General features: G+C 48.0%; 2 protein-coding genes and 1 pseudogene across 3 annotated transcripts; 1 reads left to right on the top strand and 2 right to left on the bottom strand.

The window, feature by feature from the left end:
• The first annotated feature begins 27,756 nt into the window (after positions 1–27,756).
• On the top strand, positions 27,757–33,535 carry GMII (golgi alpha-mannosidase II). Its single transcript, XM_048687453.2, has 4 exons — positions 27,757–28,465; positions 28,552–28,701; positions 29,634–29,666; positions 30,257–33,535. Exons 1-4 carry the CDS (start codon positions 27,866–27,868, stop codon positions 33,008–33,010), a joined length of 3,537 nt encoding a protein of 1,178 aa, XP_048543410.2. The 5' UTR covers positions 27,757–27,865; the 3' UTR covers positions 33,011–33,535.
• A 4,880-nt stretch (positions 33,536–38,415) lies between these two features.
• Positions 38,416–43,004, bottom strand: LOC125522394 (TORTIFOLIA1-like protein 3). 2 transcript variants are annotated; one of them, XM_048687454.2, is made up of 5 exons: positions 42,021–43,004; positions 41,807–41,930; positions 40,927–41,495; positions 39,238–39,623; positions 38,416–38,878 (listed from the first exon to the last, which is right to left on the bottom strand). In XM_048687454.2, exons 1-5 carry the CDS (start codon positions 42,813–42,815, stop codon positions 38,869–38,871), a joined length of 1,884 nt encoding a protein of 627 aa, XP_048543411.2. In that variant the 5' UTR covers positions 42,816–43,004; the 3' UTR covers positions 38,416–38,868. The 2 variants fall into 2 exon arrangements, with proteins under 2 accessions (XP_048543411.2, XP_048543412.2); XM_048687455.2 differs by having other exon boundaries at positions 39,234–39,623; positions 42,021–43,001.
• Positions 43,005–44,463: 1,459 nt separating this feature from the next.
• Positions 44,464–45,074, bottom strand: LOC147958854 (uncharacterized; annotated as a pseudogene).
• Between the last annotated feature and the right edge of the window lie 27,015 nt (positions 45,075–72,089).

Below are 72,089 nucleotides of genomic sequence, written 5' to 3'. Positions count from 1 at the left end.
GTTGCAAAACGAAGATAAAAGTACTCGGGCATCGGGCCCGAAGGAGTTTAACAGTTACAGAAACCACTCGGCATTCCGAGGCAAATTTAAGGCAAGTTTAAATCTCAAGTTTGTTCATTCGGCAGGAGGAGGGCTCGCAGGCTCGACGAATTCGTCCAAGTCAATTCCATCAGCGATCCGAGTGGCAGCAGCAATGAAAGTCTCCATGAAGGACTGGAAGTCATGCCTTTTGGTGTTAGAGACCTTGATCGCCGCCAGCTTATCTTCGCGGGCCTCCTTGCACTGGACTCTTACCAGTGACAGAGCCACATCAGCACCGCATCGGGGAGAGGACTTCTTCCATTCCTGCACTCGACCGGGGACCTCGTTGAGTCGAGCCATCAGAGACTCGAGATCATTTTGAAGCGTCGCCCTTGGCCAGAGCGATGAGTCGATGCGTGAAACTTCCCCCTTCAGACAAGCAAGATAACTTGTAACACTGGCGATGCGGGATTCCAGTCGAAGCACATTCATGGCAGCCTCGTCGCCGACTGGAGAAACGATAGGGTCCAAACCCGTCTCGATCCGTCGAGTCTCCTCGTCAAAGTTTTGGCAGAATTCTGCAGTCAAGGAGTTAGTGAGTCGACTGGACAGGACTAACTTGCAAACAGTAAAGCAGTCGGATTAAAAGGGGTACCTTCGAGCATAAGAAAGAGCTTCTTGGTGAGGGTTCTCAGATAAGCTTCCAAGTCATTTCTCTTACAAGCCATGGATTCCAGCTTCTCGTTCAGAGCCACCTTATCCTTCTTCAGACGAGTCGCCTCTCGGTTGGATTCAGTGAGAGAGGACTTCAGCTTGCTTACTTCCTCTTCCAGCGCTCCGACTGAAGTCAGCTTCTTGTCAGCAAGGGTAGTCTTCTCTTGAGCCTCCTTCTGTGCAGCTGCAAGGTCCAAGTCCTTCTTCTCCAGAGCCAACCTCATTTTCTCTGCAAAATAAGCATTTAGATCAAACAAAAGATCGAAGGGATAATTTAAAAGACGATCGACATGAGCAGTCGACAGGTAGTTACCTTCCATACCGGCAACTTCATCTTGAGCCTTCTTCAAGTTTTGTTGGGCCAGCTCCAGGTCAAGGTTGAGCTGCCTCTGCTGCTCCTCAAATTCGGCGAACATGGAAATGAGAGTGCAAGATTTCTGCAGAGAGTAAAAGACATATCAATCGACAAGATCAAAGATTATTTACTTCTGAGTGAATAAAACTTCAAAGTTTACTCAGACCCCAACCGACTGCCAGCAGTCGACTGCGGTCTCGGGGACTACACCCAGTGGGTGCACTTGGCGTGCCCCCACTGGTTCAGATTCCACTCGGTCGGTCCGCCCAGGTCGAGTAAAAAAAGTACTCAGACCCCGGCCAACTACCAGCAGCCAACCGCGGTCTCGGGGACTACACCCAGTGGGTGCACTTGGCGTCCCCCACTGGTTCAGATCCCACTCGGCATGCTCCGCCCAGGTCGAGTGGAAGAAAGAGAAAAAAAAGAAGTACTCAGACCCAGGCCGACTGCCAGCAGCCAACCGCGGTCTCGGGGACTACACCCAATTGGTGCACTTGGCGTGCCCCCACTGGTTCAGATCCCACTCGGCATGCTCCGCCTAGGTCGAGTGGAAGAAAGGAAAGAGAAAGAAGCGCTTAGACCCCAGCCGACTGCCCGCAGTCAACTGTAGTCTCGGGGACTACACCCACCAGTGGATGCACTTAGCGTGACCCCACTGGTTCAGATCCCATTCAACCAGACCGAGTGGAAGAGTGCAAATACTAAAGACAACAAAACACCCAGTGGGTGTACAGATTCGAAGCAGACAACAAGAGATTGTACGAAGGAAAATATTCAGGTAGTATATCCTAATAGAACAAGTTCAATCGGAAGTCAACTTACCTAGACATTGGCTCGGAGAGCCGCGCTGGCGTCATAAGCAGCCTGGCTATTGTCATGCACCGCCTTCATCCACTCCATCATTACGCCAGCTTGACGGATAGCCTCTGCAGTGGCGTCCGATTGGCTTTCCGGAACATGATAGGTGGTGAAAAAGGGGACAGACGGTCCATATGCAGCAGCTTGGGGCACTGAGGCATGAGGTTGGATGACTAAAGAAAACACTAGTACAGTCGACGGTGCGGGGCGTTCACTCGACACTGGGACAACAAAAGTTACAGAGGCTCTACCTGCATCTTCAGGCTGCTGGACTGTTGGTTTTGTCGCTAGTTCCGACTGGGATATCTTGCCAGCTGCTACTTTCTTGCTCCTTCTGGGCCTCGGTATCACGTCTTCATCGTCATCCGGAAGCTCAATAACATTGAGTGGGGCTGCAAAGAAATCAGTCGACCCCAAGTAAATCACCAGAATTTAATCGACCAAATAATCAAGAACAAGATCACGAGAATTGTACCTGGGTTGGAGGTAACCGCGTCTTCCATCTCCTCGTCTCGGTACTGGTGGGTGGAAGTTCCAGAAGTGGCAGCACTGCAAATATCAACATTCAGTCGGTTACGTCTGTTACCCAAGTCAACCAAAGGATCAGGCCAGATTGTTACCCAGAGACTGTGGGAATGACCACTTTGATTTTGGCAAAGCCTTCGGAGGTTTGGAAGATGTGGCCTTCGGTGGTTTCGGCACTGGAGGCGGCGCAGTCTTGGGCTATTTCGATACCTTCTTGGTCGGCACTGGAGAAGACATCCGAGGGCGCTTTGAAGACTGCCCAGTTGGTGCGGCCACCAGGTCGTGAGCGTGCTTGGACCTCCTTTCTCTGCAAGGAGGCGAGTCGACCTCTTCTTCATCACTCGGGTCGTCGCTCTCCTCGTTTTCCTCTGCATCTGAGTGCCACTCTCCACTCTCGCCCCCGCTCGCCTCTCCCTCGACATCTTGCTCCTGCACTCCATTGGGCATTGAGTACATATCAACAAGAGCCTAAAAGACAAAGAACAAAAGAAAGACAGTCGGCCGTCAAGAAGATGTTACATGGTAAATCAAGAAGACACTCGACAATGCAGAATCTTACCTGTTCCGGCTGGCGCAAATGATCGAATGGAACCACCCTCCTGGACCCCCGGGGGTTATCCTTGTTGCCAGTAATGCCTCTCAGCCACTGCTCCACCGTGTCCTCACTGACATCCTCCGGGTGGATCCGAGTGGAATCCTTGAGTTCCGAGTACATCCACATCGGATGGTCATGAGCTTGGAGAGGTTGGATACGATGACTAAGGAAGACCTCCAGCAGGTCCATACCGGTCACTCCATCGCGGACGAGTTGGAGAACACGCTCGACCAACACCTTCACCTGCACCTTCTCCTCTGGGATCACTCTTCAAGGTGGAGGGCTTCTCCACTCGAGCCATGGAAAAGGGGGGAAGTCCAGTCGACTGGCCCAGAGTCGGCTGGTCCTTGCAGTAGAACCAGGTCGACTCCCAACCCCGGACCGAGTCGGGAAGGATCATAGTTGGGAAAGTGCTTTTGTTCCTCATCTGAATTCCAAGACCCCCGCACATCTGTATCACATGCGTCCTCTCGTCACTCGGGTTGGCCTTCTTGACCGTCTGAGAGTGACACGTGAATATGTGCTTGAAGAGACCCTAGTGTGGTCGACAACCCAAGAAGTTCTCGCACATGGACAGGAAAGCGGCAAGGTACACAATGGTGTTTGGAGAAAAGTGGTGGAGTTGAGCCCCAAAGAAGTTCAAGAAACCTCGGAAAAAAGGATGGGGAGGCAAAGAAAACCCGCGGTCGACATGAGTGGCAAGGAGAACGCACTCACCCTCTTGCGGCTGCGGCTCGGTTTTGTTCCCCGGGAGCCGCGCCGATTCGTGGGGGATCAGTCCCCCCTCAACCAAGTCATCGATATCATCTTGGCTGATTGTCGAGCGGATCCAGTCGCCCTGGATCCAGCCAGGCGGCAGGCCGGACCTCGACGAAGACCCGCCCCGGCTGGTCCTCTTCCCTTTCGCCTTCGTCATCGCCTTCTTCGCACGCTCCAACGCCACCGTCTTCTCCTTCCCCATGGCAGCGGATCAAGTTCAAGCAGGGCGACGACGCCGAGAGCAGAGGCAGATGCGGTGGAGAAAACAGAGGAGGAAGGGGAACAATGAGAACACACTATGCAAAAAACCCCGTCCAACGCCTTATATGAGGGCATTTTCGAGTGGCTGGCTCATGGGCCCAGGCGATCCGATCAAATCCCACAACAGTCGCGTGCGCGATACGTGGCGAAAAAGGTGGCGGAGATCGAGGCGGTCTGCCTAATCCGTCCCAATTACTGCGGCCTCCCCTGTCCGGCGCGCTTCCCAAAATTTGAATCCCGTGAAATCCGCAGACAGCAGAGCAACCCGTCAGACGGAAGATTTTTTCCATATCAACACTCGAAGCTCAACAATGAAAATTCACTCGACAAAACCAAGAATGGATCAAGGCGACGGAACAAGCAGTTGAAGTCATCATGATTGTTCATTCGACCTCTGTACAAGACATTTCCGAAGCGCAAAAGCTGAATCGGAGAGGTTATCAACTCCTTCTCCACTCAGACCCTGAACCATTCGGGGGATAATGATGAAGCTATGTACCTAGGGTAGGGTCATAGGCCTGACCTAGACACCTTCCCCTAGGACATCACCCTAAAGCCAGAATCATTCAAAGGGTACCATCATCCACTCGACCAGAGACGTTCCACTCGGAAGAATCAATGTCACTCGACCGTCGCAGAAGCCACTCGACGAGCAGAAGGTCTAAAGCCACTCTGCACCAACAATGGTCAAACATTTACTTATAGGCTTAATTGTAATTTAAAGCACTTAATGTCTAGCGTTACCAGTAACATTCTCCTCTTAATGTACATTGAACCCTGTGTAACGGAGGGGAGCAGGGGTCCTGGCGCACTCTATATAAGCCACCACCTCCTTTGGGACAAGGGTTCGCATCTTTTGTAAACTCTCTCACACACACATAATCCAATCGACTGCCTCAGGGCACCGAGACGTAGGGCTGTTACTTCCTCCGAGAAGGGCCTAAACTCGTAAAACTCGTGTGTACAACTACTCCATAGCTAGGATCTTGCCTCCTCATACCTACCCCCCATTCTACTGTCAGTCTTAGATCCATGACACTGCCATCCCCCCTCAATGATGCACCCGCTCTTATTCTACCATGACTGAAGCACCTCGAGCTCATCGCCGCCTGCCTCTCAAAACGGTGACATGGAGCGCCTACTCCGTGGTTGTACTGCACTCGATTCGTCTTTAGGCGATCAATGGGTTGTGTATCTTCCACATCACCTCCATGACTCTCCAGACTATTTATGCGTGTTGCTGGTGCAACAGGAAGACATCACAAGATGTGTACCACGGTATGGTCATTGAGGACACACCTACACTTGAGAGATTACTTGTAGTTTATCAAGAAGGTCCAACAAGAATCAATGTCATTTCTATGACGAAATTGACAATGGTGGGCTACTCGTCTGACAAATACTCCGAACTTGTTATTGGATCCACACCCGTTCAGGTACAACAGCTGCCTTCTACCTCTCCTTCTAAAAATTAACATTATTTCTAATTTTGAAGAAGTTTGTTCGTCTGTCATTCAGAAAATGATTCTGACAAGCTTGACCCTGAAACTGCGCACAGTGAAGGTCTTGGCACTAGAATCTATCGGCCCCAACCTGGAGCAAGTTGTCAGTTTCCTGAGATGCTTTTCGTTCCTGGAGAAGCTATATATCGAGGTGATGTTCCTTTCCTGTTAAATGTTAACCATAAGGGAGTTCAATTTGTGACACCTTTTTACAAGTTTACAATGACAATGTACTACGATTTCTGAAGGATTCTTTTGGAGGATTTCAGTACATACATGTTCCACCCCCCCCATATTGGTTGCTTGATCCATATGGTTACAATCAATAAGAATTTCTCCTTTGGATTCATCTGTACTAGTTTTCTTAGGGAACTTTTCATCCACTCCAACCTCTTGTGAAGAAGGCTACATTTTTCTAGAATGTAATCAAATGCCCATGTTAATCATGTCAGATCGAAGATGGCATGTTAGTGCATTTTACAAATCCTGCAAACCAAATAGGCCTGTAGTAATGTTCAAAACTGCATGTAGGCACTTACACGTTTTCTTCTTTTGCAGATAAGATTAGGCCTAGTGGTGGATAATATGATATAATATAACAATCACGTCGAATGCCTAGATCTGCATCTCTCATAAATTACTTTGAACTCCTATCGAGGGACCTTACCGGAGATTATATTCGCCAGGTTCTTTGTTCTCAGAGCAAGGGTGCTGAAGGAAATGAGGTTTGCCCTACATTTATTTCACAAAAATGAATGGTTTGTTGATCAGTGCCGGCGCCTGCGGCAGAATGGAATAGGCTCCAAAAATCCTGAATTTCATTTTGGAACTTCAGATGACAGAGTAATCGGAAGTCATCGTGTCAACCCCATACATGACTTCTCAGTGGCTGACCCCTTTGCAAAAATTGTGAGGTTTCAAAACCAGACTTAGAAGTGGTAATATTAGTTTGAACCTCTCTGATATCCATGTTCAGCGGATCAGCGCGAGCGTTTGCAGCTGATGAGCTGAATTTCATTCTAATATCAGTTTGAACCTTGTAATCTTCAAATTTGAGCAATATAACTCTGGAATTTGAACATTGTAATATTTCGAGCTTTTGTGGTACAATCGTTGAAATGGCATCGTATGAGACTCGTATATTGGTAGCATTATTTTTACCTTAATATGCAATGGTCTTAGATTTTCTTAACCATTCTCGAATTTCTTTACCTTGTCGATCTCACAGCACACGATCTGTATAGCTAACTTGACTGCGATCTTCGACATTATTGCACACAGTTGGTTTCTTCCACCGTGTGCCCTGTAGAGCGCAGAATTAATTATCGCACTCGAGTGTCCATCATCACCCTTTTGTGTAACTTTGACCTTATCACCCACGGGTAAACTTATGACCGAAGTCATTCCACACACTTAGTTTCTACAAAGCTTGTTGCCAATAAACGCCCACGATTTGTCCCTCTTCTAGCCGACGCGTGGCCAAACTAGCCGAGTGATACGTCTCCGTCGTATCTATAATTTTTTATTGTTCCATGCCAATATTATTCAACTTTCATATACTTTTTGGCAACTTTTTATATTATTTTTGGGACTAACATATTGATCCAGTGCCCAGTGCCAGTTCCTGTTTGTTGCATGTTTTATGTTTCGCAGAATATCCATACCAAACGGAATCCAAACGGGATAAAAACGGATGGAGCTTATTTTTGGAATATTTGGAAAAATCTGGAAGAAAAATCCACGCGAGACGGTGCCCGAGGTGGTCACGAGGTAGGGGGGCGCGCCTGACCCCCCTGGGCGCGCCCCCTACCCTCGTGAGCCACCCGTAAGGCAGTTGACGCTCTTCTTTTGCCGCAAGAAAGCTAATTTTTGGAGAGAAAAATCACGGCGAAGGTTTCAGGCCAATCGGAGTTACGGATCTCCATATATACACGAAACGGTGAAATAGAGCCAGAATAGAACGCAGAAACAGAGAGAGACAGAGAGATAGATCCAATCTCGGAGGGGCTCTCGCCCCTCCCACGCCATGGAGGCCATGGACCAGAGGGGAAACCCTTCTCCCATCTAGGGAGGAGGTCAAGGAAGAAGAAGAAGGAGGGGGCTCTCTCCCCCTCGCTTCCGGTGACACTGGAGTGCCACCGAGGGCCATCATCATCACCGCGATCTTCACCAACAACTTCACCGCCATCATCACCAACTCTTCCCCCCTCTATGCAGCGGTGTAACCTCTCTCTTACCCGCTGTAATCTCTACTTAAACATGGTGCTCAACGCTATATATTATTTCCCAATGATGTATGGCTATCCTATGATGTTTGAGTAGATCTATTTTGTCCTAATGGCTATTTGATGATTGTGATTGGTTTGAGTTGTATGTTTTATTATTGGTGCTGTCCTATGGTGCTCTCCGTGTCGCGCAAGCATGAGGGATTCCCGCTGTAGGGTTTGCAATATGCTTATGATTTGCTTATGGTGGATGGCGTGAGTGACAGAAGCACAGACCCGAGTAAGTAGGTTGTTTGCGTATGGGATAAAGGGGACTTGATGCTTTAATGCTATGGTTGGGTTTTACCTTAATGAATCTTTAGTAGTTGCGGATGCTTGCTAGAGTTCCAATCATAAGTGCATATGATCCAAGTAGAGAAAGTATGTTAGCTTATGCCTCTCCCTCAAATAAAATTGCAATAATGATTACCGGTCTAGTTATCGATTGCCTAGGGACAAATAACCTTCTTGTTGACAAAAGCTCTTTACTAAAACTAATTTAGTTGTGTCTTCATCTAAACATCCCCTACTTTATATTTACTTGTTCTTTATTATCTTGCATACCTATCCAACAACACCTACAAAGTACTTCTAGTTTCATACTTGTTTCCGATAAAGCGAACGTCAAGTGTGCGTAGAGTTGTATCGGTGGTCGATAGAACTTGAGGGAATATTTGGTCTACCTTTAGCTCCTCGTTGGGTTCGACACTCTTACTTATCGAAAGAGGCTACAATTGATCCCCTATACTTGTGGGTTATCAACGAGCGGGAACCTTGCGCGGTAAACTGCATGGTAGCGCGGGAACAGGCTCACCGATGATACATTTGTCTCCTCTTCGAGCCCACGCATGCGGTGCGGTGTTGTCAAGCGTGCACTAGAATCCTTCACTATGAACATCGTGACAAGATGTGACAATTACAGGCTGGCCGACCCCCATTTATTACAGCGGCCAACCTTTCAATCGCGCCCTACCATTGCAAGAAGCACACCCACCATGAGAAATTCTTAGAGGGTATCCTGTGCGGCTCCAATGGCGCTCCGAGCGGCTGCCGACGATGAGCAGCAGTTCACCATGCGTGTTGTGGTGGACACCCACAGAAGGTTCATGGACCTCTCGGTGGTGTACACCAACAACCCGGTCTAGGTGGAGCACTCCATCCACATCATGGAGCTGTTGCTTGCCGAGGAGAAGTACAAGGTGGTCGGGTTTGACCTAGAGTACACCCGCGCTCGTGCCGGGTCTCGTCCCAAGGTCGCTGAGGGAGTCCTGGATTAGGGGGTCTCCGGACAGCCGGACTATATCCTTCGGCTGGACTGTTGGACTGTGAAGATACAAGATTGAAGACTTCGTCTCGTGTCCGGATGGGACTCTACTTGGCATGGAAGGCAAGCTAGGCAATACGGATATGTATATCTCCTCCTTTGTAACCGACCTTGTGTAACCCTAGCCCTCTCCGGTGTCTATATAAACCGAAGGGTTTTAGTCCGTAGGACAACAGACAATCATACCATAGGCTAGCTTCTAGGGTTTAGCCTCTCCGATCTCGTGGTAGATCTACTCTTGTACTACTCATATCATCAATATTAATCAAGCAGGGCGTAGGGTTTTACCTCCATCAAGAGGGCCCGAACCTGGGTAAAACCTTGTGTCCCCTGCCTCCTGTTACCATCCGCCTTAGACGCACAGTTCGGGACCCCCTACCCGAGATCCGCTGGTTTTGACACCGACATTGGTGCTTTCATTGAGAGTTCCTCTGCGCCGTCGCCAGAAGGAAGGATGTCTCGTCTCGTCTTTAAAGACGGTACTACTATCGAGGGAGCTTTGGCTGTCGGCCAAACTCTCCAGCTAGGCGGTTTCATCATGACCGCCTATTCGGCTGTCGCGCCGACGATGACTTCTCGGGTCATCGAAAACAACCTCCACGTCAAACCGACACTCGCCGAACAGATGGATCCAATAGAGCTCGCCTCCTTAAACGAGCTCTTAGATCGCATCGCCGCCCTGGGAGTCGCTACGGACTATGATCGGATTGGGCTTAAACCCGATCAAAGGGAGATTAACTCTCCGCCAGTCACCCATCATATTGCAGTGGTGGAGGAACAATGCGGTGACCTTTCCTCCATCTTGAGGACCAACTATGTCCGGATTCCCGAGCTCTCTGAGCCGGACGCCCGTTCGCGGGAGGACAACACCCAATCCCTGAACTTAGAGTCAGGCAGCGGGCCAGGGTTATCGGGTCACACCCCGGAACCGGAACTTTCAAAATTGGAAATTCCTCGGCCCCTGGATCCCAGATCAGGTGAGGGTTCGGATTCAATTCCACCCACCCACCCAAACATAAGCGGTCTTTCCCACATCAGGCAAGAACCCCAGGAAACAGTACATCACTACTGGGCCAGATTCCTCCTTGCGATGAACAAGGTTAAGGACTTGCGAGGAAGACGCAATCTTATTTTTCCGTAATAATTGCACGGACAAGGGAATCCTTAACACCATAAAACGCCGTGAGATAACACGCTTCGCTGACTTGGCATCCATAGTACGAAAGTACTGTGTGATGGAAAGTGCCTGGAAAACCGAAACAAACTTTTGGGATAATCCTGCCCTGAACACAAACCCAGTCCGAAATAAAAGGGTGCATTATCACAATACACCCAGGTTAACTACCAAAAAGCAAAAGCCCTCTACGAGGCAAGGAACCGTACTGGAGGGATGGCTCAACGGACACTGCAAAATTCATAGTACAGCGGATGCAATACCAATGCACAGCCTTAGAGCATGTTCGATACTCCGGCAGGTGGCCAAAAGTGGTGAGGATCTACTCCTCCCAAATACCACAGAGCACCATCCCGTGGACAACCATACGGTGTTAACGGTCTTTGAGACCTTCGCGTCAAATAATAGACGCAAGCGAACACTCCGCAGCATGGCCGAAATCTGCCACGTAGCAGCAATAAATCCTTGGAGTGACACGGCTATTACCTTCAATGCCAGTGATGAACCTAAATTCCGAACAGCCCGAGCACCAGCCGCACTGGTCCTCAGTACAATCGTGGACGGCTTTCGACTCACCAAGATACTCATGGACGGTGGCAGCAGATTAAACCTCATCTATGAGGAAACCCTTCAAAAGATGGAAATGGACTGGAGCCGCATTGAGCAAAGTAGCACAACCTTTAGAGGAATCATCCCCAGTCGGGAAGCACGTTGTGCTGGGAAAATCACACTAGATGTGGTATTCGGCACGCCGGATAATTACAGGTCCGAAGAAATTACATTCCAAGTGGCCCCGTTCAGCAGTGGTTATCACGCTCTTTTAGGACAGGAGGCATTCACAATCTTCCAAGCCGTACCACATTACGGGTACATGAAGCTCAAAATGCCCGGGACCAACGGAATCATCACTCTCGCCAGCGATCCGGACACAGCACTCCGCGCCGAAAACAAAACAGCCGCATTGGCCCTCGAGGCATTATCCGAAGCCCTCTCAGTCGAGGAATTAACTACGCTACGCTCCACAGTGGACAGGGACGACGTGATACTCGACAAGAGATCCAAGTCCACCTCTTTTAAACCAGCGGATGAAATAGTCAAATTCCAAGTCCACCCAATGGACCCTACAAAAACAGCCTCCATCGGGGCACAGCTAAGCCCCGCTGTGGACGCCGCACTACGGGAGTTCCTGCATGAGAACTGGGACATATTCGCCTGGCATCCCTCAGACATGCCAGGAATCCCACGCAGGCTGGCCGAGCATAGCCTCAATATCCTAAAGGGATTCAAGCCGGTCAAGCAAGCTCTTCGGCGTTTCTCTGAACCTAAGAGACAGGCCATGGGAGAGGAACTAGCCAAGTTATTGGAGGCCGGATTCATGAAAGAAATAAAACACCCGGACTGGCTAGCAAACCTGGTGATGGTACCAAAGAAGGACAAATCCTGGCGCCTTTGTGTCGACTTCAAAGACCTCAATAAAGCTTTCCCAAAGGATCCCTTCCCCCTCCCACGCATCGATCAAATCATTGATGCTACCGCAGGACACAAGTCCTTGTGTTTCCTCGACGCATACTCCGGTTACCACCAAATCAAGATGGCGGAGTCCGACCAAGCCGCAATGGCATTCATCATGACATACGGTCCCTTCTATTTTAACACAATGCCTTTTGGGCTCAAAAATGCTGGCGCAACATATCAGCGCATGATTCAGACATGTCTGGAGAAACAAATCGGCAAAACAGTAGAGGCATACGTAGACGATGTGGTCGTCAAAACCAAACACGTCGACTCTTTGATAGACGACTTGAGGCTCACATTCGACAACCTCCGAACATATGACATCAAGCTCAATCCAGAAAAATGCATTTTCGGCGTACCAGCCGGAAAGCTCATGGGATTCATTGTCTCCAGTAGAGGTATTGAAGCTAATCCGGCCAAAATCCGAGCGTTGTCACAGTTGGCTACCCCAACAGACCTCAAACAAATCCAGAAGCTAACTGGATGCGTGGCGGCTCTAAGCCGCTTTATCTCCCGCTTGGAGAAAAGGCTTTACCCCTTTATCGCCTCCTTGGGCGCACCGAACACTTCGAGTGGACAGACGCGGCCACAGCCGGATTGGAAGAAATAAAGGCCATTCTGGCAACCAACCCGATCCTGGCCGCACCAAACATCGGCGAACCAATGATGTTGTATATTGCGGCAACTCATCAAGTTGTAAGCGTGGTGCTCGTTGTCGAACGGGAAGCGGACGGACACAAATTCCCTCTTCAAAAGCCGGTATACTATGTATCCACTGTCCTCACTCCATGCAAATCACGGTACCCGCATTACCAAAAAATAGCATATGCGGTATTCATGGCATCGCGGAAACTGCGACACTACTTTCAAGAGTGTTCGATTATAGTAGCCTCGGAAGTGCCACTTAATGATATTATCAACAACCGCGACGCTACGGGACGGATTGCCAAATGGGCCATTGAGCTCCTCCCATTTGACATAACATACAAACCTCGCCGAGCCATTAAATCGCAAGTACTGGCCGACTTCGTCGACGAATGGACGGAGGCCGAACTCCCTAAAGAGTACGGCGCATACTCCAATTGGATCATGCACTTCGACAGTTCTAAAATGCTGGCCGGTCTAGGGGCTGGCGTCGTCCTGACGTCCCCAATCGGAGATACCGTTCGGTACATACTGCAAATATTGTATACAAATTCCAACAATGCAGCCGAATACGAAGCTCTGTGCATGGTCTTCGGATGGCAGTCTCCATGGGCATTCAACGCCTGGAGGTGCGTGGGGATTCAAACCTCGCAATATCCCAAATAAACGAAGATTTTGACGCCAAGGATCCGAAAATGGCGGCCTATCGAAATGTCGTCCTAAAAATGTCAGCTCGGTTTGAGGGACTCGAATTTCACCATGTGGCTCGGGAAAACAATCAGGCGGCGGATATCCTCGCCTGCATTGGCGTAAAACGCGACGCGGTCCCTCCCAACATATTTCTGGAAAGGCTCTTCAAGCCATCCGTAGCATGGGAAGGGGACACCGGTAACAACAGTCCGAACCCGGCCAAAATACCTGATACCGAACTCTCTGACACAATCGGAGGCTCCGCCACCAAAATAACACCTTCAGCCCACGAAATAATGGCCATTATTGCCCCGTGGACAGAACCATTCCTGGCCAACCTAACCAGACAGGAACTTCCAGAGGACCAAAATGAGGCACGCTGCATAGTGCGGCGATCCAAGGCCTACAGGGTCCATGAGGGAGAATTGTACAAGAAAAGCACTACCGGAGTCCTTCAAAGGTGCATCTCCGAAGAGGATATCCGCCGCCTCCGAAGAGGGGCGGAATCTTTTGGCAGAAATTCACGCCGGACTCGTCACGCCGCAGCACGGGCTCTTGTAAGCAAGGCCTTCCGTACAGGATTCTATTGGCCAACGGCCCGGGCAGATGCACAGGACTTGGTCCAACGTTGCGCCGGTTGCCGGCTCTTTGCAAATCAAAGCCACATGCCACCCACCGCCCTCCAAACAATCCCCATTACATGGCCCTTTCCGGTCTGGGGGCTTGATATGGTTGGACACCTTAAAGGGGGAACCCACAAGAAAAATACTTATTGGTCATGGTGGACAAATTCACCAAATGGATAGAGGCTAAACCGGTTAAAAACAGCCGAATCCGGACCGGTGATAGATTTCATATCCGGGGTTGTACACCGTTACGGCGTCCCCCACAGCATCATCACTGATAACGGCACAAACTTCACGGCCGACGAGGTAAAACTCTGGTGCAGCAAAATGGGCATCAAGCTCGATTATGCTTCAGTCTATCACCCACAAACCAACGGTCAAGTCGAACGAGCAAACGGTCTTATAATGAGCGGCATTAAACCTAGATTAGTGCGTTCCTTAATGGAGTCTGACACGCACTCGGTAGAGGAGCTCGACTCCGTACTCTGGGGGCTGCGGACCACGCTGAATCGTAGTACCGGATATACACCATTTTTATGGTGTACGGCGCAGAGGCAGTCTTGCCCTGTGACATAATTCATGACTCACCTCGAGTGCGCATGTACGAAGAAAGAGAAGCCGAGCTCGATCGGCAGGACAGTCTGGACACCTTGGAGGAAGAGCGCGACGTAGCCAAAGCCCGTTCCGCATTTTACCAGCAACAGGCTCGCAGATACCAAAGCAACGAAGTACGGGCCAAAACTTATAACATTGGCGAACTAGTTCTACGCCTGCCGGATAAGAAAAAGGACAAGCTCGAGCCCAAATGGGAAGGTCCCTTCATTATCGACCAAGTTCTGACCGGTGGAGCATACTGACTGCGGGATGCATCGACTAGTCGACTCGAGCCGAACCCATGGAACGCGGCCAGGCTCCGAAGATTCTACGCCTAGCACCGGACTCTATGTTAGTCCCCTCCCTTTGTCCATTTTCTGCATATGCATCATCTGTCATGTTTCCCTTTCTTTCTTTTTCTTATTATTTCTCTAGGCCTTCAAGGGTCACCTTGTGCCTCACTTGTACATTATAGATGCGCTAGCCGCACTCTCCATACCTGGGGGCTTCTTTCATAGAAGCTTAAATTATTTACCTGGGCCTCACGCCCAACACATGTGTTATACTTCTGCATGTACCTTTTTTCACCATTATATGCATCGATATGACTTAAGTTTTGGCCAAGCTGGGTTGCCTGGCTCTTGTATTTATGCCCTACGTTCCCGTTAATTCGGCTAGGGCATAAGGGGAGCACCTCTGCGATTGTTACTGCTGGGTCAGCCGGATGTGTACCTCAGACTGGGTGAAGCCGAAAGCTAGTGTTCTTAAGGGAATATTCGGTCGGTGAACAAAAGATGACTTTTATTTATTATCCATATCTGCCCCCAGATGCTTTTTCTGTGTTTCTTATCGCAGTCCGGACATGCACTTTAGGTCATGCTTACCCAGGGAAAGGAACCCTTAACGGAACTATTCTCCCTAGAAGATGTTTCTTACTACCCATGTAATATAACATAACTAGTTGGGCACTTGTCTGATAAAGCACTAATGACCCCTACGCCTGGTCTCCATGCATACCCCGGCTCTTATATAACTGAGCGGGTATTCGGATTCACTCCGGACTATCGGGCCCGGAGGTTGAAGCGAAAAGGTCCGCAATGACAAATGATCTACAATCCAGCTAGAAGGCATTATACATGTCACTTTAATTACATAGTCATGCAGACTGACTAAACTCCTCTTCTATACCATCCAACAGGCGGTCTAGCTTACAATCCTGTTGGGAATACTTTGCGGCTAATTCTACTTGCCCATAAACTAAGCTAACGGGGATCTCTTTTCCGTTGGGCCCCACAGGTCCGACCTCGGCCATGTGATTTGGGTCTGCCTTGGTATATCGAGTCTTCACCATGGCCCAGGCCTCTCTGGCACCCTGTCGGCAGGCCGATATCTTCCATAATCGGAGGCACCGCCGTGCTCCCTTGAGATTCTCTGTAAGCTCTGCAACGCCCTCTGGCAAGGAGACAGATAGCCACAAAGCCTGGGCAACAACTTGCATCACCTACCGAACTTGTTCGCGCAGATGTGACAGCTCGGACAGAAGATCACCCGCAGACCCGGGCATTTCCTCCGCGGGACGACCCGTCAGCATACCTACAGACATAACGCTATTAATCGACTTCTTCGCCGAACTCCTTTAGTAGGATTCGTTCAAGCACTTACTAAAAATGCCGCGCCGAAGCCGCTTATTCTCCTTCTCGGAGTCCGCAAGCTGGCCCCGAACGTATTTTAGTTCAACGTTCAGCTTAACATTGGCATCTTGAAGACTGTTTTTCTCCAGCATAACCTTACTCAGCACGTGTTTGCCAGCCTCTAGCTGTCGCATAACATGCTGGTCCCCCGGACTTTTTCCGGACTCATCTGCAAAATCAATTGTTAGATCTGCAGACACGCCGCACACTATATGGTAATCACCATTCTTTAAAGTAAATGTTACTGGCGGGAGGCTTTTTCTGTTCCTGCAATGCGGCAAGAGCGGCCCCCAGTTGGGTCTTGCATTCCTCCAGCTCCTGGGACAGCCTAGTATTCTTCTTTGTAAGAACCTGCACATTATAGATGATCCTTAACTCAGTTCTGCTAACTGTTTCAAGTCTCAGGGGCTACTGATACATATAAATCGTCAGATTTACTCACCCGTACATCCTTTACATACTGATCCGTGGCTCTGGCTAGACCATCTTGAGCAGCACGGAGGTACGCCTCTCCAGAATTGAAGGCGTTAGACGCCTCTGGTGAGAAACAAGCGTCACGGAGTACGGCCCGGCGGCGCCTATGATTCATGGCGCTTTTCACTTCTGAGTTTGTAGCGGACAATCTATCTGCATCCTCTGTCGGGGGATTACCCGGCGCCTGCCCCATATCGCCCTCCGTCTCTATGTCCGGTCCTGGCGCCCGACCGGTGGAAGCTTGATTGGCAGCATCTCCGGACATATTCCGGCGAGTGTTCTTTCTGTTAAAGAAACGCGGGCGTCATTACATTTCAAAAAAGACAACAACCACGGAGCAGGGTTTTTCCTATACCTTTGCGTCGGCGTCTCTGTCCTGACCGCCTTCCTTTTTGGCCTACCCGGCCTCGGCACCTCTTGTTGGCGAGTTGCCGCGGGTTCAGCAGGGCGTCCCGAATGCCTTCCCTGTAAAAGATGCCATGTGTATATGGTGGGTGAAGTGCCTAAAAGGGGATCCTAGTTTTGGAGTTGGGACTTTTTGATTTTTCTTACCTGCGATGCAGGAAGCAGTCCGGGATAGTCGGCCATAATGGCCACCGGGGCATCATCGCAGCTTAACTGATAGAACTGTCGGTCTATCAGTTCCACGGAGATAACCGGATCTTCTTCGAGTCCGGAATCAATGGCCCGGTCAGGGTCCTCTGGTTGCAGAGAAGGGCTGCTGACCTCCTTTATGGCTTTTCGCAGTTCCTGCCGCAAGGTGGCAAGGTGAATACTTACGACTAAGAATGCGGGAAAAATGGGAGCAGGGAAATATAACTTACCCAGCTTGGAGGATTGTACATAGAGAATCCATCCCATGGCTTGATGCGGGTGAACTCCTCTTCCTTGCCCTTGAACAATTCGGACAGAATCTTCGCTAGAGCGGCAGCATTATCCGGACCCTTATGCCCGCAGCGGGTGGCGTCATCCGCCCCGTTATAACACCACAAGGGGTGCCCATGATATTGGAGTGGCTGCACTCCCCGCATTATGCAAATCGACATAACTTCGATTATTGTCAATCCAGATCGAGCTAGTGCTTTGATCTGGTTCATCAGATAGAGGACTTCTCCGTTGTCTTCCGCCTGGGGGCTCCGTGGGCGCCAACTTCGGTGCTTCTTCAGAGGAGCATTGTTGAACTCGGGTAGACCCCGCCGAACAGGGTCCGGAAGGGGGACGTCCTCCATATAAAACCATTCTGAAGGCCAGTCTTCGGACGGCTTCTTCGAGGTACCGGACAAATATCCGGTATCGGTGATGCGCCATACTTCGGCTCCGCCCAATTGATAAAGTGATTCCCTCTGTGTGCGAGGGACAAGGCAAAATAGCCTTTTCCACAGCTCGAAGTGAGCCTCGCAGCCCAGGAACAACTCGCAGAGAGCAACATAGCCGACGATGTGTAGGGTGGAGGCAGGGGTGAAATTGTGTAGTTGGAGGCCGTAGAACTCCAGGAGCCTGCGGAGGAACGGATGAATTAGAAATCCGAGTCCCCTTAGTAAGTAAGGAACAAGGCAAACCCGTTCCCCCATGGAGGGACAGGGAAAGTTCTCCGCTTGCTCCCCGCCATTGTAGGTGGCAAGCCCGGCTCGAGTGGGCACCATGTACGCCGGAGGGAGAAATCCCTTAGTTTGCAGCTCGACTAATTGACTGTGCGGGACTGAACACCTCTCCCAATCACCGGGCTTAGGGCTACGGGGGCGGGAGGAGGGGCTGCGGAGGTCGGCCATGCTGGAATGGATCTTTTTGAAGCATGCTCTGATGAATTCTCGTTGGGGGAGGATGATATGGATTGGATCTAAGAATCCCCATACCTTTAATAGACAATTTATTTATCTGGCTAGGGGGCGAATGTAAAAACGCCCTGGCGCCTCGTATTCATTCGACGCGTGGGAGATAGCCCTTATTGGGCACAGAAGCCAAGAGGTTCTACATTTATGGAGCCAGACACTGCTTATGAACACTTGAAAGTTGGAGAAGAACCCGCCCTGCAATGCCGAAGACAACACTGCGCACCGGACTCATCGTCATTGAAGCCTGGTTCGGGGGCTACTGAGGAAGTCCTGGATTAGGGGGTCTCCGGACAGCCGGACTATATCCTTTGGCCGGACTGTTGGACTATGAAGATACAAGATTGAAGACTTCGTCTCGTGTCCGGATGGGACTCTACTTGGCGTGGAAGGAAAGCTAGGCAATACGGATATGTATATCTCCTCCTTTGTAACCGACCTTGTGTAACCCTAGCCCTCTCTAGTGTTTATATAAACCGGAGGGTTTTAGCCCGTAGGACAACAGGCAATCATACCATAGGCTAGCTTCTAGGGTTTAGCCTCTCCGATCTCATGGTAGATCTACTCTTGTACTACTCATATCATCAATATTAATCAAGCAGGACGTAGGGTTTTACCTCCATCAAGAGGGCCCGAACCTGGGTAAAACATTGTGTCCCCTGCCTCCTGTTACCATCCGCCTTAGACGCACAGTTCGGGACCCCCTACCCGAGATCCGCCAGTTTTGACACCGACAGTCGCCGTCGCCCAGATGTGCGTGCGCCACCACGTCCTCATCTACCACTATTGCCTGGCCACAAGGCCTTGCGAGCGTTTCGCTAGGTTTGTCAACAACCCCCACTACATGTTCGCTACGGTGGACACCAGCAACGATGTAAAGGCGCTCAAGAATTCGGGCATCGCCTGCTAAAATCTTGTCGACATATAGGGCCAATACAAGATCTGGGGCAGCAAGGAGCATGAGAAGGACTCACTAGTTCACCTCGCCGAGGCCATCATCGACCCCAACTATAGAGACATGAAGGATTCGTGCAACAAGGACAAGCATGCCTGGCACTCAGCCTGGATGGAGAAACTCGACAAAGCTCACGTCGTGTACGCGGCCAAGGAGGCGTACACGAGCTAAGACATGTACAGGCAGATCGTTGACATGAGGAAGTGCCTCCTTCCCCAAAATGGCCAGGGATCCAGCCGGAAGCAGAACAATGGCAAGCGTCATCGCAACAATAAGTAGATGATTAGATCCTCGTTTCTCCTACTTTAGTATGCATGTAATTGCTTACTTTGGTGTGTGGAAATGTTATGTGTGTAGTCACTTGTGTAATTGTATGCTTAATTTGGTTATGCAGTGCTGTCTTTTTAAGTATATATGTTGATGCTCTGTAGACAGAGTGTAGATGTTGTGTGGACAAAGAAAATAACATCGCACACGGACTAAACAATGGAACCTGTTGGTGATGTTTTCATCAATCACTCACAATTGTATACCAGCAATCATTTGCTCACAACACATATGGCTTGTTAGCAATAATCGTCTGTGTTGTTATCGGTCTTCGAATACGTTTTCGATTACAGACCTGTTTGCCGCATATCACACACATCTTGTTAAGTTGAACCGTTTCTGTTCTCATGTCTCAACGCAAACAGTTCATCCGAGTGAACCGCATGTCGTATATCGCACACACCTTGATCTGGCTGATCATTTCTTTTGTGTTGCCTAATCACAAACAGTTCATCCGAGTGAATCGTATGATGTATATCGCACACACCTTCATATGGCTGCCCATTTCTTTTATTCCTCCTCATCGTGGATAGTTAATTGAACTGAACCGTATGCCATGCATCGCACATGCAACTAAAATCCGAACCGTGTTTGATGCATCTGTCATCGCAAACGTTTTGCACCTTTTTTGATGGGGTTTTTACACCACCGTCTGCGATTATTGCATCGCACACAGTTTCATCGAAGGGTCTCTGATCGTAGTGTCGCCTTAGCAGCATCCTGCAGTAGTGGATGACTACTCGATAGTTTAGTGTGCCATGCTTTACGGCTTAGAATCGGGACTTCAAAGACATTTTGAACGTCATGGAGCATATGAGATGATCCAAGAGTTGAAGTTAATATTTCAAACAAATGCCCGAGTTGAGAGATATGAAGTCTCCAACAAGTTCTATAGCTGCAAGATGGAGGAGAATAGTTCTATCAGTGAACACATACTCAGAATGTCTGGGTACCATAACCACTTGACTCAGCTGGGAGTTAATCTTCCTGATGATAGTGTCATCGACAGAGTTCTTCAATCACTGCTACCAAGCTATAAATGCTTCATGATGAACTATAACATGCAAGGGATGGAAAAGACAATTCCCGAGCTCTTCGCGATGCTTAAAGCTACAGAGGTAGAAATCAAGAAGGAGCATCAAGTGTTGATGGTTAACAAGACCACTAGTTTCAAGAAAAAGGGCAAAGGGAAGAAGGGGAACTTCAAGAAGAATAGCAAGGAAGTTGCTACTCCCGGGAAGAAGCCCAAGTCTGGACCTAAGCCTGAAACTGTGTGCTTCTACTGCAAAGGGACTGGTCACTGGAAGCCGAACTGCCCCAAGTATTTGGCGGATAAGAAGGATGGCAAAGTGAAAGGTATATTGATATACATGTTATTGATGTGTACCTTACCAATGCTCGTAGTAGCGCCTGAGTATTTGATACTGGTTCTGTTGCTCATATTTGCAACTCGAAATAGGGGCTACGAATTAAATAAAGATTGGATAAGGACGAGGTGATGATGCACGTCGGAAATGGTTCCAAGGTCGATGTGATCGGCGTCGGCACACTACCTCTACGTCTACCTTCGGGACTAGTTTTAGACCTGAAAAATTGTTATTTGGTGCCAGCGTTCAGCATGAACATTATATCTGGATCTTGTTTGATGCGAGACGGTTATTCATTTAAATCAGAGAATAATAGTTGTTCTATTTATATGAGTAATATCTTTTATGGTCATGCACCCTTGATGAGTGGTCTATTTTTGTTGAATCTCGATTGTAGTGATACACATATTCATAATATTGAAGCCAAAAGATGCAAAGTTAATAATGATAGTGCAACTTATTTATGGCACTGTCGTTTAGGTCATATTGGTGTAAAACGCATGAAGAAACTCCATGCTGATGGGTTTTAGAATCACTTGATTATGAATCACTTGATGCTTGCGATCCATGCCTCATGGGCAAGATGACTAAGACTCCGTTCTCCAGAACAATGGAGCGAGCCACTGACTTATTGGAAATAATACATATTGATGTATACGGTCCGATGAGTGTTGAGGCTCGCGGCGGGTATCATTATTTTCTGACCTTCACAGATGATTTGAGCAGATATGGGTATATCTACTTAATGAAACATAAGTCTAAAACATTTGAACAGTTCAAAGAATTTCAGAGTGAAGTGGAAAATCATCGTAACAAGAAAATAAAGTTTCTACGATCTGATCGCGGAGGTGAATATTTGAGTTACGAGTTTGGTCTTCATTTAAAACAATGTGGAATAGTTTCGCAACTCACGCCACCTGGAACACCAGAGTGTAATGGTGTGTCCAAATGTCGTAACCGTACTTTATTAGATATGGTGCGATCTATGATGTCTCTTACCGATTTACCACTATTGTTTTGGGGTTATACTTTAGAGACGGCTGCATTCACGTTAAATAGGGCGCCATCTAAATCCGCTGAGACGACTCCATATGAACTATGGTTCGGCAAGAAACCTAAGTTGTCGTTTCTTAAAGTTTGGGGTTGTGATGCTTATGTGAAGAAGTTTCAGCCTGATAAGCTCGAACCCAAATCGGAGAAATGCGTCTTCATAGGATACCCAAAGGAAACTGTTGGGTACACCTTCTATCACAGATCCGAAGGCAAGATATTCGTTGCTAAGAATGAATCCTTTCTAGAGGAGTTTCTCTCAAAAGAAGTGAGTGATAGGAAAGTAGAACTTGATGAGGTAATTGTACCTTCTCCCGAATTGGAAAGTAGTTCATCACAGAAATCAGTTCCAGTGATGCCTACACCAATTAGTGAAGAAGCTAATGATGATGATCATGATACTTCAGAGCAAGTTACTACCGAACCTCGTAGGTCAACCAGAGTACGTTCTGCACTAGAGTGGTACGGTAATCCTATTCTGGAAGTCATGTTACTAGACCATGACGAACCTACGAACTATGAGGAAGCGATGATGAGCCCAGATTTCGTGAAAGGGCTTGAGGCCATGAAATCTGATATGGGATCCATGTATGAGAATGAAGTATGGACTTTGGTTGACTTGCCTGATGATCGGCAAGCCATAGAGAATAAACGGATCTTCAAGAAGAAGACTGGCGCTGACGGTAATGTTACTATCTACAAAGCTCGACTTGTTGCGAAAGGTTTTTGACAAGTTCAAGGGATTGACTACGATGAGACCTTGTTACCCATAGCGATGCTTAAGTTTGTCTGAATGATGTTAGCAATTGCCGCATTTTAGGATTATGCAATTTGGAAAATGGATGTCAAAATTGCATTCCTTAATGGATTTCCTAAAGAAGAGTTGTATATGATGCAACCAGAAGGTTTTGTCGATCCTAAAGGTGCTAACAAAGTGTGCAAGCTCTAGCGATCCATTTATGAACTGGTGCAAGCCTCTCGGAGTTGGAATATATGCTTTGATAGTGTGATCAAAGCATATGGTTTTATACAGACTTTTGGAGAAGCCTGTATTTACAAGAAAGTGAGTGGGAGCTCTGTAGCATTTCTGATATTATATATGGATGACACATATTGTTAATTGTAAATAATACAGAATTTCTGGATAGCATAAAAGGATACTTGAATAAGAATTTTTCAATGAAAGACCTCGTGAAGCCGCTTATATATTAGGCATCAAGATCTATAGAGATAGATCAAGACGCCTAATTAGACTTTCACAAAGCACATACCTAGTTTTGAAGAAGTTCAAAATGGATCAGTCAAAGAAAGGGTTCTTGCCTGTGTTACAAGGTGTGAAGTTGAGTCAGACTCAATGCCCGACCACTTCAGAAGATAGAGAGAAAATGAAAGTCATTCGCTATGCTTCAGCCATAAGTTCTATCATGTATGCAATGCTGTGTACCAGACCTGATGTGTGCCTTGCTATAAGTTTAGCAAGGAGGTACCAAAGTAATCCAGGAGTGGATCACTGGACAGCGGTCAAGAACATCCTGAAATACCTGAAAAGGACTAAGGATATGTTTCTCGTTTATGGAGGTGATAAAGAGCTTGTCATAAATGGTTACGTCGATGCAAGCTTTGACACTGATCCGGATGACTCTAAGTCACAAACCGGATATGTATTTATATTGAATGGTGGAGCTATCAGTTGGTGCAGTCCAAGCAGAGCGTCGTGGCGGGATCTACGTGTGAAGCGGAGTACATAGCTGCTTCGGAAGCAGCAAATGAAGGAGTCTGGATGAAGGAGTTCATATCCGATCTAGGTGTAATACCTAGTGCACCGGGTCCAATGAAAATCTTTTGTGACAATACTGGAGCAATTACCTTAGCGAAGGAATCCAGATTTCACAAGAGAACCAAACACATCAAGAGACGCTTCAACTCCATCTGCGATCAAGTCAAGGAGGGAGACATAGAGATTTGCAAAATACATACGGATCTGAATATTGCAGACATGTTAACTAAGCCTCTTCCACGAGCAAAACATGGTCAATACCAAGGCTCCATGGGTGTTAGAATCGTTACTCTGTAATCTAGATTATTGACTCTAGTGCAAGTGGGAGACTAAAGGAAATATGCCCTAGAGGCAATAATAAAGTTGTTATTTATATTTCCTTATATCATGATAAATGTTTATTATTCATGCTAGAATTGTATTAACCGGAAACTTAGTACATGTGTGAATACATAGACAAAACAGAGTGTCCCTAGTTTGCCTCTACTTGACTAGCTCGTTAATCAAAGACGGTTAAGTTTCCTGACCATAGACATGTGTTGTCATTTGATGAACGAGATCACATCATTAGAGAATGATGTGATGGACAAGACCCATCTTTTATCTTAACATAATGATCTTTAAGTTTTATTGCTATTACTTTCTTCATGACTTATACATATTCCTCTAACTATGAGATTATGCAACTCCCGAACACCGGAGGAACACCTTGTGTGCTATCAAACATCACAACGTAACCGGGTGATTATAAAGATGCTCTACAGGTGTCCCCGAAGGTGTTTGTTGGGTTGGCATAGATCAAGATTAGAATTTGTCACTCTGAGTATCGGAGAGGTATCTCTGGGCCCTCTCGGTAATGCGCATCACTATAAGCCTTGCAAGCAATGTGACTAATGAGTTAGTTGCGGGATGATGCATTACGGAATGAGTAAAGAGACTTGCCGATAACAAGATTGAACTAAGTATGAGGATACCGACGATCGAATATCGGGCAAGTAACATGCTGATGACAAAGGGAATAACGTATGTTGTTATTGCGGTTTGACCGATAAAGATCTTCGTAGAATATGTAGGAACCAATATGAGCATCCAGGTTCCGCTATTGGTTATTGACCATAGATGTGTCTCGGTCATGTCTACATAGTTCTCGAACCCATAGGGTCCGCACGCTTAAAGTTCGATGATGATTTGTATTATGAGTTATGTGTTTTGGTGACCGAAGATTGTTTGGAGTCCAGGACGAGATCACAGACATGACGAGGAGTCTTAAAATGGTCGAGAGGTAAAGATTGATATATTGGACAATGATATTCTGACACCGAAATGGTTTTAGAATGGTTCAGGTATATTTTGGAGTACTGAGGGGTTACCGGAACCCCCCGGGGAATTATTGGGCCTTTACGGGCCATAGGGGAGAGGGGAGGCAGCCCACAAGAGGTGGTCGCGCCCCCTCCCATGGGGAGTCCAAATTGGACTAGGGGAGGGGGCGTGTCCCCCTTTATTTCTCCTCTTCCCTCTCCTTCTCCCTTTTCCCCCTCCGAGAGAAGGAAAAGATGGGGGCGAATCCTACTAGGAGTGGAGTCCTAGTAGGACTCCCCCTTTGGCGTGCCCCCTTGGTGGCCGGACTCCTCCTCCCCTCCTTTATATACGGGGCAGGGGCATCCCAAAGCACAACAATTGTTCTCTTAGCTATATATGGTGCCCCCTTCACAGTTTACTCCTCTGGTCATAGCGTTGTAGTGCTTAGGCAAAGCCCTGCGTGGATCACATCACCATCACAGTCACCGCACTGTCGTGCTGACGAAACTCTCCCCCGACCCTCTGCTAGATCAAGAGTTCGAGGGACGTCATCGAGCTGAACGTGTGCAGAACTCGGAGGTGCCATACGTTCGGTACTAGATCGGTAGGATCGTGAAGACGTTCGACTACATCAACCACGTTAACCTCACACTTCCGTTTTTGGTCTACGAGGGTACGTGGACACACTCTCTCCCTCTCGTTGATATGCATCTCCTAGATAGATCTTGCGTGATCGTAGGATTTTTTTTGAAATTGAATCTACGTTCACAAACAAGCTTATCTATGAATATTATTTGAATCTTTGAATTCTTATATGCTTGATTTGATATCTTTGTAATTCTCTTTGAACTAACGGTTTAGTTTGGCCAACTAGATTGGTTTTTCTTGCAATAGAAGAAGTGCTTAACTTTGGGCTCAATCTTGCGGTGTCCTTTCCCAGTGACAGTAGGGGAAGTAAGGCATGTATTGTATTGTTGCCATCGAGGATAAAAAGATGGGGTTTATATCATATTGCTTGAATTTATTCCTCTACATCATGTCATCTTACTTAATGTGTTACTATGTTCTTCATAAGCTTAATACTCTAAATGCAGGTAGGAGTCGGTCGATGTGTGGGGTAATAGTAGTAGATGCAGAATCGTTTCAGTCTACTTGACATGGGCACGATGCATATATTTGATAATCATTGTCTTAGATATCGTCATAACTTTGCGCCTTTCTATCAATTGCTCGACAGTAATTTGTTCACCCGCCATATTATTTGATATCTTAAAAGAAGCCTCTATGAAACCTATGGCCCCCGGGTCTAATTCCATCATATATAAGTTTCCGATCTACTATTTTCCATCGTATTAGTTTCCGATCTACTATTTTGTAATCTTTTACTTTCTGATTTATAAACCACCCCCCCAAATATTTACTTTATCTTTTGTTTAGTTTTATCTATCTTTATTAGATCTCACTTTTGTAAGTGATCGTGAAGGGATTGACAACCCCTTTATCGCGTTGGATGCAAGTTGTTTGATTATTTGTGCAGATATTAATGATTTGAGCGTTGTCTTCTACTGGACTGATACTTTGATTCTCTAACTGAGAGAAATACTTATCTTGCTGCATCACCATTTCCTCTTCAAGGAAAAAGCAACGCAAACTCAAGAAGTAGCACGGTACGACACTGCGGGTTGGCAGACGGGTTGTAGTAGTCTGTGAAGTAGAGGGGGCTCGCCATTGCTGCGACGAAGCATCGCGGGGGGCCACCGAAGCTGCAATGAAGCGTAGTGGCGCCGACGGTGCGGTGGTGTAGGCCAGCCGGCGGGCTGCAGCAACCGGTGAAGTAGAGGGGGAAATCCAGAGTTGCAGCAAAGTGTGCAGGGTTGTAATGAAACGCCGCCGGAGTTGCAACCTGCCGGAGTTGCATTGAAGCGCCACCGGCGTTGAAGCTTCGCCGACGCTGCAATGGAGCGCTGCCGGGATGCTTGGGCTCTGCGGGCGCTGCCATGGAACTGCTCATGTTGGTGCTGCCATGGGGATTCGGCTTGCCTGCTCCCTCCCCATGCTCCCATTCGTGCTCCCACTTTATCGTACGACTGTCCTTTTTCCTTTCTAATCTAATCATCTCCTCCCCTGATTTTAAAAGGGTGGAACCAAGCCTTATTTTGTTCCAATCAAATCAAGCCACGTACGCGAAAACACAGATGGGAGGATGCGCAAGGAGCAGGCAAGTCTCGTCCCTGCCATGGGAGCTGCCCGATCCGGCTGGGAGCGTTTGATTGGACGGCTCAGGGGGCAGTTTATTCTGGCTAAAATCATCCACCGGTAACATCGCCCATATAATTTGCTTGTTTAATGAAGTCAATAAAGATACTACTCCGCGCAACACATTTCCTTCCGTCGCCCACCGATCCACAATTCCTTTCCTGCCGTGACTTGCAAAATCCGCCACCAAACACCGAGCCAACAAACCCGCAGACGGAGGGGCCACCTGTCAGTGACAGAAGCTCCACGAGGGGGCCCCAACGCTCTGCTGCGCACCAACGAAGCACCCAGAAATATCACCGGGCCGGAGGAAAACCAATCGAAACGACCCCCGCCGCGACCCCGGGCGCGAGGTCAGTTCACTCGCCATTTCCTCTCCTCCCACCGCCGCACCAGCAGCGCCTCCCCGCCGGCGGCGATGCACCTCTTCTCCGGCGGCGGCGGCCGCACCGGCGCGCTCCTCCCGACCACCTCCAAGCCGAAGGCGCACCACCACCGCGCCAAGGTAGCCCCCGCCCCCACCCGCCGCCGCGGCCCCCACCCCGCCTCCGCCTCCTCCTCCTCCTCCTCCCGCCGCGTCCTCCAGCTCGCCGCCGCCTTCTTCTTCTTCCTCTTCCTCTTCGCCTTCCTCCGCCTAGGCTTCCCCTCCTCCCCGTCCGCCGCGCCGTCCCCCGCCCGCCCCCGCGCCCGCCTCACCCGCAGGCCGGCCTTCCGCCGCGACTCCGTGGCGGCGGAGGCCGCCGCGGCCGCCGTCGCCGCCAGGGCCGGCCGCGAGGCGCCCGTCGACATCACCACCAAGGACCTCTACGACCGGATCCAGTTCGACGACGTGGACGGCGGCGCGTGGAAGCAGGGGTGGGGGGTCACCTACAAGGGCGACGAGTGGGACGCCGAGAAGCTCAAGGTCTTCGTCGCGCCCCACTCCCACAACGACCCCGGCTGGATCCACACCGTCGAGGAGTACTACGACCGCCAGTCGCGCCACATCCTCGACACCATCATCGAATCCCTCTCCAAGGTTCGTCCAGATCTCCGTGCCCATGCGAGACGCGGTTTCATGGCCCAGGCTTGTTTTCTGACGGCCAATTTTGCCCCGTCGTGCAGGATCCCCGCAGGAAGTTCATATGGGAGGAGATGTCGTACCTGGAGAGGTGGTGGCGTGACGCCCCGCGGAAGAAGCAGGAGGAGTTTGCCAAGCTCGTGCACGACGGACAGCTCGAGATTGTCAGTGGCGGCTGGGTCATGAACGATGAGGTCAGATGAGCAAATTCTCATGGTTTATTAAGGGTTTTACGAGTATAGCATAATTTCTGTTCCTTGTATTGTTTATTTCTGTCATGGATGTTGCTGTTTGGGGCTAGGTTATGCATGGAATGGACTTTTATTTCATTTTACCTAACTTGCTCGTTTGATGCTTACCAATCATTTTGGGCATATTATGTTTGATCGTTGTTGTCTATACTGGACTGCTTGCATCTACCTGCCCACTTCATGATCTGGAAACTTAAAAATTCAATGAGTATGTGTGCGAATGATGTATCCATGTCATATACCGGTCGGTCTAAGAGTACATGTTCTTGGTGCACATGGAGAGGAGATTCAGCATTTAACAGCATGGCTAAAGGATCACAAACAGCATTCGCATGTTTCATATGTTTGCCTTCAATACTTTAGTTCTGCTGTGACCTTTCTTGTGTGTCAGTTAGTCATTGTTTAATAACATAAAACTTCTGAGTGCACATGAAGAGGAGATTCAACATTTAACATTATGGCTAAAGGATCACAAACAGAATTCACATATGTTTGCCTGCAATAGTTTAGTTCTGCTGCGAGCTCTTTTGTGTCAGTCAGTCATTGTTTAATAACATAAAACCTCTGAGTAGAGCATTGTGAAAACTATGTCTCTTTGTTGTCCCTCGAGAATAATAATCTAAATGACCGGATTTAGTACTATATAAGTGGAGCATTTGATGATTAATCTGTTACTGGTATTTTGCTGATTTTTATTTATGGATAAACCTTGTAGGCCTTTTACTTATTGCGCTTTGAATTTATTGAATTCTGTATGTTGGTTTAATCCTGTCTTCAGACATGACAAGTTTACTCATCAGAACTTTGATTTTGCCATATAATCTATTTCTTTCTAAATAGAAGGTACTTATATTTCCGTCATTTCTTAAATGCAGGCAAACTCCCACTATTTTGCCATCATAGAGCAGGCAAGTATACTCGAATCATATTTATATATTTGGTATTATGTTTCAGATTTCCCTAGTGCTAAATATGCCATGTTATGACCTTCAATTGTACCTCATGCATGAATTAAGCGTGTTCTTTTCCTACTTGTATATCTCGCCGCACAGAAACAATATGAGAAAGAATGAACTGTACATATTGGGAAAACACCTCAGTAGGGACAGTCTTTTATTGAATGCGTTTTCATGCTATTTAACCATGCTGTTTTTGCTCATGCAAAAAAATGGACTCAGATATTGCTTTCTGCTATACATTGCGACAAAATGATATTAAAACTACACTCATTAGTTTGGAAATAGACTATGAATCGTCTTCTGCTCCCTACCACATTGTTTCTTTGAACCTTTAAGTCAATCAGCTATTTCTAGTCTGAATCAAGCCACATGTTATTTGCACTCAAACATGATGTTTAGAATTTATGAGAGTTGATCTAATCTTTCACCAACCTGGGATCTAGACTAAATAGCTAGTGCCGGTTATTACTATAATATGGGTTGGAATAATTATCTATTGCAATCTAATATGACGATCTTCCTAATTTTCTTTACCTCAGATGATGGAGGGGAACATGTGGCTCAATGATACCATTGGAGTTATTCCCAAGAATTCTTGGTCCATTGACCCATTTGGCTATTCATCTACCATGGCTTATCTACTGAGGAGAATGGGTTTCCATAACATGTTGATCCAGCGAACACACTATGAGCTGAAAAAGGAGCTTGCGAGGAAACAGAATCTTGAATATTTGTGGAGGCAGAACTGGGATATCGAAGAAACGACAGACATATTTGTTCATATGATGCCCTTCTATTCTTATGACATACCACACACCTGTGGACCAGAACCAGCTATCTGCTGTCAGTTTGACTTTGCTCGAATGCGTGGTTTCAGCTATGAGTCTTGCCCATGGAGATATGATCCAGTTGAAACAGATTCAAACAATGTGCAAGAGAGAGCAACGAAACTTCTAGATCAATACAGGAAAAAGTCAACCCTGTACAGAACAAATACACTTCTCATTCCTTTGGGAGATGATTTCCGGTATGTTAATACCGAGGAAGCAGAAGCACAATTTCGCAATTATGAGAAGCTTTTTGATTACATCAATTCTAATCCCCATCTGAATGCTGAAGTCAAATTTGGAACCCTGGAGGATTACTTCTCTACACTGAGAGATGAAGCTGAAAAGATAAACTATACACGCCCTGGTGAAGTTGGTTCTGTTGAGCTGCAAGGTTTTCCAACACTTTCAGGGGACTTCTTTACATATGCTGATAGAAATCAGGATTACTGGAGTGGTTACTATGTATCAAGGCCATTCTTCAAAGCAGTTGACCGCGTTCTAGAGCAGACACTCCGTGCCTCAGAGATTCTGAGTTCATTTGTTCTTGGATACTGTCAGAAATTTCAGTGTGCAAAACTTCCCATCAGTTTCTCTCACAAACTAACAGCAGCAAGGAGGAATTTGGCACTTTTTCAGCATCATGATGGGGTAACTGGCACAGCTAAGGATCATGTCGTAGTGGACTATGGGACTCGAATGCACACTTCTTTGCAAGATTTGCAGCTATTTATGTCAAGGGCAGTCGAAGTGCTTTTGGGAGATGTCCATGATAGATCTGATCCTACAATTTTATCACATTTTGAGCCGGTGCAGGAACGATCAAAGTATGATGTTCAACCTGTGCATAGGGTTCTCAACCCTCATGAAGGGAAGACACATTCTGTTGTCTTTTTTAACCCATTAGAGCAAACAAGGGATGAGATTGTTATGATTGTGGTAAGCAATCCTGATGTATCTGTTCTCAATTCAACTGGGTCCTGTTTGAAATGTCAAATTTCCCCTGAGTGGCAGTATGCCAGTGGTGAGAAGGTTTCTACTGGCCGGCACCGTCTGTATTGGAGAGCTTCTGTTCCTGCACTGGGTTTGGAGACTTACTATGTGGCCGTGGGCCAGGACTGTGAAAAGGCTACTCCTGCTGTGGTGAAAACATTCACCGCTTCCCAAGAATTTTCTTGCCCTGAACCATATCATTGTTCAAATCTTGAAGGTAAAACTGTGGAGATGAAGAATTCTTATCATACTCTTTCTTTTGATGTAAGTCATGGCCTCCTCCAGACAGTCACTCGTCACAAACATGGGGAGAAAACTGAGATAGGCGAAGAAATTGCCATGTACAGCAGTCGTGGAAGTGGGGCATACTTGTTCAAACCTATTGGGGAAGCAAGGCCAATTGTTAAGGAAGGAGGATATTTCATCCTAACTGAAGGGCCATTGGTTCAAGAAGCCCATTCCCTTCCAAAGACAGAGTGGGATAAGTCACCTCTCTCACATAGCACACGCATTTATAGTTGCGGGGACTCTATACAGGATATGCTGGTTGAGAAGGAATACCATGTTGAACTTGTCGGTCGTGTATTTGATGACAGGGAGCTAATTGTCAGATACAAGACAGATATTGACAACCAGAGAGTGTTCTATTCTGATCTGAATGGCTTTCAGATGAGTCGGAGGCAGACATATGATAAGATCCCCTTGCAGGGCAATTATTACCCAATGCCATCACTTGCCTTCTTACAGGATTCACTTGGCAACCGGTTTTCAGTACACTCCAAGCAATCATTAGGAGCAGCAAGCTTGAAAAAAGGATGGATGGAGATTATGTTGGATCGTAGGCTGGTTCGGGACGATGGCCGTGGTTTGGGGCAGGGGGTAATGGACAACCGTCCCATGAATGTAATCTTCCATCTCCTCATGGAGTCTAATGTGTCTGCTTTGCCTAAATCTCACAATTCAATTACTCTTCAACCATCACTCCTTTCCCACCGTGTGGGGGCGCACCTGAACTACCCAATGCATGCTTTTGTGAGCAAAAACCTTCATGAAAAATCCTTTAAGCTTCCTCAACAGACATTTACTCCATTGGCTACTTCTTTGCCCTGTGATATACATGTTGTCAACTTGAAGGTCCCTCAGCCTCTAAGGTTTGCTCATACGGAAGCAGTTGAGCCAAGATTTGCCATTCTGTTGCAGAGAAGGGGCTGGGATGCATCATACTGCAAAAGGGGTGGGTTACAGTGTACAAATATCGGGGAAGAGGCTGTAAATCTATTTGACATGTTCAAAGATCTATCGGTTTTAAATGTGAAGGCAACCTCTCTGAACCTCTTAAATGATGACCCTGAAATGCTAGGGTATCTCGAGCAAATTGGCGATGTAGCTCAGGAGGGTAATGTTCTCATCTCACCAATGGAAATTCAGGCATACAAGTTAGACCTACAGCCACCATCATCACCAGAAGAATAGTATGTCGAAACTGTACGTTTGCGCTGCTTTGCCACTAATTGGAGAAGGATCTACTTGGAGTAGTTGGTAGTTGCATCTTGATTATGCTGGAACACCTGCTCTTCCACATGCATATGTGTTCATCTAGTTGACATACAGTGAGTGATTGAAGTTGATCGTCGAAAAATTCCTCTGAGCAGCCTGAGAATTGTGGTTCAGTTATTTGACTGCTGCCTTTCATTTAACCTGCAAGGGTGCATATACTTCATTTTCTCCTTGATGATTACTGCTTAGCAAATTGGAAGTTTGAGGCAAGTCGGAGCGAGTTATTGGAGTAGCTTCGATATATACGTGCGGTCACCTCCACTTTTATTCCAGCCTTTTGCGCTCACTGCCGTGGCATGTTATTTTGGCTAATGATATCATGATAGGAACCTATATGAACACAAGTTTTTGTATATATCTTTTTTGCATCCGAGTTTTGTAGCGACATCACAGAACCTTGTGGACAAGATCTGGGACAGTTTAGGTACATGATTCCTGTTATATGACTGCTTTCACATATGTACATTCTGCCTGTGCACATTTTGAAGATGGTTGAAAGGCAGGCCCAGGTCCTGCCTGTGCCTGGGGGCTTTGAATTTCGCGTTTGGTACTGAATACTGATACTGGGACGTGGGCGGCTGTGTTTTAGGATTTGTAGATCTGTTTCTTCCCTAGCGTTGCTGTATGCTGGAAAACATTATCAGGGCTTTCAGGTTTTTTATTGCCGAGCAGCGCTGTACGCTGTTGGTCAGTTTTTATAGTTTTATCTAGTACTCCATCCATCCGTTTATATTTTTTCTAGAGATTTCAATATGTGTTACATACATATTTTAGTGTAGGTTCACTCATTTTGCACGTATTTTAAAGTGTAGATTCACGCACTTTACTTCATATACAGTCCACATTGAAATCTCTAAAAAGACATTTAGGAAAAAAAGACATTTAGGAAAGGAGAACGGAGGAAATAATATGTATGTGTTCATCTAAAAGAACATGGAGTATGTGCGTGCAACGGACTGTGCTGTCTTTGTGCCTATGACATGTGTGCCCAACAGCGGCTGGCCCACATGTCAGGGATCGAAAGGGCGTGCAACATGATGTAGTCCCTCCGTAAAAAAAAGAGCTCTACGGAGGGAGTACACAGTTTCTTGCAATTTTTTTGCCACTCACGTAGTAACCACACTCAAACAAGCAGAATCAAGAGTTAGCAGCATAACAAATCTCTACTACTATTAAACAAGCAAACATATTCATCGCTAAACGCATCCAGCCTAATCTACACATAACATCCCTGATCAATTATAGCCTCACGATCCAAATTACTTGATTTCATCTAGCCATCCAGATTACACTAACCGCCAGCCAAGAGTGCGTTTAGCGATTTTAGAGTGCGGACGAAAACTCTGCCGTCCCGCTACGACGCGCGGCCGCGACCCAACTATCACGCACGAAAAAAGGAGGCCGCGATCCAACTATCACGCACGAAAAAAGGAAAGAGATCACAATCGGATCACCTCATCCTCAACCGGGCGCTGCACCTCCGGCTTGCCATCGCATGCCCTCCCAGTGGCGTGATCCTCCTCCCCCTCCTCGCCAGTTTTCGTCTTTGCCATCGAGAAGTGTTCAAGGGGGGCGACGGCGGTGGACAGCAGCGGCGCAATGGCGGACAGCAGCGCATGTGCGGCACACAGCGGCAGCGGCCATAGGGCCACAACAGGCGAGTAGGTGGTGCGGCTGAGGGCAGGAGAAGGGAGGCCGGGCAGCGCCGAAGGCGGAGCTTGGCCACGAGCATGGCGCGCAGAGGCTGTTGCTGCTGCTAGCCCCATGTTGGCAGCCCCGTGCTAGCGCCCTGCAGCCGCATCACCGAGCAGCAACCCCGCCGCCACACCCCCGCACGAGCGCAGCGTCACCGCATCGCCAAGCCACAGCCCCGCCATACTCGACCGGAGGTCGCCGATGCCTTCCGCAACTTTTGGGTCAACACCCAGATTGGACACCTCCTTTTTAGCTTCTTGTTGTGTTTGGTTAACATGTTTCTATGAAATTGTAGATTTCAGTAAGGTTCTGCTGTGTGTTCACATTAATTCAGAAATTGTATATATGTATCAATCGACTGCATCCGATGTTGTGCTTCTCATGTTCCCTTGAAAAGATTGCTGGATGGAAAGAAGGTTTTGCTTTCAGGATTTCTGGTGTGTGTACGACCCTGTAAATAACTCTCTTTCATCTCATGCAGCAGCAGAGGCTTAGAGGAAGGCGATGCAGCGTGGATACACATGGGATGCTGCAGGTTGTAGTCCTTTTAGTTTGTTGATAATTTCTCTGACATAGATTGTAAGTTATATATTAGAAATAGATTTTAATTTGTGTATGGTGTGGATTCCAAAACTAAACTGCTTCTACTGAAAAGCTCCCTTGTACTAGAGTTTTCCTAAAGCTAATGGAATTCCCTTGTACATACATTTGCATGATGACTATTTTTTCAAGATACATTTAACAAAGAGGAGGAGCTCAGGGAGCTGAGTGTGAAAGGATAAAGGAGTCAGGAAGGAAAAATCATATGTTAGCTTAATTAATTCTTTCTAATCAGTATGCTTTTCATATTGCCGTTTATTGAACTAATATAGTTTGCTTTTGATTAAGGATCTTGACATGGCACCTAGCTGTTTATAATTTTCTGTAGCTTTTGTTGATCTTCTCCTTGTTCGGCTTAAATTTCTCATTGTTTTTCCTATTCCTTTGCAGGAACATGAACCTGATGATGACCCATAATTGGATGTATGTAAGAGGTACATGTGTTAGCTCATAAGCATATCAGAAGACAATCATGATGTTTATAATTATTCAGTTATATTTTTTATCCATGCCTCAACAATCGACGAAATTAAGCGATAGGATGAACATTCAGACTTTCTTGATGATTGGGATTCTAGGAAGACCATTACATACTCGACCAGCCCACCTGCCATCGTGAGACAAGCTAAAAGTGAAGCAACATAAAAATGGTTAGCCTTCCCAAAGGCGAATTTCTGCACAACATTCTGGGAAATCACCTATTTGTATCCATACATTTTCACCTTCACTATAAGTGGAAAGGTTTGCTATATTTATTTAACTACAATTCAAAACATTTAAGTACTTCACTATATGTTAATCCTACTCAAACTCCATTATTTATAATCAAAATATGTTTACGTCTACTTTGTTGTCTGCCTGATGGCCTTTTTCTGAGAGTTTTCTAATTTTCTTGGTGGTGGAGTGATACTTTTTTTCTTCGCCTGTAATCCCGGCGTCCTCCTCGCATCATTCTGCCATCACTGACCATCATTATTCAGCCGTAATCCAGTTGTCCTCCTCGCATCACCCTGCTGTTCCCCTGGCCGATTGCCTGGAGATGCCATCCAAGCGCGCGTGGCTGAAAAAGTGCTTCATCATGGTCAGGTGCAGGTAGATGACAACAAGCAGCACAACGATGAGCAGCTCGACAGAGGAGTATGATGTAACGCTCGTCATAGGGAATCAGGAAGGTACAGTGATGGGTACTTTATCTTCCTTGGTCATCACTTTTTTCAAACTATCTTCGCCACAGAATGATTCTTGATAGCAGTACCTCCCATTTATGTTTTCTATTCAGCATAATCATATCCAACTGTGTTGTATATTCTTTTCTCCATATGAGGGCCTGCTGCATGACCAATTCATTTCTCCCTTCTATCTGATTGCCAGTCTGGTGATGACTTTCTAATAATTTGTACGTATGTCTTTTTGGACTGGTCATTAGTTTCTGAAATTAAGGTACTGTGACTTGGGAGGAATATATGTGTATGCACTGTTGTTACATTGCAGGAGAGTGAACTGTGATCATTTCCTATTGTGTATTCTCTGTTCTACATAATCAGATTTTCCTTTAGCATCTTAAAGATATTTCTCCACTTCTTTCTTATAACTTTGTTTGCAGCCTGATTATATGTTATATGTGCTCTCCCATTAATGTCTCAAGCCTATTAATTCATAAATTAATTGTTCCTGATTTTCTGCGGGCTCCCCTGATCACCGTATTTACTGGGAAGGTTGGCACAAGACAATCTTAGTTTGGGCTAGATGCAACAATAGGTCTCTGCATTTTAACCGTGTTTTGGCTGTTCATTTTGAAGTGCAGTACAAATGTCTTGTTTCATATTTCTCCAATAGCTTAATAATCTTTAGAGGTTCCGTACTTAACTCTTGCATTTTGGTTACTGTAGAGAAGTATGTTGATATGATCAAGGATGTTATCATTGACCCAGTGAAAATGATCCAAACTGTACTTCAATATGCAGCAAGGTACAAATTCAGTTCTCTAACCATGTACTCCCTCCGTCCGGAATTACTTGTCGCTAAAATGGATAAAAATGGATGTATCTAGAACTAGAATACATCTAGGTACATCCATTTCTCCGACAAGTATTTACGGACGGAGGGAGTACTTTTTTGAGGACAATGCTGCATTGTGTCTGCACTTTTTTGTGTGCATAGAATATAATGCATGTCCCATATGAGTGGTTCAAAGAAATACAAGCATAGTTTGAGGTAAACTGGCCAGAAAACTAAGATTACTTTTAAGTAAGGATAGAGCCATGAATTACATGATTGCTTTTCAAAACACAACATCAAATGTAGTTGAGCACACCGCTTCGGTTGGTGGAAGTTTTGAACTTTGTATTCATAATAACCCATGTATATGTTTACTAACGGTAACTATTTCATCTGATGGTACTGCTATTGTGTCACAAAGAACAAGTACTCTGATGATGCCAAGAAGCATAATGTCGCAAGAACTTTTATGTCACTGTTTTCTGTTCAATGTATTTCATCAGCAGGTGAGAGAGCCTGCTGAAACTTTATTTTATTTCATCTTTTTTAACTGGCAAACAGCTTGCTTTGCGTATGATCAAACCTTCAAACTGATTAGGTTCCATATCATAAACAAAGCAGATGTAGCTGGTTCTACTTTTGTTGAATTATTATGGTTACAAGGATCAACATATGTATTTTTTTGATTTAATGTTTTGTTTCTGCCCCTTTTTCGACCCATTCTCAAAGGTGTGTTGCCGTCGAAGGCGAAGACTAGATGTTCTGCTCTTGTGTCTGAACAATCTTAGTTGGCAGCAAGTTTTTTCTTAACAGTGTTCAGTAAACCTGCCCATGTTGTATATAAAATATATACAATTCCATTAAATTTTCTTCTATGTTTTTTGTCAAAATACATCAGCTCATGGTCACTGAATAAACTGATGTTGACTATTGTTGGGGCAGGTGAAGATGCAAATATCTTTTCACATAATGATCATAAGTCGAGACGTGCGTTGCATGTGCATGCTTACTAGTAAAGGAAAAAGAAAGAAGCACAGGCGAAGGGACAGCACTGTTGGATCTTTTGCTTTCATGATCTCAGCGAGAGCATACTCAAGAACATTTGTTCAATGCACATCTCGCGAAGATAGAAACTGCCGTATCCAAACTATGTACATAGACAGTGCAAGATACATGCATAGCTCAAGACCTGCAGGGGCCGTCTCAGGGCCGGAGGTATAATACAAACGGCGCCCACCTGGCGGTGGGGCTGTGGGGATCTTCATGCTTTAGAGCCCAGGGGCTCTGTTCTGCAGAAATCTGAATCATCGAACCAACTCGCAAAAGAAAACTCCATAAATTCATGTACAAACTCAGCTTTGAATTCTGGAGAAAACAAGAAAAGGCCTCCTAGAATGTGATGAAGTGACATTGTTTCAGATGCTTCGCCCGCCTTGTAGATGCAGGTGGTTCAGGCTTCAGATGGAGCATTTTTGTCGCGCCTAACGCGTCCTGCGTAAAATGGAAACCATGGAAATACATCAATTGCCAGGTGGCTGGATAAGAAAGGATAGCGTTATAACCAGAAATTCGATAATAAATGTGGGGCCGGCGCGAAAAGGAAGCGTCGCCATAATTGAAAGGGAATTCTGTGAAGATGCATTGCATGATGTGGGTATGGTACCATGAATTTGGAAATTCTGTGAAGATGCATTGCATGATGTGGGTATGGCACCATGAATTTTGACTACTCTGATATGCTAAAGTCAGGTTTCAAGGTGTCATCGGCACATCTGGTTGGCCAACCAACCGTATCTACTCGTGTGGACTTGCAAAGAGTGAGGTGAATTCGCGTCGATCGACTTACCTACCTCGCCTTGTATTGGGCTGAATTCTGCCTCCTGCCTTCCTGAGCAACCAACGTGCTCCTTACGTATGAAGTGTTTGGCTCTGCTAATGGGTTGGTCACAAACCCACCCTGAACTCCAAACTTCTGCCTCTCCCACTTAGAAGAAGCTCTGCTCTCCTCGGAGTGGTTTGCTAGGTCGGAGACGGGGTACCTTGAAGTGTATCTACCGCCTTCATTTTTTCTCCAGAATTTTGGGCTCGGGATGCAGCAGTTCATGTCAGGTTCGCTGCTTGGCATCCTTCCTGAAGAGGCGGCCAGATCACGCGAGATCTCGTCCAGTGCCATTTCCAGACCGTTCACCCTTGTCTCCAACGAACGTATCCCATTCTGGGAGCTCCCCATAAATTTCTGATGAACAAAGACAAGAGAGAAATAAATATTGGATAATTTTTCAGCAAGCATGGACACGGTGTACATTTGCAAAATGATGGATATAAATCGGCAGCAAAAGAAAAAAACATGCTGCTCTATACTATGTGAACTGTGACTATAACATTGGATGGTGACTGCAAATGCAGGAACAAAGTACAAAAAACTACCCCCACTGTAAACAAATGTAAGACGTTTTAGGTCACTATTGTTTACGGAGGGAGTATTAGTGGGTTATATGAAAAATAACATAAGACCGTAAGTTTCAACAGCTGCTGATTAAGACATTGTCATATGGCCACTAAATGGCATGTACCTGTCTGTCCAGGTTGTCCCCATACCATGCCACTGCTCATTTTGATGTGTCATTGGGTTAGTGCCATCAAGACACATTGAATGGATGCATGGTTCGTACCAATAATCATTGGTCAATGCCACGCACCAGGACCAAATGTTGAAAACCCGGGAATGCATGAGTTCCCCCAATGTTTATGTTGTTCAGAAGTATACAATCAACTCTTCTTTTTGTACTAATGATTTTCTCATTTGCACATGTACAATTACCATCAAATGTGTCTTGAGTTTGATGTGAAATTCAAGATTCAAACTCCCATCCCATCCTCTGTTAACTGTGATGCCCTTCAACAACTAATGAAGAAATTTAGTGGGCTAAGATGGTACATCTAACTACATTTACATTTATTTACTTTCATTTTCTTTATCAAGTTAAGGCCTAATTCTCGAGTTTATCCAATGCAGACACCGGAGATGCATCCTTCTAGTCCAGTAGTGAGGCAGTTGCACAAATCCAAACAATTAAAAGTTTCATCGGGTTCTAAAGAGATATCATAGAAACAATTACTGCTGTATAGTTGTAAAATGTTTTTTTAAGCTCCGCTCTCCAGCATTTAGTCATTCAACAGAAGCATATCCGAATGCAAACCGCAACTAGAAAGGCCAGGATTATATCAATGTATGTTACAGCACAACGATGTGTTGAAGAGTTTACAGTACTGCTTGCATGACGAAGCTCGAATCCGTGAAAAATAGCGATCTAAACAAGTAATAACCTTTAAAAAATCTCCAATGTGATTGCTTGCATATTGAGAGAATTTTTTTTAATCAGAGAAATATGTTTGTGAGAACTAACTATTAGTCCTCGAAAAAAAAGAACTAACTATTATAGATATACAAAAGATTACAAACCTGAGCGATATAAAATTAAGCTACTCTATATGAATTCTTGATCACGAATGATCATGGAACAGAAGGAGAAATTTACCTGGAGGAGGTCGAGCAAGTTTGTCTGCTGATTCTCTATCTGAACAAGCTGCATCCTGATCTTGGACAGGTCTTCATCTTTGTGAACCAACTGAAGCTCCTCAGAGGAGTGGTCTGACTGAACCTCCTCCGGCCCATCATCCTCAACCTCGGTGCTCTCTTCCGAGTCACCATCCCCGTTAAACGGAACAACTCTAGACCCCGACTTGCGCCCGGCCACCTTATTGTACCCTTTCTCACCACTCTTCTGGAACAGCATCTTCCGTGCTTCAAGCCTTGCTCTAACATTGCCCTCTTTCAGAAGCTTCTCCCCGGTCACCGTCCTGATCGGGGTGGCGTCTGCTGCAACGGCAACGTCGACCTTATAGTCACATTTCTTGGCTTGGTCCACGCCGCCGCCGCAGCCGCGTGAAGGCGGCGAGCTCTTCTTGCTTCTGATGGAAGGACTGGTCCTTCGGTTACTGACTGACGGCGGTGACCTGCTTGCCGGCAGCATGTTCCTCTTTGTAACTGACTGGACGGAATTGGAGCCTAGGGAATCAGCCGGGTATCGACCGTCACTTGCACTATCTGTTTGATTACAAAACAAAATAGTGTCAAAACTCATATGCCAGGAAACCCAATTGGAGTATGCATATGTAATAGTACAATGCATACATATATTTAAATGGAACATTTTTGAATTTCCTCTTGTCATATAGTACCAGGAAAGAACAGTTCTCCTGCCTGGTGTCTCACCAAAACCCACTCCACTTGTGTCTTTTTACCAGGCAAGTTCATATTAATATACTAGTCCAAAGTCCAAACAATAGAGAACAATTTACTCAAATTTTGAAAAGAACACTAGAGACTACACTGCAGGCCAAGAAAAGGCACATCACCTGCTAGAGAAGGAGATCTGGTCTGGGCCGGCGACGCGCCGGAGGAGCACACATCCTCCTCCGCATCCGGGATCTCTCTCCACGCCTCGATCATTCGGTTCATGGACTCCCGCACAATCTTCACCTGCATTGTCAAGAAAAACATAGAAATGTCAACAAGGAAGAAGCAGATCCACGAGCAGAAGATCTCGACGGTGTTATACGAGGGGCCGACCTTGTCGAATCTCTTGGCCTCGAAGACGGCAATGCAGGAGGGCTTGTGGGCGGCAAGGTCGTCGCCGTGCTCCAGGGCCAGCAGCGCGAGCGCCTCGGCGGCGGCCTTCCTGGCGGCCCAGTCATCCCCGGCGAGCGCGTCGCGGAGACACGGCACCGCGGTGGCGGCGCCCTCGCCGTCGGTGGCCGCCGAGGCGGCGCCGATGAGGGAGATGAGCGCCGGCTTGGCCTTGAAGGCGGCGCTGCGGAGGAGCTTGAGGAGGCGCGGGAGGAGCGCGAGGAGGTAGTCGGCGAGGTCGGCGGTGGGGGCGGATGCCTCGACGGCGGCCGCCGCCGCGAGCGCGGCAGCGAGCTGCGCGCACTGGTCCTGCTCGTGGAGCACGGCGTCGGCGAGCGGGCTGAGCGCCGCGGGGGCCGCGGGGGGCGCGGCGGCGCCGGCGATGGCGCGCGCGGCGTCGACGAGCGCGGCGCGCACGGAGGAGTCCGGGTCGCGCACCCGGCGCAGCGCGGCGGCGACGAGCCTGGGCACGAGCGGCGCCACGGCGTCGCGCGGGTGCGCGGCGACGAGGAGCGCCAGCAGGCGCAGCGAGTGGCGCCGCAGCGGCGCCTTGTCCGTGGCCCGGGTGTCGGAGACGGCGGCGAGGAAGACGGGGAGCTCGTCGGCGTCCAGCCCGCGCGCGATCGCGTCCAGCTCGTTGGCGGCCATGGCCTCCGTGTCCCGGTCGGACAGGCGGTGCAGGCAGCGGTTCACCCGCTGCTTCATTGGCTCGCCCCCCGCCCTCGGCGCCGGCCCCATGGCTCGCGGCCTCGCCTGCCCACTGTAGCTTCGCGTCCGCGCCTGCACAAGGAGGGGGGAAGATGAGGAGGGGGAGGAGCGGCGGGTGGGAGGGAGCCGAGCCGGTGGACTCGGCGGAGACGGAGGGTGGTGGCGGCGAGGGGTTGGGTTGGGAGGGGAGAGGTGGCGTCGCGGGTACTAATAGCGAGGAGGTGGCGGGTGAGAAAAGGGGAGATGGAGAGGGTGGAGAGATCTTGGTGTGGACTGCGCATTCATTTATGTCTTCTTTGGGATTTTTTTCCTTTTATTATCTTTTGATTTGAAAAAAATGGTGATGTTTTTTTTTGTATCTTTGCATCTTGTGGTGCTAGGTGGTGTTTTCTTGGCTCTAGATGGATCATCCAAGCTTTGGTTGGTGTCTCTGGTGCTGCCAACAAGTGATGGGTTTTTGTGCATAGGAGACCACTTATTTCGTTACAAGTTGCTATTCTTAGAAGAAGAAGAAGAAACTAGAGTAACATATTTCTTTTATCTAAAACAAGCAAGTGTAGGACATATAGGCTATCTGGGGAAATACCAAGGTGGTGTAATTGTACAACATATCGGCGAACGGAGGCAATGTGTATAATGAAGGCGCCACTGGTGTGTTTCTACCCGCACGCCCTCGAAGTCACCATGATCAACCGATAGCTGGTGTATTTCTACTTGTCTGCCTTCGAGTCTTCATGATTCACCCCTCCCACAATCTTTTCCGGCGATTTCCACCTTGCTTTTTCCTCAACACTCTACCTCTAGGCAGCTGCTTGCCCTCTCATCTTATATGTGCATGCATGTCTTGTTGGCGGCTTTTGTATTTCCAAAGAAAGAAGTGTACCTTTGTAGCTTGGACTCTCTTCTTACAAGTATTGTTTGACTCATTTGGTTTCCTTCATCCTCCTGAATCCGCACTGCCCTTTGGCGGCATAGATTGCGTGGCAGTTTATTGTTGTTGCTATGACATAGAGTCATCGCCGATGTCGTCCAGTGCCTCAGAGGTAGATAGGAGATAGTTTGGGATGCATGTGTAGTTTCTTTCATGCGTGTCGCAACAATGATGTATCGCCTTTTTTGCCGTTTAAGCATGTTGTCACATTCTTTTTTCTGATATATTTGGATTTTGTTTTTGGTGTTGCATCTTCAAAATTCCACCCGCGCAGCAACGAACTGCGAGGCTTGCAACATCCTGAATTTGATGGAATGACATGCACCCAGATAGATTTATTGCAGGTGTTCCATTTGTAAAAAAAATCGCACGGCGTGTACTGGGATTTTCCTGGTAGTATGACTGTATGAGCCTGCCCTATATTAGAGCAACTCTAGCAGAATCCGCAAAAATTCGACCCCCAAAACGCGTTTGCGGTTTCACGAAGATCGCGTTTGCGGGTCGAAAACATGCGCGGCCGATCAGATACCGTATCTAAACCTGCATCATTTGAAGAAACACGTTCACAGGAGAAATTGCACAAACATAATTCATCACATCACATACTAGAGAGTTCATGCATACTACATGATCAACAAATTAAGCATAGATCATACTAAATGCTACGTTAACTAGTAGTAGAGGGGGTCGGATCTGACGGCGACGAGGTCGCGGCAAAATGGACGACGCGTGGAGGCCGAACGACGCTCAATCCTCCTCGCCGGAGCTGCACAAATCGACGTACTTCGCCGCCTACTCCGCGCGGATGCGGCGCCACTCCTCAGCCTTCTCGTTGGCGGCGACGTTGTCGGCGACCGCCTGCCGCCACTCGAGGGCTTCGAGCTCTGCGGCGTGGCGCCGGCGCTCCGCCTCCTCGCGCACGCTCCGCTCGGCGATGGCGGCAGCAACGGCGTCGAAGTCCGCGACGTAGTCCTCGGGCTCGATGACTCCGCGGCGGCCGAGCAGAGCGGGCTCCTCGGGCTCCTCCTTCACCGGGACGAAGGCGAACGGCGCAGGCTCCCCCGGCTCCTCCTCGTCGTCCGACCACTCCTCTTCACGGGGAGAAAGCCCGCGCCGGAGGACGAGGAGGATCCGGCGTAGGAAGACCTCGCGGAGGAGAAGGACGCGCGCCGGCGGTCGTACTCCTCCGTCTCGCGGCGGTTGAAGCTCGCCGGCGGCGACATCCCGTGGTTGGTCCACTTCCGGGCGCCGCGCTTCCTCGCGCCGTCCGACCGGACATGTCGCTCTCGTTTCGGGTCCCTCTCACGGCCGGATCTGCTGCCGGAGCCGCGTCCGGAGCTCCACATTCGGCCCCACATGGCGGCTGGAGGGGGGGCGGGTCGTCGCCGGCGGCGAGAAATGTGTAAAGGGGAAAGGGGAAATCGGGTGGCTCGCGTTGGCGGGGGATAGAGTTTGGACCCGCAAAAGGGTCGCGGAACCGCAGTTATACTGCTCGGGGCGTGCGGTTTGCGGGCTGCGGCAAAATTTTTTGCAGGCCGGACGAGTATGCAGGCTCTGTTTTGACCAGAAAAATGGACCGAGCCCACATACTCGCCGGAATTTTTGCGGGCCAGGCGTTTTGCAGAGTCTGCTAGAGTTGCTCTTACGTGCACGTACACCACCAGCCAATACAGTTTGCAGGATGGCACTACCAGTGCGTGAAAACTTTCATAGTAAATTACCATTTGAGAAATTACTTTGCTAGTGCGTCTGTCTGATCACCGTTCGCGGCACCTTAATATTCATCCGACCACCCGTCAACAGTCTGTTAAATTAACTTTGCTACGTTACTAACAGCTTGGGAAGAGTGGCAGAAGAACACAATAGTACAGCAGCAAGCAGTAAAATATTTCACCGCCCATGGTGCGGCAACCCTATAGCATTTGTATTGACCCCATGTAGATGACACGGCTGACGTAACCACGGCGCATCGAGATCCAGGAGCATGTGACGATCAATTCCTATCTTTATCCACAACCCACAGTACACTAGCAGTAATAAAACAATCTTGTCCCTAAGCCGCTGCCCCCTTCTGTTCATCCAATCTGTGATCTGTCAACCAGCATTATACCGGCTGCTCAAACTTATCTTCACATCAGAGCAAAGGAAAAATGCACGCAGCGGCCAATGGCAGAGCAGCGACTCCTCCAAATCTCAGTCCCACTACCAGTGCGTTTTTCTGGTGAAGTGAACCCCATATGTGCTGGGCAGATGCGCACATGAGCCGCCATGTGACCGCCTCTTGGGCCGATCCATCGATCTGTAACCTGTAATCTGCATCTGTTTGTTTGTTTATCACTCCTGCCCGGTGGCCTGGCTGCTCTGGCTGGTGGATTTTTGTTGCTTCCACCAGAAAAAACGAACTACCGCTGCCAAGCCCGGCGAAAAACTGCGTGGGTGACATGTCGGTCCGCGTCACCATCGCCCGGTCGCCGGTGAATCTTCCTCTCGGTTCTGCACAGATGGATTTTTATTTTAAAGGGGTTCTGCAAGGGGAAGAATTGTTTACTGAGTTTGCTTGGAAATGTTTTTATTATGGTGTGCTGTCAGTGCCCGGGCACAGTGCAATACCAGCTGCTCCTGCTGCACCCACAACAATTTTCTTTTATCTCCAGTTGTGTGTCATGTCGACGTCCCGGAGAGCTTCCAAGCCACGGGCACCACTTATATTTCCCTGCATTATGACGCGGTAATTTCACAGGGACCGAGGAGTAGGCCACATGACTGATAAATAAAAGATCTACTCCTATATTGCTAACAGTTTCCCGTACAGAGCAGGCAGGGGATTAGACCAGTGGTTTGGAGGGACGCATGTGTTGCTTAAACTAATGAAACAATCATCAGAAATCAGGCCGGCGACTTCATGATGCCTACTTTGTAGCTAGAGACTAGAGAGAGCAGCACCGTCGAAAAATCCCGTGGGCCTGGCGGGAAACAGAAGATATGGGAAGAATACGCGGGAAATGACAACTACTTTGGAGCTACAGCATCCCCTACCAAATGATGATTGATCTAGACATCGCAACACGCACGGGAATAATGGTAGGGGTAGCTCTTGCAACACATTTGTCATGTATTCTCCGAGAATCATGTCTGGTCGCTAGCACTTAGCTAGGGTTAGGGTTAATTGGCAATGACACTTTGCATGTGTTGGCTACGCCATCCTACCACACGGAGGGATGCGGCTATCTTACGATGCTTGATCTGGCCTGGACCGTGAAGCCACTGGCATCTTTTCTTCGGACATCTCAAGTAGTTCAAGTTCAGGTAAAAAATAAAGTAGTTCAAGTTCAGGTAAAAAATAAAGTAGTTCAAGTTAGAAAAAAAAAGGGTGTGTACTTAAACATCAAAGCTGCATTGGAGACTTGACGGTGCCATTTTGGCAGCTTTATCTATGTGTTTGCCTTAGACGTTGTCACGTCACTGTATTTTGGTACTGCCTCTTCTTTTAATAGTGTAAGAACTGGGTTGGAAAGGGGCCAAATATCCACACACACACACAAAACATTCTTTTTGCGTTTATTGAGAATAGACAGGAAGTGAAATAGGTGGGGTGAGGTCTTATCAGATAATGAATTAGCGAAGATGGGCAGTGTTGACCAGAAAATAGGTGCAAGATACGTTTCGGCGAGAACGATTTGGCACCTCAACACCTGCTACGTGAAGCTACGATCCAGTTCCAACGCAGTCCGAATCACGCTGTTTTTCAATTTCAATCACGCAATGCTGTCCCAAACCAAATTGATTACTCCAGCTGCTCTTTTGCCGACGGTTTAGCTAGCCCCTCTCTTGACACCTAATAAATGGAACTATATGCAATGCACCCAATTCAATGATACTACCACCGCCCCGTAATATAAGACATTTTTTAAGCTATGTTAGCTTATAAAAACATCTTATATTGTGGTATGAAGGAATTATGTGCTTAGCTAGTTTTTTTTCTTCAGAAAAACACATGTCTATTATAAAAAATTGCCGAAAGTCCAAATCACCCCAAAACATAATTAAAATCACACTGAGGGCTCTAGACCAGTGTACGACCACTACCACTGTATGAACAAGCCGCCAACGCTCCGTTGTCGCTGCTCCAATGCCGGATCCGTACTGACCTTGTCGATGCCAAACAGGTAGTCTTCGTGCACGTGCCCGTAGGGACCAACATCCTGGAGTCGTAGTCGTCATCATTGAACTCTTGAATCGATCTGAAGTGTCCGGTACAAGATCTCGGCATCGCACACGTACAACAAAAATAACCCTAACCACGTCGTCCTAAGAAGATGGCAGGAATCCACACCGGAGCTCCATCAATTTTGGCCCGACGAACGAATTCGAGGAGGATCGAAATCCGGAAGACCAACTCAAAGTTGAAGCGCTGCTATCTACCCGATCGCTTTATCAAATGTCAAGGAAGTATACAAAGAACATCAGAAGTAACAAAGATTATCTAGTGATGATTACAGGCACTAGAGCGAGTCGAACGTGCATTGCCGTCATCGCCCTTCCCTCACCGGAGCAGGGTAAACCTTATTGTAGTAGATAGTCAGGAAGTAGTCATGTTAAGGCCCCACAGACCAGTGCACTAGAAGAAGAATAGTCCCTGTTGAAGAGAAGTGTAGATTGATGGATAAAATTAGACACACAGACACAGACAAACGAAGACCGGATCCAATAGGAACCATGGAAGACAAACACCGACTGAATCCCACGAGATTCGCCGTAGACACACCTCCACAAGCCTTGCGACGGCGCTAGACGCATCGCCGAGACGAGGGTTAGGCGGGGAGAATCCTATTTCACCTTCAGGGAGGCGTCACCACCTCGTCTTCTTGAGTAGAATACAATCCTAATCATACTAAAGAAAAACGATGCCTCTCCGCCGGCAGGGGCTGAGGTCTACCTTGCCTTCATGTTCCTAAGGCCACAAAAGATGATATAGATCGACGGCGACACCAACGGAAGGCAGAAGCCCAATCGCCTGTTTACTTGTTCAGAATGAGGGTTTTCGAGGTGTAAAAAAACCTAACATGGCTACTAGTTGGTCCGAGGCACCGGAATTCTGCTCCCCACCATCAGCCGTCAGTACCGCGGGCAGAGGGGAAGGGGGTGAATCCACAGGCAGTGAGGCAGGCCAGTGAAACTTGGGGGACGAGAACTTTGCCTAGAGAGGTGATCTAAATCCGTTTGTTCTAAGTAGACCAACCTCTGTCACGTTGCCGCTGTGGGAAAAGAAAGGAAAAATAGCCTGCTCAATCACGAGCTCACGGTAGGTTAACCCCGTGTTCAGCTAGCTAGCAACCTACTGCTACCTGCCTGCCCGGCTAGCCTGAGAATGTACCACGACGTTTACAATCACGTTTATAATATCCACCACCTGTACAGTACGCGCGAATCTCCCGCGCGGCGCCGTAGGAGCAATGCATGCATCGTCCGGGCTAGCCCAGCCTACTCGCTAGCCACGCGGCGTCACGGCACGTGAAAGTGAAAAGCCCCGCGCGGCATCTGCCGCCGCAGAGTCCATGGCCGTGACACGACGAGGCATGCGCGAGTGCAGCGGCCCCGGCCGTACGTGCGCCTGCGTCGCGCGATCTCCGTGGCCCGTGCTGCGCGCCTGCTGCACTTGGATCTCCGTGGCGTGGCGGCGAGGGCAGAGGCTTGACCGCATTATCAGGACGCATGCATCCATGATTCTCTTGGCTCTCGTTTCATTCGTAGTACTACGTCGTACAGTACTTCTGTCTACTCCACGATGCCCTGCAGGCGGATTCGCGTCTTGGTTTCACATGCGTGTGAGTTTGCCGTGGATGGATGGTACTGGTAGCTCAGACTCGGAGAGTCCGTCTAGACACTTTTGCCGTCAACAGCGAGCCTGCTGGGTGGGGACGGTCATGGCAGCTGGACTTACATTGATTTTTTTTTAGCAACTGCATCCTTTATTAAACGTTCAAACACATAAGGATATAGATGATATCGGATAAAACACTAAGCCACACATGGCGCCCGGGACTAAGAGAAGCAGCTGCCTTTGCCAAGGCATGGGCCTTCCCATTATGCTTCCTATTTTCGTGAAGAAACGAGACATTCTGAAAGCGCGACCTCTGGTACTTGATATCTTGCAGGATGGGATAATAGCGGCACGGAACTTCATCTTGTATGTTCATCACTACCTCCAGACAGTCAGAAGCCACACACACGAATTGGACCTGCAGATCCGATGCAAGCGAGAGAGCCTCACTGCAAGCATGTGCTTCGAGTGTTGCTGGATCAAGGCGGCCTTCAAAGATGATGGCCGAAGCACCTAAATAGTTGCCCCCCTTATCCCTGCAGATTACTGCTGACGCGGCGCGGTCGCCAACCTTGGAGAAACCTGCATCCACGTTCATCTTGACATCATGATGCTCAGGTGACAGCCAACCGATCGGAGACGGGTCCGCGCGTCTTCCATTCGTTACATGCAAGTCCCTGGCACTCGCATGCAGGTCCCTGGATTTTACATGCAGGTCCTCACGGGGCGATTTCGTTGCTGGGATCATCTCAAGTTCTGCCAGGAATTTGTTAACAAAGACGTGAGTGCTCAGAGGACTCTGAAACTGATTGTCATGTATAGCTCGGCGTCTCGCCCACCATATAGCCCACATTGTAACCAACACTCGTGCTAGGTCCGCTCTGGGTAAAGTGTCGACAAGCCAAAGCATCCAGAGTTTTGCATCTTCCATCCTGTTCAAGATGATGGTCTCTGTAAGGTCCTCATCGGTGAGGGCCCAAACACATCGGGCCATGCGACAATCAAAGAGAGAATGAAGCCAAGTATCCACTGCCGCGTGACAAATGGAGCACTCTGCCGAATCAGCCATGCTTCTGTGCTTACGTACCTCTCCTGTGGGGATGGAGCACTTGGCCAACCTCCAAGCGAAGACACGCACTTTCAAAGGTACTGCTGCTCCCCAGAGTTTGGACCAAGACCGACAATCTGTTTCCATGCGGGAGTGTCCTTCATTATGTTCTAGCCAATCTGTGCGTTGCTGCTTGGTAGAGGAGAGCAACTTGTACGCAGACCTGACTATAAAAATGCCCTTGCGCTCATAGTGCCATGACCAAAAATCATGATGTACTCGAGAACTGAGAGGGATGTTTAGGATCGCTTCTTTGTCCATTGGGTAGAAGTGCTCTTCTAGCACGTCATTTTCCCACAATGAGGTGATGGGATTAATAAGCTCCGAGACCAACTGCGGTGGGTTCGGCGATTTTGGGCACACCGGTCTCAATTTGAAATCCCGTGGTATCCAATTATCTGACCAGATGTTGGTGTCCTCACCGGATTCGATCCGTTTAATAAGCCCAAGTTTTAATGTGTCTCTGCCTTCCACTAGAGATCGCCAGACTTGCGAAGGGTTCTTGCCCACCTCTGCTTCAAGGATCGAAGAGGTAGGGTAATACACCGCCTTAAGAATCCGGGCACTTAGGGAGTTTGGTTCCTGTAGGAGGCGCCATGCTTGACACGCAAGCAGGGCAAGATTGAAAAGCTCAATGTCACGGAAACCCATGCCCCCATGAACTTCGGCTGTGTCATAACTTCCCAGGAAACCCAAGCAGTCTTCCTCTCGCCATTTTTCGATCCCCACCAAAATTTCCTCAAGATGCCATTGATGTGCTGACACAAGCCACGAGGTAGCTTGAAGCATGCCATAGAGTACGTAGGGATTGCTTGGGCAACGGATTTGATAAGCACCTCCTTCCCTCCAACAGAAAGGGCCTTCTCCATCCAGCCTTGCACTTGCTGCCAGATTCTGTCTTTAAGGTACTTGAAGGATCCTTCCTTGGCTCTCCCTACATCGCCAGGGAGACCCAAATATTTATCAGACAATTTCTCATTTTGGACTTCAAGAATTTGCTTGATCTCTTGTCTCAAGGTTTCCGAGCAGCCCTTGCTGAAAAATATGGAAGATTTGTCCTTGTTGATGCGCTGCCCTGAAGCCGCATAATATCTTTGGAGGAGGCTATCAACCCTGTTTGCCATCTCAGGTGTAGCATTAAAGAATAAAAGGCTGTCATCGGCAAAAAGTAGATGATTTACCTGAGGGGCGCCTGGTGCCACTGTGATTCCATTAATAATCTCATCTGGCAATGTGGATTTCAGAAGGCAAGATAGCCCTTCAGCGGCTAGTAGAAACAAATATGGAGATATAGGGCAGCCTTGCCTGAGCCCTCGGGATGGACTGAACTCCTCTTGCCTTTCTCCATTAAAGATGACCGAGGATGACACAGATGTGAGACACCTCATCACTGCTTGTGTAAAGCGGGGGCTGATCCCAAGTTTGAGCATTACTCTTTCCAAATAACTCCACTCGAGCCTGTCGTATGCTTTCATCATATCAAGTTTTAAGGCACATAATCTGTTACCCTTCAGCTTCCTCGTTTTCATGTAATGGAGACATTCGTATGCAGATATGAAGTTGTCCGTAATGAGACGTCCTGGTACGAATGCTGACTGTTCTTCGAAGATGATATCAGGGAGAATAAGCTTGAGCCGATTAGCCAACGCCTTGGATGCAATCTTGTAGATCACATTACAGAGGCTTGTCGGTCGAAACTGTGCTAAATTTTTTGGACTAGCAATCTTGGGAATTAAGACAATGAACGTTTTGTTGATCTCCTCCGGGGAGTCCTCTCCATCGAGAATGCGAAGCACCATAGCAGTAACCTCGTCACCGCACAACTCCGAGTGACGTTGAAAAAAGTGTGCAGGGAAGCCGTCAGGCCCTGGGGCCTTTGTCGGGAACATCTGAAACAAAGCCGTTTTCACCTCCGCGTTGCTGTACTGTGCATTGAGGGAGGCGTTCATGGCTGCGTCTACCCTGGATGGTATATGAGAGAGGACCTCCTCGATTCCCACTATACTTTCTGAAGCGTAGAGATTGCTATAGAAAGATGTAGCCATCCCCGCCATCTCATGCTCCTCTTGGCAGATGGATCCATCAGGCCGTTGTAGCTCAGTTATGCGGTTTCTTGCTGTGCGGGCGCTAGCTTTGCGGTGGAAAAATTTGGAGTTACTATCACCCTCTGCAAGCCACTGAATTCGCGCTCTCTGGCGCCACATGATCTCTTCCCTTAGGCATAACTCGACCATGAGTTTTTCCACCCGTTCCTCCTCAGCCGACGGCCCCAAGCGGTTGGGGAGCGAGCGCAGCTCCTCAAGTTGCTTACGTAGCCGGCGAAGTTCAGAACGGACTGCACCAAAGGTAGTTCGTCCCCAACTCTGTAGTCTGCCTGCAACCGAGGCCAATTTGTTTGATAGTTCAGTAACAGTTTGGGCTTTCCCCGTCGAATTCCAAGCTTCAGCTAGCACATCTCCGAACCGTGTATCACGCTCCCACATGCATTCATAGTGGAACTGTTTTTGCTTTGCACGTGTGCTTGTGTCTATCAATTCAGTCTCTAAGAGAATCGGGCAGTGATCCGATTTTGCTGCGGTGAGATGCTCAAAATAAGCAAAGGGAATAGGGCAGACCAGCAAGGCGAGGCCAGAGCTCTGTCTAAGCGTACACGACAAAATTGTCCTCCTGCAACTTTCTTCTCCCATGTCCAATCCAGTCCACGGTACCCCAGATCCGCTAAACCGCACACGTCAACAGCTTCTCTGAAAGCTTCAATCTGTGAACTATCACGTTCATTAGGGCCATGTTGCTCCTCAGGCCTCAAGATCTCATTAAAATCACCTATACACATCCATGGAAGGGTGCTCTCTCCCCGCAAGCGTTTCATGGTATTCCAGGTCTTGTACCGAAGACTCCTGGTAGCTTCGCCATAAAAACATGAGAGCCTCCACTGCTCTTTACCCGGTTCTGTGACCCAGGCGTCTACATGATACTCCGAAAAAAAATTATTGCCACATCCAAGGACTTTTTCGAAAAGATACAAAGACCGCCACTGCGGCCGTTACTTCCGACTCCAAAACAAAAATCAAACCCTAAAGAAGAACGAAGACCTTCAACACGACTTTTCTGTAACTGAGTTTCTACTAAACACAAAATAGAAGGCGAACTCATCTCCACAAGGTAGCGGAGCTCTCGAACTGTCGCGGGATCGCCTATCCCGCGGCAGTTCCAACTTAGTATTTTCATTGGGCCTAGCGGCGCTCCCCGTCGAAGCCCGCCAATAACGCCAATGTGTTCATGTTCGTCTTCGATGGTGAGACTGATTTCTTTGCTTTTTTGGCATCTCTGGGTGACACATATGATGGGGGTAATGGTGGGACAACCACCAGAGTCTGACTTGTGTCGTCCGACGCTGTCAAACCCGCGTCAGATCCCCCTGTTCCAGCCTTTGGTTGCTGCTCCTGAACCGGTGCGTAGCCCGGCATGGCGAAGTTCAGGTTTCTTCGGGCCCCGAGTCCTCCCTCATACTCCTGTCCCCCTATACCGGCTGGTTTCAGCGGACTTGTGACCTCGTCGGCCTCCACTTCAGTGTCTGTATCCAGCCCCGCCTCCTGGGATGATTGCTTGCGAACTAGTGAAGCTTGGCGGGGCGGTGGGGCGCCTCTGCCTGCCCTGCCTCTGCCACGTCCTCCAAACCGGCCTCCTCGGGAAGTCCTGTCTCCTCCTGGCTGCTCCTGTGCATTCTCTCGTCTCTGTGCCAACATCCAGCTTCCCCATTGCTTGTCTTTCTCTTCCCAGACTCCATCACCGCACTCCTCGTGATTATGACCCATCAGCCCACAAACTTGGCAAAAATAGGGTATCTTCTCATACTTAACAGGGAGGAATTTCCTACCCTCTCCCACAACGTTCAGCGGGGTCACTCTTGTGAGGGGTTTATTCACCAGAACCCTAGCACGGATCCTAACATAGTCACCTTCATAGAAAAGCCTCGGTGAAAGTTGTGTCTCCTTGACCTGACCGATCCGACGAGCGAGCTGATCAACTACCTCAGATTTATGGTAGAGCTCTGGTATGTTGTGGATCTGCGCCCAGACATACAGACCATCAAAGACAACAGATGCTGGGTCTTGCTTGCCGTCGTAATCTTCAATTAGCATGCCCATCCCCCTGAACAGCCATGGCCCTCCATGAACAACTCTCTTCCAATCTCCCAGGCAGAACATCTGGAAGATGTACAGACTTTCCCGACCTCCCTGTACTTGGGAACATGTGCTAAACCCCAGATTGATTTCATGGTCTCAAACATCAACGGTGCGCTGAAGATCCGGGTCGTGTTTACCTTCCCGATCGCCAACCATTGGGCATCTGCTTCATACTTCCTTGATTCCTCCTCCCCCACCGTCACATCATCTAACTCGTCATCCTTAAGATCCAGGTGTTGCAGCATCTCCTCCATCTTCTTCCCAGACCACCCCGCAGAAGAAGAACCTCCCGCGGCCGCCATCTAGGGTTTATCCCGTCAACAGCTAGCCGGGTCAAAAAACAGATCGTCCCCTCCCCCCGCTTCCCGGCGGCAAGACGAGTTGCACGGAGGAGCGGGCCGGCGATAGGTCAGAGAAACTCTAGGCGGCGATGGAATCGCCGCCAGAGACGAAAACCCTAAACTCGAGGGTACCGATAGTAATGCTGGACTAACATTGATTCGTGTAGAAGGACAAGTTATGGGTTGTGCAATCTCGATGTATTGATCGGTGCACCAGGCACGTATATATGAGTACAGAGGTGGGCCACAACCTCAACTATACAAGGAAACATGAGGTGGGCCCTACACACAAATATACACGTACACAATATACTCAACACCCCCCTGTAGTTGAAGCGGCGCCAGTGACGCAAAGACTGGAACGGAACTCCTCGAAGATAGAAGTCGGCAGTCCCTTCGTCATCACATCGGCGAACTGTTGTGCAGTCGGCACATGGAGAACCCGAACACGGCCAAGAGCCACCTGCTCGCGCACAAAGTGAATGTCCAGCTCAATGTGTTTAGTCCGGCGATGATGAACGGGGTTGGCAGAGAGGTACACCGCAGAAACGTTGTCGCAGTAGACAACCGTAGCCTGGGAGACGTCATGATGCAGCGCCTGGAGTAACTGTCGTAGCTAGGTGCACTCGGCAACAGCGTTGGCCACAACTCGGTACTCAGCCTCCGCGCTGGAGCGCGAAACCGTGGGTTGTCGCTTCGACGACCACGAGACGAGTGAAGGACCGAGGTAGACGCAGTAGCCAGAGGTGGACCGACGAGTATCGGGGCAACCAACCCAGTCTGCATCGGAGTAGGCCACCATCTCCAGAGAAGTAGACGCCGTGAGTGTCAACCCAAGGGTCATCGTGCCGCGGATGTAACGAAGGATCCGCTTCACGAGAGTCCAATGGGAGTCACGAGGGGCGTGCATATGGAGACACACCTGCTGAATAGCATACTGAAGATCCGGTCTGGTTAGAGTCAAGTACTGAAGAGCGCCGATGAGAGACCGGTAGAAAGGAGCATCCAACGCAGGCGAGCCCTCAAGAGCAGAGACCTTGGCCATCGTGTCAACAGGAGTAGCAACAGGGTGATAGTTGAGCATGCCAGCACGCTCAAGAAGCTCATGTGCATACTTCTGCTGATGAAGAAAGAAACCATCCGGATGCCGAACGACCTCAATGCCAAGGAAATAATGTAGAGCACCCAAGTCCTTAATGGCAAACTCGTCACGCAGCCGGAGAGTAATCTACTGAAGGAGAGCTGCGGAGGAGGCCGTCAGGATGATGTCATCGACGTAAAGAAGCAAATATGCAGTCGTGTCACCGTGGCGATAGACAAACAATGAGGCGTCCGAGCGAGTAACGCTGAAGCCCAGTGTCTGAAGAAACCCGACAATCCGCTGGTACCAGGCGCGGGGTGCTTGCTTGAGCCCGTAAAGAGAGCGGGACAGCAACCACACATGGCCAGGAAGTGAGGCGTCGACGAAACCGGTGGGTTGCTCACAATACACCTGCTCCTCAAGATGGCCGTGGAGAAAGGCGTTGGAGACATCCATCTGGTGAACGGGCCAGCCGCGGGAGACGACGAGCTGGAGGACGGTGCGGATCGTGCCCGGTTTGACAACCGGGGCAAACGTCTCAGTGAAGTCCACTCCAGCGCGCTGGCGGAAACCATGGACCACCCAGCGAGCCTTGTAGCGCTCGAGAGTACCATCCGAGCGAGTCTTATGGCGAAAGACCCACTTGCTGGTGATGATGTTGGCGCGAGGAGGCCGGGGAACCAGTGTCCAGGTGCGGTTCCGTTGAAGAGCATCGAACTCTTCCTGCATCGCCGCAAGCCAGTGAGGATCACGGAGGGCGGCGCGAGCGGACGCAAGAAGAGGCGACGGCTCCGCGGTGGAGGTTGCGAGGACATACTCGTCGCTCGAGTACCAGAGGCTCGGACGATGAACGCCGGCACGAGCCCGGGTAACTGGGCCACACGGCGCCGTCGGAGCCACCGGCGAGGCGGTGGCGTTGGAGCCGGCGAGGAGGCCGGCGTGGGGGCCAGCGAGCCGGCCGGCGTCGGAGCCAGCGAGGAGGCCGGCGTGGGGGTCGGCGTCGGGGCCGGCGAGGAAGCCGGCGTGGTGGACGGTGTCGGAACCGGCGAGGGGGCCGACGTCAGGGCCGGCGAAGAAGCGGCCGAGCCAGCGGCGCCCGACCCCGTGGCGCCCGAGTTGGGGGCGGCGGGTGAAGGAGGGGCGCCAGCTGCTGAAAGTGCAACTATCCCTGGGTGGTTTTGGTAATTCCTAACAACATATAGCTCATTGAGCTAACATTATTCCAAGATTAATATTTTAGGAAAAGCTCAATGAATGGCATGGCATGGATGAGGAAAGTGGATCCCTCACAATTCTAAGGACAAAAAGTTTGGCTCAAGCTTGAAGCTCAAGATTCTACATTTTATATTTTAGTGATCCAAGATCACATTGAGTCTATAGGAAAAGCCAATACTATCAAGGAGGGATGAGGTGTTGCTTAATGGCTTGCTTGCTCAAAGTGCTTAGTGATATGCTCAAAAACCCTCAACTAACTTCCAACATCCACATATGACCTAAACCAAAAGTCAAACTCGGCCCCCACCGATTCTTTCTATCCGGCGCCATCGAGTTTCAAATGTCATAGCCACTGCCACAAACCCTAGGCAAATCGGTCTCACCAATAGGGATCTCGGTCTCACCAAGATGGGATTGTAATCTCTCTGTTTCCCTTCGTAACGTTTAGGTCTTACCGAGATGAGCGATCGGTCCCACCGAGATTGCAATGTAAACTCTCTGTTTCCCTTTTGTAACATTTCGGTCTCACCGAGATGAGCGAATCGGTCCCACCGAATTTACCTGACCAACTCTCTGGTTAGCTTACTACCAAAATCGGTCCCACCGAGTTTGTGTAATCGGTCACACCGAGATTACGTTATGCCCTAACCCTAACCATACCGGTCCTACCGAGTTGCATCTCAGTCCCACCGAAAATCCTAACGGTCACTAGGTTTGCTGAATCGGTCTGACCGAGTTTAACTATTCGGTCCCACCGAGTTTGGCTAATCGTGTGTAACGGTTAGATTTTGTGTGGAGGCTATATATACCCCTCCACCAACTCTTCATTCGTGGAGAGAGCCATCAGAACATACCTACACTTCCAATACATTTTCTGAGAGAGAACCACCTATACTTGTGTTGAGCTCAAGATATTCCATTCCAACCATATGAATCTTGATCTCTAGCCTTCCCCAAGTTGCTTTCCACTCAAATCTTCTTTCCACCAAATCCAAATCCTGTGAGAGAGAGTTGAGTGTTGGGGAGACTATCATTTGAAGCACAAGAGCAAGGAGTTCATCATCAACACACCATTTGTTACTTCTTGGAGAGTGGTGTCTCCTAGATTGGCTAGGTGTCACTTGGGAGCCTCCGACAAGATTGTGGAGTTGAACCAAGGAGTTTGTAAGGGCAAGGAGATCGCCTACTTCGTGAAGATCTACCGCTAGTGAGGCAAGTCCTTCGTGGGCGACGGCCGTGATGGAATAGACAAGGTTGCTTCTTCGTGGACCCTTCGTGGGTGGAGCCCTCCGTGGACTCGCGCAACCGTTACCCTCCGTGGGTTGAAGTCTCCATCAACGTGGATGTACGATAGCACCACCTATCGGAACCACGACAAAAACATCCGTGTCTCCAATTGCGTTTGAATCCTCCAAACCCTTCCCTTTACATTCTTGCAAGTTGCATGCTTTACTTTTCGCTGCTCATATACTCTTTTGCATGCTTGCTTGAATTTCGTGGAGATTGCTTGACTTGTGCTAAGATAGCTAAAATCTGCCAAGAACTAAAATTGGAAAAAGGCTAGATTTTTATTTGGTCAAGTAGTCTAATCACCCCCCTCTAGACATACTTTCGATCCTACAAGTGGTATCAGAGCTTTGGTCTCCATTTGCTTTGATTTCCATAGCTTTTGGTGGTCATAGCCTTGGTTTCACAACCTAGGAGAGTATGGCGTCTAGCGAGGGAAATTATCACCGTAGAGGTCCTTACTTTGATGGTACTAATTTTGCTAGTTGGAAGCATAAGATGAAAATGCATATTCTTGGACATAACCCCACCGTTTGGGCTATTGTGTGTCTTGGCTTGCAAGGTGAATTCTTTGATGGGAAAGAACCGAACCGTGAAGCTACCGCGGAAGAGTTGAAGATGCTGCAATACAACGCTCAAGCTTGGGATATCCTCTTCAACGGATTGTGCCCCGAAGAATTCAACAAAATCAGCCGTCTTGAGAATGCAAAGGAAATTTGCGATACTTTGATTGATATGCACGAAGATACCGACTCCTTCAAGGAATCCAAATTGGATGTGCTTCAAAGTCAACTTGACAAGTTCAAAATGAAGGATGGTGAAGGTGTCGCTGAAATGTACTCTAGGCTTGCTCTTATCACAAATGAGATTGCCGGCTTAGGGAGTGAAGAGATGACCGATAGATTCATCATCAAGAAGATCCTAAGAGCATTGGATGGAAAATATGATACCGTGTGCACATTGATCCAAATGATGCCAAATTACAAAGATCTCAAGCCAACGGAAGTCATCGGAAGAATTGTTGTTCATGAGATGTCACTCAAGGATAAAGAGGAACTTCACAACAAATCAAGTGGTGCTTACAAAGCCTCATGTGAAGTCCCCACATCATCGAGTGAGAAACAAACCTTCAATGAAGAATTGAGCTTAATGGTGAAGAACTTCAACAAGTTCTACAAGAGTAGAAGCAAAGAGAGAAGCTCCAAGTCAAGGTACTACAATGACAAAAGATCTTCTAGTCGAGAGCGAAACTGCTACAATTGTGGAAGGCCCGGACACTATTCCAATAAGTGTACGGCCCCCTACAAGAGAAGAGAAGATTCTCCCAAGAGAAGAAGTAGAAGAGAAGAATCACCATCTAGAGAAAGAAGGAGTAGAGATGATCGTTATGAACGAAGACCCTCACGGAGAAGCAAGGATTCAGAAAGAAAGGACAAGTCATCAAGGAGCTACACAAAACGAAGACATCAAGCTCATGTTGGTGAATGGGTATCCGGCTCCGACTCCGACAACCACTCCGAGAGAAGCTATCACTCCGACTTCGAATATACTCAAGATGAAGGTGTTGCTGGTCTAGCACTTGTGACAACCAACTCCTATGACATATTTGACTCACCAAATGAAGGAGTTGGAACATGCTTCATGGCTAAAGGCCCAAAGGTATCACACCCCGAGTATGTTGATTTCAATAGTGATGAAGATGACTTGTTAGGTGATGATGATTTACTTATTGACAACTCTAGTGATGAATACTATGATGAAACGTCAATTAATCATGCTAATCAAGATAAAGCGAATGACAATGATAAGGAGAAGATTGAGTCTCTAACTAAAGAACTAAACATTCTTAAGTTAGCTCATGAAACTATCTTAGGAGATCATCAAGAACTTTTAAGGACTCATGAGAAATTACGCTTTGAAAAGCTCAACCTTGAGCAAGAGCATGGGTTCTTAAAAGCAATCAATGATGATTTTCGTAAAAAAAGTTCTTCTTACATTGCCAAGCGTTTACTCTTATCCACTTACAAGCCTCAAGTCAAGTCTAGTAACAAGAACAAGAAAGATTCTTCCTCTAGTAGTAACAATAATCATGCTAAATCCAATATTGTTGCTTCTAGTAGTTCTCTTGATTCCACTAATGATTCTCTTAGCCAAGTTACACTTGAGCAAGAAAATAGCTTATTGAAGGGAATTATAGAGAAAGGTGTTTACAAGAGCCTTGCCGGAAGTAAGCAATTCGAGAAAATTGTACGCAAGCAAGGAAGGCACCAGAAGAATCAAGGTGTTGGTTTTGAACGAAAGTTCAATGCCAATGGAGTTGAGTGGGAAGAAGATCAATACCCCAAGACTAAGTTTGTTCCTCAACAAGAGAAGTATGATCCTACTTCTTTCAAAGGGACACAAGCTCAAGATGATCTTCCACCACAAGACCACAAGCAAAAAGGCAAGGACAAGCTTCAAGAGGAAATTGATGCATTTGAAGAAGCTCCTAAGGCCTTGGTCAAGTGGGTTCCCAAGACTACATCAAGTTCCACTTCATCAAGTACAACTACAACTCCGAGGATTCCCATCAAGATGGTGTGGATCCCGGAGAAGAAGAACTAGAGAGTTCTTGAGGATGACTCCGCCAACATACTTCACTCTTATCATCTTGGCAAGAACAAGTGCAATCAACTTCCACATCTTGCACTAGTTCAAGGAGTCACAAACCCTCTTGTTGGTAAGACAAGGGACAAGGTAACCTAAAAGCTTTCATAGACATCATCTTGTGTGTGCATCACTCTATGTCTATGGATATCCTTGTTTGTTCCTTGTGGGACTAACCCGTGTAGGTATTGAAAGTGCAACTCACTCCAATGGATAGCTCCAAATGATCTACATCAACATTGAGCATCCACATCTTCAACATCTACATGAAGTCATCATCGACAAAACCCAAGGTTAGTTCATCCCTCTTAGGGGGGATCTCACATCTAGGGGGAGTTTTACTCTAAGAATTGAGCTAAAGCAACTCTAATGGTGTGAACACAACAATGCTTTATGTAAAAGTGGTAACCCCACTTGTGCTTAAACGATGAGTATGACCTATGATCAAATGTTCTCATTTGACTCCTAAGTCAATATACTCATATATAGATGACCTAGTCATCGCAAATTGTTTGATAGATGCTAGAATTGGTTGTGCATGCTTTGCCACATATGTCAATTGCCATTTTATTGTGTGAGCATGTTGATTGCATATTTTACTCATTCGAGGACATCCACTTGTTGTATTGATTGATTGATTTTCTTTTCTTTTGCCAAGTGGATGGACAAGAATGCCTAAGAACCCTCTCTAGCTATCTATGCTTTTCTCGTCTGAAACTCTATTCATGCTACATCACAAAATTTGATCAAGTCAGATTCCAACCACTCTGTGTGAGGAGCACTCGGAGTCCCCGATTCGTCATAGACTTAAACTTCCAAAACTTCTTTGTGCGTTTCGGTCTGACCGATTCATCCATTTCGGTCATACCGAGATCACTAAGTCGATCTAGGTTTTCAATCTCGGTGCAACCTATTTGAACCTTTTGGTCACACCGAGTTTCAGTAACTGCTTGCAGTTATGAATATCGGTGCCACCGAGTTGTTCCACTCGGTCACACCGACAGGGTCGGGCTATATATATCCACGGGCATTTTTTTTGGAAATTTCTCCGAAGTCTTTTCGCCCGCGCTTAGCCCGCTCTGCCTCCAGGGTCTCCGGATCGTCCTCCTCGTCGCCAGTTGCCTCCTGCCGCTGGTCTCCGCCGTCGTCAACGGAAATCATTCCCGTCGTTGCCGCCGTAGCAAGTTCATCGCCGAACTAGGGTATGAACTTGATCACTGTGCTATCCTCAATCCGTTTCCTAACACATTGTGTTTGCCATGAATCTTGCCACGATTGAAACTATCTTATCCAGTCAAAACACTCCGTATATTAGAGTTGAATTGAAAATTTAGGGTTAGGTTTCCGCCGAAACCATCTCGGACCATCCTAGTTGTGGAACTCGGTACCACCGATTTGGCTCAGGCCATTGCACATGAGATTCTCGGTCTGACCGAGAATTGAAAATCGGTCTGACCGAGTTCAGGACCTTGTGAAACCCTAGCAGTCTCGGTGCCACCGAACTGTGACTCGGTCTGACCGAGTTCACTAGTTTTGGGTCCAACAGCTGCTTCGGTATCACCAATTTACAAACCGGTTGATCCGAAATGCTTTCTGAGAAAAACTAAAACTAAGTTTTTGATTCATTCTTTTGCAAAAACCACTGTATTTTGTGATGCTTATCCACTCTACCTCATCTATAATCCATTCACAGGGTCAGCTGTTAGTGTTTGCATCATGTCTGATCAGAGTGATAGTCAGAACAAGTCAGAGGAGCAAGTTCACATGACTGAGGGCACTAGTCCCTCTAGCAGCTCAGATGATGGAAGCAGGAGCACTCCCAGCAACTTGCCCAAAGCTGCCACCAGAACAAGGAAGAAGAAAACTTCAGAGTCTGAGGATGAAGACTATGTGGCAGTTGAGGATGATGCCACATCAAAGAAGAAAGTGCTGAAAAAGGAATATGGCTCAGCTGCAGCCACCAAGCCAGGTCTGAAGACCAAAAGGCCAGCAGGAAGACAACCTATGTCTAAAGCCAGAGCCTCCTCTCAAGCATCTTTGGAATCTCAACCCAAAGAGGCTGCTGCAAAAGAGAAGAAGGAAAGAAAGAGGTGCAGATGGTGCAAGAAAGTTGATCCAATGGCAGAATTTGAGAAGCATTCTTCTGAAGAAGAAGAAGAAGAAGAAGAGGTTGCTGCACCAGCACCTAAGGCCCAGAAGCTTATGGGTGATGCTATCAGGACAGGGGCTGCATCATCAAGTCCAAAGAAGCACCCAAAGCTGCCTCCAAGCCCAAGACTGCACCAAAGAGGAATACTAGAAACATATCTGCTGCTGAGAAGAACAAGGCCCCAGTGCCTGAGACTGCTGCTGAAGAAGAAGATGAAGAGCATGTTCTGAGAAAATTGAAGCAAAAAATTCCAGACCACAATGATGCTCATCCTGTGGCTGAGAACATGAAGATCAGGAGAGACTCAGGACTGAGGAAATGGAGAGAGACAGATCCTTATGCTACCAGAAGAAGAACTGCTGTGGATTACAGGTTCCACACCAAGGAACAGCAGGATTTCTATGAGACAGTGCTGCTTGACAAGAAACCTATAGTGTGTGACATGAGGTGGGTCGACTGGATCTACATGAAGGAGAATGAGGAACACTATCCTGGTGTGTATGACAGTTTCAAGGCTTGTGGAGTAGATGAGTTTGTGGCTCAAAAGCTCACTAAGTGGAATGATGAGCTTATCATGCAGTTCTACTCCACAGCTCACTTCTACCCAGATGGAAGAATTGTCTGGATGTCTGAAGGCACTAGATACCAGTCTACAGTTGCAGAATGGGCTTAGTTGATCAATGCCCCAGAAGAGCAAGAAGATGACTTGGATGTCTATGCCAAGAAGAAGAAGGATCACAACTCCATGGCCAGCATGTACAAGGAAATTCCAGATGCAGACCTTGAGACTCACCAGTTTGGGTCAGTGAAACATTTGCTGTCAGGACTGCCTACTATCAATTGGATCCTAAGGCATACTCTTATGCCCAAGTCTGGAGATCACAGGATGATCAGAGGCCACTCCATAAATCTGCTACATATATTTGATGTGCCACAAAAGTTCAAGGTTATGAGTCTCATTGTTGAAACTATCAAGAGGACTGTTGCAGACCAAAAGAGAAGCTGTGGGTATGCCCCACAAATCCAGGAGTTGATTAACTCAAAGATGGGTACTGGCACATACTTGTTGGACAAGGAACACTTGGCCATCTATCCAGATTTCGAGGACAACCAAGTGGTTATGAATGAAGATGAGCCATCCTCAGTACAAGCACAAGCCAAGAGAGAGAAGGCAAAGACAGAAAAAGCTGCAAAGATGCCAACCCAAGAGGAGGCATCTCAGTATCTTCTAAAAAGCAAGCAAGATCAGCTTGGCTACTTGATTGCATCCACTCTAAGGATAGAGAAAGGACTGGCCACCCTGACTCGAAACCAGGAGAGCTTGGAAAGAATCATGGAGCAGAAGTTCTATGACATGGATGTGAAGGTAACTGAGATCCAGTCTGTTGTGGAGCAACTTCAGGATGACATGCAGGAGAGGAAGGGCAAGACAACAACTAAGGCATTTGCCAAGTGCCTAGAGCTCAGAGGTCATCTGCAGTACCAGTACCAGACACTAGAGCCACTTCATCTGCACCAGCTACAACTTCAGTGCCACCAGCTCCAGCACCTGCCCCAGCAGCTCCATCTACTTCGACTGAAGCCTTCGTTCTTGGAGTTATCCGGACACCACCACCTGAAGACCAAGCTTGAGAGACGTTTTAGTGCTATGCATTTTCTATAAACTTTTTGGTAACTTGTTGCCAAAGGGGGAGAAAGATGTATAGATCATAGGCTTCGAGAGAGAGCGTTGCTTTTTATTCTCTTGCTTTGGTGGTTGAACTTTATTTGCTTGTTTGTGATACTTGGATGATCATGTGTGTTTGATCATATGCTTCATTAATGCTTGTTGGATGATACTATCATTTTATCCCTATTTAATCATTCACTTTGCTTGGTGATGAGTGCATGTATTTAATTCTTATCATTTTGAGCGCTACACCAAGATGTATGTGACATGGAAGAGTAACCCATGATCCTAACTCATTGTGCATTTGCAGTCCAAAGAAAATCTTAAGATATGCACAAATTTAGGGGGAGCTCTTGCTTTTCACATACTTCTCAAAGCGACAATATTTTTTCTCTTATTATCATTTGTCGAAGTTTTGATCTATATGTTGTCATCAATTACCAAAAAGGGGGAGATTGAAAGTGCAACTATCCCTGGGTGGTTTTGATAATTCGTAACAACATATAGCTCATTGAGCTAACATTATTCCAAGATTAATATTTCAGGAAAAGCTCAATGAATGGCATGGCATGGATGAGGAAAGTGGATCCCTCAAAATTCTAAGGACAAAAAGTTTGGCTCAAGCTTGAAGCTCAAGACTCTACATTTTATATTTTAGTGATCCAAGATCACATTGAGTCTATAGGAAAAGCCAATACTATCAAGGAGGGATGAGGTGTTTCTTAATGGCTTGCTTGCTCAAAGTGCTTAGTGATATGCTAAAAAAAACCTCAACTAACTTCCCACATCCACATATGACCTAAACCAAAAGTCAAACTCGGCCCCCACCGATTCTTTCTATCCGGCGCCACCGAGTTTCAAATGTCATAGCCACTGCCACAAACCCTAGGCAAATCGGTCTCACCGAGATGGGATTGTAATCTCTCTGTTTCCCTTCATAACGTTTCGGTCTTACCGAGATGAGCGATCGGTCCCACCGAGATTGCAATGTAAACTCTCTGTTTCCCTTTTGTAACATTTCGGTCTCACCGAGATGAGCGAATCGGTCCCACCGAGTTTACCTGACCAACTCTCTGGTTAGCTTATTACCAAACTTGGTCCCACCGAGTTTGTGTAATCGGTCACACCGAGATTACGTTATGCCCTAACCCTAACCATATCAGTCCTACTGAGTTGCATCTCAGTCCCACCGAAAATCCTAACGGCCACTAGGTTTGCTGAATCGGTCCGACCGAGTTTAACTATTCGGTCCCACCGAGTTTGGCTAATCGTGTGTAACGGTTAGATTTTGTGTGGAGGCTATATATACCCCTCCACCCACTCTTCATTCGTGGAGAGAGCCATCAGAACATACCTACACTTCCAATACATTTTCTGAGAGAGAACCACCTACACTTGTGTTGAGCTCAAGATATTCCAAGCCTTCCCCAAGTTGCTTTCCACTCAAATCTTCTTTCCACCAAATCCAAATCCTGTGAGAGAGAGTTGAGTGTTGGGGAGACTATCATTTGAAGCACAAGAGCAAGGAGTTCATCATCAACACACCATTTGTTACTTCTTGGAGAGTGGTGTCTCCTAGATTGGCTAGGTGTCACTTGGGAGCCTCCGACAAGATTGTGGAGTTGAACCAAGGAGTTTGTAAGGGCAAGCAGATCGCCTACTTCGTGAAGATCTACCGCTAGTGAGGCAAGTCCTTCGTGGGCGACGACCGTGATGTAATAGACAAGGTTGCTTCTTCGTGGACCCTTCGTGGGTGGAGCCCTCCGTGGACTCGCGCAACCGTTACCCTCCGTGGGTTGAAGTCTCCATCAACGTGGATGTATGATAGCACCACCTATCGGAACCACGACAAAAACATCCGTGTCTCCAATTGCGTTTGAATCCTCCAAACCCTTCCCTTTACATTCTTGCAAGTTGCATGCTTTACTTTCCGCTGCTCATATACTCTTTTGCATGCTTGCTTAAATTCTGTGGAGATTGCTTGACTTGTGCTAAGATAGCTAAAATCTGCCAAGAACTAAAATTGGGAAAATGCTAGATTTTTATTTGGTCAAGTAGTCTAATCACCTCCATCTAGATATACTTTCGATCCTACAGCTGCGCTGGCAGGGTCGGCCGAGTCGGCCGAGGGGGCGGGCGCCGGCATGAGGGCGCGAGGACCACCAAAGCCCGGAGGCGGTCCACGGGCCGAATGTGACCGTCCACCTGACGAAGTCGTCGAAGAGCCGCCGGTGGCCGGCGGTGACGAGGCGACAAGAGGTACCTGTTGCTGAAACAGAAACACCATCTCATCAAAGTAAACGTGTTGGGAGGTGAAAACACGATGAGAGACGGGATCATAGTAGCGGTAGCACTTAGTGTTAGGTGGGTAGCCGAGAAAGATGCAGGCGACGGAGCGGGGTGCAAGCTTATGAGGCGCAGTAGCGGCGATGCTAGGGTAGCAAAGGCAGCCAAAGATGCGAAGCCCATCATAAGAGGGGGGTGCACCGAAGAGAAGATGATGAGGTGTTGATGAGGAGAGAAGCGGTGGCGAGAGCGTCAGGCCAAAAACGCGGAGGCACATTGGCATGAAAGAGAAGATTCCTAACGCAGTCATTGAGAGTGCGAAGGATGCGCTCAGCGCGACTGTTCTGTTGCGAGGTGTACGGGCAAGTGAGACGAAAAATCGTGCCATGTGTGGTAAGAAGATTACTGTGACGCCCGGATGATTAAGCTACAGCAACCCTCTGCTAATGATGCCATGTCACTTCGATTACTATTGCCAATCTCGCGTTAGTTCAAAACCGATTTAAATTTAATTCAAAATCGAGCAAACAATAAAAGTTTTCAAATATTAAAATTTAAATGTTCGAAGTGAACCAAATAATACATAGGTAATTATGGTGGAGAAACTAAACTTTGATAAACTTTTTAAAGGCTCTAAGATAATTAAAACAGTAGTTAAAACAATTAGATAAATGCCTGTTGAATTTTATAAAATATTAAACTATTTTATTTTGGGTTGAGAATTAAGGTGGCAGTAGTATATTTATAAATACAATTTTTGGTGCTAGTGTTTATTTTTATAAAACTGAAATAAAAAGGAACTTAAAATGAAATAGAAAATAATAAAAGAAAAGGAAGATACAAAATAGAAAACAAAAGGAAAATGAAAAGCCCCCCTCCGAATGGCCCAGCTGGCCGGCCCACACCTTAGGCCTACTTAGGCCTCAGCCCCCAACCCCAACCCTAACCTCACCCACTCTCTCCCCCACGAAACCTCCCCACTCCACTCGCTCCCCTCCCCCCATCTGGATCGGGGAAACCGTGCCCCCGACCCCGCCGACGCTGATGCCGCCCCCCCCCCCCCTCCGCACCTCGCCGGCGTCCCGGTGCCCGCTGCCAACGTCGGAACTTCCGCGCCTCTCCCTTGAGGGATCAACCCGCTCGCTGCACCGACCGCGTCGCCCATCGCCCCTGGACATCGACGCTGCCGCCTGGAGCTCGCCGGAGCCGCCTCGCCGGATCTCCTCCACACCGCATGTTTTCCCCGTCCTCCCCACGAGCCGCTACCCCGAGCCTCGCCGCCCATGTGCCCCTGCAAACGCTGGTGAGGCCGCCGGCCCCCGCGTTCCCCTTTTCCGCTTCTGTCGCTGACGACCCGCGCCACGTGCAGGCAGCGCCGCTCGCCCGCGCACACCACTGTCGCCCGCATCGCTCGACCCCGCCGGCAGCGCTAGGTCGCCGACCTCGTCCTGCCACTACTCCCTCCTCCGCCTGCGCCGCCTGTCGCTGCTCCCGGCGCCTCCTTCGCCCCCTGCCTCGCGTACTGCTTCCCCCTGCACGCCCCGACTCCGGCCGCCGTTCCTCGCGCCTATGTCCGACGCCGGTGTTCGCCACCGCCGTGCATGGCGGATTCCCGCACCTCATTGGGCGCCCGTAACCACGCACGTTAGCCCGACCCGCTAAGGCCCCCTGGCCAATGACGTGTGGGGCCGCCCCCGAGAACGTTATATATATATAATAGAAAATTAATTGATTAATTAATTAAAGAGCTAATTAACTTAATTAACCTGTGTTAGTTAATCTAATAACCTAGTTAGTCTATTTAATCCGTTAGGTTAGAAAAACAGTGTATGACAAGGGGGCCCCACCCCTGTTGACCAGTCCAACTTTGACTGGTCAATTGGGTCCCCTTGGCCCACATGTCAGCCCCTGGGTACATTTTTGTGTACACATGGCTGGGTACCCCTAGCAATTTGATAATTATTTTTGAATTAAAATAATTTTGGAAAATGATTTAAAACTTTAAAATTAATATAAAATAAACCGTAACTCGGATCGAAAAACTTTGTACATGAAAGTTGCTCAGAACGACGAGACGAATCCGGTTACGCAGCCCGTTTGTCCACCACACATCCCTAGCATAGCAAACACGCAACTTTCCCCATCCGGTTCATCTGCCCGAAAATGCAAAACACCGGGGATACTTTCCCGGATATTTCCCCCCTTCGCTGGTATCACCTACCACTACGTTAGGTCACCCCTAGCACCGCGTATTGCCGCGTCTTGCTTTGTGTTACATTTGATTGCTCTGTTATTTAGTATGTTCCCCCTCCGTTACTTCTTTCCGGTAGACTCAGAGACTGCTGCCGATGTCCGTGTGTTCGACTACACCGAGGATGACCCCTCCTTGCCAGAGCAACTAGGCAAGCCCCCCACCCATTGATCACCAGATATCGCCTACTCTACTCTCTACTGCTTGCATTAGAGTAGTGTAACATGTTACTGCTTTCCGTTATCCTATCCTGATGCATAGCCTGTCCTTGCTACTACTGTTGTTACCTTTACCTGCAATCCTACATGCCTAGTATAGGATGCTAGTATTCCATCTGTGGCCCTACATTCTTGTCCGTCTGCCATGCTATGCTATCGGGCCGTGATCACTCGGGAGGTGATCACGGGTATATACTATATACTTTATACATGATACCTGTGGTGACTAAAGATGGGTCGGCTCGTAGGAGTACCCGCGAGTGGATCTTGTGGCGGAGCGACAGGGCAGGTTGAGACTACCTAGGAGAGAGGTGGGCCTGGCCCTGGTCGGTGTCTGCGGTTACATCATTAACACGCTTAACGAGATCTTGGTATTTGATCCGAGTCTGGCCATTTGGTCTATACGCACTAACAACTACGTGGGAAAGATATGGGCACTCGGCGTCGTGGTATCAGCCGAAGCCTTCGTGACGTCAGCGACTGAGCGCCGCGCGCCGGATTGGAACATAAGCCTGCTCTTGTATTAAGGGGGCTAGTTCTGCTTCCGGCCGCCCTCGCAACATGCAGGTGTGCTAAGGGCGATGGGCCCAGACCCCTGTGCGCTTAGGTTTAGACCGGCGTGCTGACCTCTCTGTTGTGCCTAGGTGGGGCTGCGACGTGTTGATCTTCCGCAGCCGGGCATGACCCAGAAAAGTGTGTCCGGCCAAATGGGATCAAGCGTGTTGGGTTATGTGGTGCACCCCTACAGGGAAGTTATCTATTCGAATAGCCGTGATCTTCGGTAACAGGACGACTTGGAGTTGTACCTTGACCTTATGACAACTAGAACTGGATACTTAATAAAACACACCCTTTCAAGTGCCAGATATAACCCAGTGATCGCTCTCTAACAGGGCGACGAGGAGGGGATCGCCGGGTAGGATTATGCTATGTGATGCTACCTGGAGGACTTCAGTCTACTCTCTTCTACATGCTGCAAGACGGAGGCTGCCAGAAGCGTACTCTTCGATAGGATTAGCTATCCCCCTCTTATTCTGGCATTCTGCAGTTCAGTCCACCGATATGGCCCTTTACACATATATCCATGCATATGTAGTGTAGCTCCTTGCTTGCGAGTACTTTGAATGAGTACTCACGGTTGCATGTTTCCCCTTTTCCCCTTTCTTTACCCGATTGCTGCGACCAGACGATGGAGTCCAGGAGCCAGACGCCATCGTTGACGACGACTCCTACTACACCGGAGGTGCCTACTACTACGTGCTGCCCGCTGGCGATGACCAGGAGTAGTTAGGAGGATCCCAGGCAGGAGGCATGCGCCTCCTTTCGATCTGTATCCCCAGTTTGTGCTAGCCTTCTTAAGGCAAACTTGTTTAACTTATGTCTGTAGTCAGATATTGTTGCTTCCGCTGACTCGTTTATGATCGAGCAATTGTATTCGAGCCCTCGAGGCCCCTGGCTTGTATTATGATGCTTGTATGACTTTTTTTATGTTTTAGAGTTGTGTTGTGATATCTTCTCGTGAGTCCCTGATCTTGATCGTACACGTTTGCGTGCATGATTAGTGTACGATTGAATCGGGGGCGTCACAATTACGAACAGCCAGGTTGTCAAACTCCTTCCCGTTGTCTGTCTGCAACGCGAGAATGGGACGACCAAACTGCATGAGGACATAGGAGTAGAACGCGGCGAGAGTGGATATAACATCCGACTTGCGGCACAACGGGAAGGTCCACACATAATGCGAAAAATCATCAAGTATGACAAGACAATAAAGAAAGCCCGTATTACTGGCAACAGGAGAAGTCCAAACATCACTATGAATTAACTCAAACGGGTACGATGCAACAGAAGAAGAAGCCCTGAACGGAAGACGAGCATGTTTGCCGAGGCGACATGCATGACACGAGTGATCCTCGTTCTTATTACACGTGAAAGAAAAACTCCGAAGTATGTGGCGAAGGGTGGCAGGATTAGGATGACCCAAACGAGCATGCCAAAGATCCACTCCGGTGGCGAGAGCGACAGGGGCGGCGGAAGTGGTGGAGGTGGCGGAGTGAACCGGGTAGAGCTCGTCGGGGCTGTCACATCGGTGGAGCACCATCCACGTGTGAGCG

The sequence above is a fragment of the Triticum urartu genome, chromosome 7A, assembly GCF_056163025.1.
Source record: "Triticum urartu cultivar PI428250 chromosome 7A, HENAU_Tu73, whole genome shotgun sequence".
NCBI classification, from domain to species: Eukaryota; Viridiplantae; Streptophyta; class Magnoliopsida; order Poales; family Poaceae; genus Triticum; species Triticum urartu.
Note: the sequence above shows the minus strand (reverse complement) of the source record. Positions and strands in the feature narration are given on the sequence as shown.

Bases quoted from the DNA above. Each gene is read 5' to 3' on its own strand.
- GMII (XM_048687453.2), top strand. From the start codon at position 27,866: ATGCACCTCTTCTCCGGCGGCGGCGGCCGCACCGGCGCGCTCCTCCCG. The intron at 28,702-29,633 runs GTCAGATGAGCA...TCTTAAATGCAG, and splicing joins GCTGGGTCATGAACGATGAG to GCAAACTCCCACTATTTTGC. The intron at 29,667-30,256 runs GCAAGTATACTC...TCTTTACCTCAG, and splicing joins ATTTTGCCATCATAGAGCAG to ATGATGGAGGGGAACATGTG.
- LOC125522394 (XM_048687454.2), bottom strand. From the start codon at position 42,815: ATGGGGCCGGCGCCGAGGGCGGGGGGCGAGCCAATGAAGCAGCGGGTG. The intron at 41,931-42,020 runs GTCGGCCCCTCG...TTGACAATGCAG, and splicing joins AGGCCAAGAGATTCGACAAG to GTGAAGATTGTGCGGGAGTC. The intron at 41,496-41,806 runs GTGATGTGCCTT...GTAATCAAACAG, and splicing joins CAGATCTCCTTCTCTAGCAG to ATAGTGCAAGTGACGGTCGA.